Raw genomic sequence first — 60,948 nt, 5'->3', positions numbered from 1 at the left:
TACTGAAATGAGCTCTTACTTGGCAATTTAATAAGAGCATGCTGATTGCTTTTACCAAGAAAAAACTGAAATTAAGCCACGGAAAATAAGTTATAGGTACAATTTTGAAAAAAACTTGTGTGATATAGTCAATAGAAAAAAAAAAAAAAACAATGTTTGAATTTTGTTTAGTTTTCACTCAACTCAGCGTGGGCACATGTTTTGTTTTATTAAACTAAAAAAAGTGGAGTTTGTGTTCTGTTCTTAATTTGTTTCTTTAACGTCTCTTTGTGAAACCGACAATATTATCCACGTATCGGGTGTTTTGTCATTATTCCGCGTGGAGGCGGAACGTAGCCGAGTCGCACCTTAGCATATTCGACTGTAACGCATCGCCGCAACGGTGAGCGAGCGGTGAACTAAACGCCGTTATAATGTAACGACACATGCCGTCTCTTCGTAACCCCCCACCCCTAACGTAAATCTATGAAATCACTGCTTTCTTATTATCTCATCAGCAATCTACTCCTGTCAGCAGTCTTTCAAAATACGTTTTTTTTTTGTCCCTCACAATCTCGGCAACCAACAGTTGATCAGACTCCGTCGTTGTTTATTCGGTTATCACTCATTATTGTTCCTGTTTCCGTCCGCGGTTTAACTCCGCATACAGAAAATGGAAACGCCGGAACGACGGCAGAAAATGGACGAGTCCAACAACAACGGAAACGCCGACGCTATCGCCACAGCTAGCACGTCGTCTAATGGTACGTTTCGCACGCATTACTAACACCAAGGACTTAGAAACCCATATTCATGTAGGGCAGTTGTCCTATTAGTTTGTGTGCTCTTATTAGTCACATTTTTTTTTTGTTGAGTGCTGTCATTTCAACCGTTCTGAAGTTAGGAAGTGTAATAGAATATTTCAAATAATAATTCAAATTAAATTAAACACCATGTATTGTAAAATATTCGAAGTCCAAAACATTAATTTATTTAATAAAATTAACTGGCGTAAAGGTGATTTCTAAGATCAGACTGTAACACATCTAACATCACATCTGATTATTGGTCTGTTCGGTACATTATATATCCCATTCTGTGTAAGAGATTGTGATCCTTTCAAATGATTAACATTTGGCCCAGCCATGGTTTAATTCTATCCTATATCTAAAACCCGGTTTTGTTCAAACTCCCTGTACTAGATTTTACATTTAGATCGTTATTTTGTTTCTCATACCTATCAATAATATTATTTTGCTAATGATATATAAATCCCCTATATGGAGTTTTTGACTTGTACTTAAGTTATTACCAGGTTTCAGAAAAAAACAGTTTTTTCATTTTAAACAAAAAAACCATTTTTATTAATTTCCATTGTTTTTTTATTTTAAACAAAATAATTTTTTAATTTTTCTTTTTTTTCAATCTTTTTAAACATGTTTTAAACATTTAAACATTTTAAAATATTAAATAAATTGTTATAATTTAATTTTTAAGGACAATGGACTTTGCAATTATTATGTAGCAATATTTATTTTTGAAGCTGGTCATAGTTTGGAATATCAAGGGAATCTATATAATCAACACTGGGCAATAGTAATCAGTACCTCACAAACGCATTCATATAATTTAAATTAGTAATCAATTGGGTACTTCAAGTACTATAGTTAGTTTGAATGTTGACAATTATTTGTAGTTACATATTTGTCTATCCTCTCTAGACGGAATGGGGTATTTAAAAAACATGGTAGATAGCTAATGTGTACAAAATAAGACACGCAATAAAATCGATGTTTTATTGTACACATATTTACAATGAGAAAAATAATACTTATATACGATTTTATTATAGTTATCAATGGTTGTCTGAGTCACAAACATTGTCCTCAAAAAAGGACATTGGGTTTAAATTAGGTTTAATATTAATTAAAATTAAAGATTTACATTTTTAATTAAACTAATTAAAATAAATGTTAACTTTAGTAATAACCAGGGCTAGGATTTGAATGCAACATGTTTTTTTTTTGTGATTTGTGATTATTGATTTTGTCAATAATGTCCATGAATCATCTCATGATTAGGTAGTTATTTTTTTATTTTTTATGTTTTTGCATATTTTGGATAAAATGCATATTATTGCATATATTGAATAAAATGAATATTATTGCATATTTTGATTATAAGATTGCGAAAAATGAATGTTTTATAGTATATTTCGTAAATAATATTTATAATATAATATTAACCCTTCAACGCCTGATGTGTCCATGTGGTAACACAACAAAATCTATAAGTCAGACGTAAAGAACGTCTGTGGTTATATTTTTATTATCTATTCATAGCAATTGATTCTCCGTATGTTTATCGATTTTACTAGTAGTGTGGTTACCATCTAACGACAGTTCAGAATATTTATAATGTAATTTATAATTTATAATATTTACAATGTGTAATAAGTGCGATGTTGAACTTTGTGTTGATTGTTTTAAAACATTTCATACCAAATGATTTTTTTTATATTTTTTATATTTTACTTATATATTATAACTAAAAATACTTGACATTGTCATTAACTTAAACTAATATTTCTATATTAAACAAAATAACAGATGAGTAAAAAGTACTACAAAACTATGAATATTTTTGATTTATTACTTTATAAATATTATATAACTAAATTGCACCTCATTATAGCCTAGTGTGATCATATGGTAACATCTGTTTTCTCGGAAATTGCCTGAGGAAAAAATTTCAAAGCATTTTATTTGTGTTCTAGTAATCTACCAGACTCTAAAATTGCATGATATAAGTAAAAAAATTTTCAAAAAAAAATTTAGGCTTTTGAGGGTTAATATTTTGTATTTAATTCTAGCCCTGCTGATTAAAGTATAAAACTTGGTTTTTTTTTGCCAAACATAAATTTTATTTTAAATTATTTTATTTTATTTTTTAATTATAATATATTGAGATAAACAGCCAACCCCTGATGTATTTCAATAAATAAATATTTTTTTTGTAACTATGTTTTTGTGTTTATCTTATAAATATTTAAATGCATATTTTACAATTTTTTATTGCATACAAATCCTAGCCCTAGTAATAACTAATAAATATTAATTGATAAGTAACAGTTTGACTTTGAAAGCTCTTATATTTAAAATTTAGTTAAATTATTCATACAGTTTACAGCAAATACTCTTGTATGAACATTGGAAAAAATGAATTATTAAAACTTTTTATTGCAATACTATAATTGACAAAAAAAAAAAAATACATTACATTACATTCTATTTGACAATTAAAAATTATACATAGTATATTATTTAAATAATTTTAACATTCATGGATAAAACAGTTATTATTAATTATTATTTGTTTTAAACCCATAATGTTTAATTTAAATTGTTTAAAACATGTTTAAATTAAATGTTTAATCCTGGATTATTTATTATATAATCGGTTGTCCTTGTGAATTCCCATATTTATTTTTCACATGTTATATATTCCATTGTGTGATTTGTATTTACGTATTAATATTTGGAAAACACCCATAATCCTTTAGACATTGCTACTAATGCCTTTGTATAATGATTATATAAGAGTTATTCTAATATTATTTATGTAGTATGTGGTCCCCCATATATTGATACTTTTAAGGACCTTCATCTATGTATGTCCGTAACAGTTTATTTTTTTTTTACTAGTTATACTACACAGAGGCGTATTTAGACTTATTTCTAGGGGGGGGGGGGGGGGGGGTGACTCAATTTTTTTCTTTAATTTAGGCTCAAAACGTACTAGTAAAATTGTTGGTAATATTTTAATCAGATAAATCCTTAATTTTTGTGGTTTTTTTTTTTTTTAATCTATTACCAGATCTACTTAGAATCGACTTTTGTGTAGTTCTTTATAACACCTGTCTGTGTTTTGAAAGTTACATTTGTGTTTTATTTGATTTTTCTCTAAGTATGAACCCGACAAAATTCCATTTCAGTATTCACAGCCACGCGTTATTTGATTTTGTTATAAAATGATCCACATTAAAATAATTTGAAATGTGTATTTCACATATAATCAACGGATAATTATACGGATTCACTTTTCCGGATGGACCCTTTCCTAAAATACTCCCATGTTACTACAGAATTTTGGAAAAAAGTGTAAGCGTTTATTATATGTTATTGTTTTCACTATTACTTCAATACAACTTCAATGTTATGTTTTTCTAAAAAAATACTTTATTGTCCACAATAATAATTTATGACAGATGAGTAACTCAAAGTTACTTGAGGTTTAATTTATAGAACTTTAAAATCTGGCAGGCCAGGTTAAGACCGCAAAAAAAAATACCTATAGTTGTGTTAACTATGCTGATATATATATATTATATTTAGACATTTAATAAATTAGCGCTACAGTTCAATATTAAAGAAAAATATAATATTTACATTTTATGTTTAATGTGATAAAATTAAATACCTATAAACGCTAGTATGTTATGAAGTAATTTGAAAACGTAGGACAGGCAAGTTAAAAAAAAGTGTGCTGGTTAGATATGTCAGTGTACCTATTTTATAAGGTTTTTAAGATTTTAAATTCTTATGTAAAGAAATAATACGAATGATGATTTAATAAATGCATTTATGGTATCATATATATTGGCACAGTGTAAAATTAACTGTCAATAATTCTTATTAAAATTTGTGAAATTATTTTATTTTTATTTTTTTTAGGTATGGATAGTCCAAAAACACCTACACAAGCAACATTTGATGACAGCTTTGATGATTATGATTCAGATGAAATGGAAAGTCCAAAATTTCCACATCTTATACCCATATACAATAGAAGGGATGCTGATTATGATTTGAAAGATGTACGAATTGGTTGGGACGATGGATGTGGCTGTGTATTTTATGAAGATGATGATTATGGTAAAAATAATTAAATTATTTTACACAAAATATCCTTCATATGTTTTTAAAACTTCATAATTTGAAAACAGGGAGAATTTAAAAATTTGTTTCCAAAAAAAAAAATTTTATTATTATAGAAATGATCTTTATCCTATCATTGGTACTCATGGCACACCTTTCACACAGTTTGTATTTCGAATGTTGTTTGTACAGTTATTATTGAATACTATGAATACCTTCGAATAGCATGTCTATAAATATTAACAAAAATAAATTATGTAGCTATTTTTGATTCCTTATTATTTATTGTTTGAAAAAGTCAAAGGTACAGATTAAGTAAGCTTCACACTAACACTGCACTAACCGCATAATATTTATACCACTATTACAATCAATTATGTACTTGAGTTTCTATTTTTTTAAAATTATTTACATAATTGTATGTTCTGAAGTTTATCGAGCAAATAATAATGCTTTAATATAGGGCGGTCTGACCTTTTGTAATTAGCAAGCCAATTTACACTTTCATAAAAACACTAAGGGCTGCTGTCGCCAAAAAATTATATTATTATCCAGTAAGACTTGCAATTAATAATCGCTACTTAATAATGATTATAATAATAAAAATTAATCCCACAATCTTCCACCAAAAGAAATCAAATTCGCTGTAGCTACTATAAAAACACAACACCTACATACATAATTAGTGAGTTGAATTCAATTATGATTTTGGACATTAATCATTGCGTGTATACCTACATTTTGTAGTAAAATACATTAAATTTATACAATCATACAACTATTTTGTTACAATATTATTGTGACTTTTTTTTTTGAATATGTCTTTTATAGGGGAGGGCAAAAAAAGGGCTGTGGGTTATACTACCCTGTTTTAAAATGGAAAGTATGAGTAAGGTCTTCACAGTGTACTAATTGTATTACAAATTATATGTTTATCAATGATGGGTTATATACCTAATTATGTTTTAAATTATTTATCTTCAGCTATTTTTTGTTTTACCTAATTAAAATACAATAATAATATATTTTTGACATCTGTATACTAATGATTAATTTGTTATATATTATTTTATGGAATAGATACTTATAGAAATGGTAAGAGACTGAAAAGGAGTAAAAGAGGAAGATTATTTACAGATCATCGCCACCGCTCTTTGTATGGTCGAAATAAAATTTCTAATAATTCTCCTTCTCCTGTTAACAACTCAACTGCAAATAATGCTGCTATTCAAGCAGAGTTGAATGATTATCTTGGATGTATATTAAATTGTCTCAGTAAGTAATGTATAATAATTGTCATCAGTTCTGGAAAAAAAATATGTTATGCATTTTATTGTATTTTCAAAGTATAAAAAACATGACAATTTAAAAATATTCCTTACTATGTGTCATACTCAACATAGTGTTTATTCTTTTGTATTGGATTTTGATATTCTTTATAGTGCTATTAGTATAATATTTAATATTAATTGATTTAATAATTAATGATAGACAGTTTCAAAATTAAAAAATTTAAAAATATTACCTATATTTGTAAAGCACAACTGGTTTCGAATTTAAATAATTCATCGTTAGGTTTATACAAAGTCAATAAAATCAATATTTTTTTTGATTTTATACACCTGATAATAAATTTATAATTTGAAACCGGTCATTCTTTATAAATATAATAATACTTTAGACATTTATTTACAGCAATTATGTTTATTTATTTATTTTTATAAACTATTTGTTTATTTATTTATGTATTATGAAATATTTTTTAAATATATTAACTTTGTTAAAGTAATTATTTCAATCATTGATTTTCTAATACGCAAATATGCCATCCTATTATTAATATTGGTAGTGGCTACATGAAACTATGGACACAGCCCCTAGTTTCACTAAAATCACTTTCAACTTTCAAAAAAGATTTTCAGTACATTTCTAATAATAGTTCTTGTTTGTATTGTTGAAAATCTGTTTCAATCAAGTTGGATACAAAAAATTATTGTGATGTCTAGTTGCTGTGTCCACTTAGCCGCTATAAATTTTAACAATAGGATGGCATATCTGTATACTATAAAATTAGTAGTTTTATGTATATAAAATAGTTGATGCACATATTTTTTAATTTATTTGAAATCTTTTATAAATTAATTTATAACAATTTTAACGGTTTTAAAAATATTACGCTAATAAATATTTAACAATAATATTTTTATTTTAGGTGCCAAAAAAAGAAATCGACAGTTATTAAAAGCAAAAAATGAAGCTAATTCCTCTGCAAATAGTTCAATAGAAAATAATAATGTTAAAAGTTTATTGGATGATTCTGCTGATGATGAATTGATGTTGTTGTGCACACAAGATGTAGAAAGAACAATTGCTAATGATTCTACAAATTGTGAAAATGTAATAAAATCAGGTCTCTCAATTGTAGGCATTAGTCCACTAAAAGATACCAACGATAATACAAATAATAATGTATATCACCATGTTTCCAAAAAATTTAAACCTATTTATAATGAACATTTTGATGGTAAAAAAAATGAAAATATACAATCGCAGTGTCATAAAATTACATCAAATATGGACAAAAATGTACAAAATAACAATGCTAAAAATGATAACAAAGATGATTTAATATCATTGTTCAGCGACTCGTTAACTAATGATGACGACTTGTTTTCATCTATTGATTTATCAGAAATTGAGCAACAAATATCATCTGATAATAAAACAATTTTGGCATCAACCACACAGAAATGTATTAAACAGCCTAACATCCATATTAGGAAGCAGAATGAAAATAAACAAGGTATATATTATTTTATTATTTCGATAATATACATATTTTAAATTTTAACATAGTTATTAAAGAGTTAATGAGAACTCTAGTATTGTGTTTTAAATTAACTAATTTAATTAAACATATTTTTAATACCTTTATTTCTGTCATACTTAATTATTAACAAATATGTAATAGTTTAATGATTAGGTACTACTTTGGTGTAATTTTACTGATAGATCAACTGTATATTAACTGAAGATAATTTTATGAAACTTTAAATTAATTTTACTATTTTGTAGGTAAATATTTTAAGTATGTTTTTATGTTGTAAATTGTGATTTTATTCTTGAATAATCAAATTAATTGCTAATTTAATTTGTAGTATTTTGTGATAAGTATAATAATAAATAATATGATAAACCTAAATAAAATAAATTATCATAATTTTCCTGCGACAAATCTTCTAAAATATGTATTCATTAAATAAATAGTTTTGTGTGCTAAGTTTTGATTTTATAATTTGTATTGATTTTAGCTTGTACATCTACCATCACCAGTAACTCTAGTTCAGTACTTTGGCGTAGATCTACTTCATCATCATCTATTGTAAATGCACAGTCACAAAATAAAATATGTGATGTTCCTGAAACACAAATTAATCCTAGGTAATTACATAGTATAATATAGTTTTCAAATTATTATTTTTTTTTTTATTATTATAAACATTTTATTTATACATGTTTATTTTATGACTAGTGGTTCTACTAAAACTACAGTAACAAGATATTGTACACCTGCAGAAATTGAAGAAAAACGAAATCGTGCTCGTCGTACACTTTTGCTTAAATTTAAATCAAAAAATAAGACTATATCCTAATGTTTATTGGTATTCAAAATTTGCTTCAAATTGGTTATTTATCTATTTTAAAGTTAATACATTAATTAAACAAATATTACATTTATGAATAATATTTTTTATTCATTATATTCGTATAAATATTTTAATTTATGTACGTGTAAATTAAACTTGAGTCCTCTATAATTTACTAAAATTTCATGAATTCCAAACTAAAAATATATTATATTAATATCAATTTAATTTAATAAAAACCATAAATCATAGATATTTCGTGAAATTTCAAGTTTCATATTTGTACCATGCATATTTTTTACAACAATATAAATTTAAGTTCATCATGTGTATTTTTCTTTATTTATTTACTCATCAAATTTGATTGAAAGAAATTTGTTGTTATTGAGTAATTTTTTTATCAACTAACAAACTTATTTAAAATCCAGAACACTTGAACTTCATTAATTATGAAATATAAGTGAATTAAGTTGAATCTTTTATATAAATAATAAGTGTACCCATTAATTTTGTTAAATAAGCATTTGTTGTTTGAAGGTATTTTATCTTTTTCATTTTTTAAAAATAATTTATATAATAAAAACAATTTTATACTTGTGAAACTTGATAAGTAACTTTATGAAGCAACAAAATAGTTTTTATGTTGACAATTATTAGTAAACTACTAAATTATTGATTTTAAATTGAAAATAATGAGTAATCATTAATCAATCATTTTTATATTAAACAAGATGTTTTTTTATTATTCTTATTGTACCAATTTTAGTTGATTAAGCAAAAAAAAAATAAAAATAAATATGTTGATTGTATTTAAATTTGAAAATTTTATAATAATCTAACAATAGCCTTAGTGATTGGTATGGTTGTTTAAACAAGTACTGTTAAATTATAATTAATAAACAGTAGTTTACTCTTATAGTTAAAATTTTCTTATAGTTCATAAAATTATTCTCAGTTTTGTAATTCATATAAGGTATATCTCATTTATTAGTTATACTGATCTACATGCATATCTCATGTATTAGTTTTCATGTAAAACAGTGGTTCCCAATTGATAGTCTGCTGTTATGTAGTACTATAGTAATTTTTTATTTTATTTGATTAAATTTATTACATTTTATGACGTTTGAAATATAGTGTATTTTTGAACTACTGGGACTTTTTTGTATAACATAAATATACATGGATAAGCTTTTTCTATCCATTGTTTAATGAAAAACAAATATCGTAATAAGCTAAATAATGAAAATAATTTATGAGTGAAAATATTAAGCATGCAGTCAAACTTGGACGAGATTACAAACAAAAAAGAAAGAATAAATAAATATGTAGCGTGGAGTATTATTATTATTACCTTAAAAAAGAAAGGTTTCACTTGTTTCATAAAGTTTGAAAATCATTGCAATAACTAATTTAAGTAATTCATAATTAAAAGGTAAATGGTACATAACTTAAAAGGTAATTGCAATAATGTATGTTAAGTCAAGTATTAAATTAAATAAATTTCTTTAATGGTGTAGCTATTATGGGGCAAAGTGAACAATACTCCGGGACTCTGAAAAATTCTGAAACTACTTAATAAATCGATATATATATTATAAATAAATACATTTTCTTATATGAAAGAATGTAAAAAATATAAATTTGCTTTGATAGATACGTTATAATAAATCTAATAATTTTAATTAATTAATAACACTAATAATATAATTACATAATTGTAGTTTTCATATTAATTAACTGGATTTTCTTTTCACTTTGTATATTTATTCATTATCTGCTTATTATTTATTTATAGATTCATAATAATTATTTATATTTGACGGAAAAATATTAAAATGTATATTTTTGGGCTTCCCGGATTACAGTTTGAGAACCGCTCATTTAGATATTTTAAATTAATAATTATTGACTGTCGAAATGTTTCATACGATTATTGGATTTCAATAGTTATCAAAATAATATATATAAATAAAAGTACCTTATAACTAATATAACTTACAAAATACGAATGTATGTAAGTGAAACGACCCGTGCATTTTTTAAAGAATTTTCTCGGAGTGATGAACAATTTTTTTTTATAGTCTATAACAATAATATGATAATAGGATTTCACATTAACTCCGCATAATTATTAAAAATAAATCTTAATGCTTGTAAAAAATGTAAACAGCAATAATATGACAATATATTGTATAATATACATATTTATCTATCGTACTTTCATTAATAATTGTTTAGATAATTAAAAAAAAAATCTTTTAACAATTGAATGTTTCTAATTTGCTATCGACTAGGTGACAAAATATATTCAATATAAATTTATGTTGCTTAGTTAACTAGTTTATAAATGCACTGGAAACGACATAAATAATTATATACTTTATATGTAGGCATATGCAGACCTATGTTATAGGAGGTCCCTACAAAACTTTTGGTGGAATAAAATAATTAAAAAAAAATTTATTTTGTTTTTATTGGGACGTATTAGTGTAGGTACTATCATTGTATTAAGTTCTTTTTTTGTTCAAATTTTAAATACTAATAATATTTTAAAACTATATTATAATTTTCAATAGATTATTACGGTTTTATTTTATACTAATATCACAAATAATTCTTTTTTAATCAAGTAATAAATCAATTAAATTAATAGAAATATCTATTATTTGCATATAACTAGTTAAATTATTGAGGTATAAAGACAGTGATCCAAATTTCATCTTGCACTTATTAAGTACCTACTCACTCAGAGTATTCGTTGTATGTTAATTACAAAATAATTAAAATGATATTAATTCAATTAATTTTATTAACATGATATGATGTTAGTACACTGGACGTACTGATGTACACGAATAAACCAGATGGTTAGGTCAAAACTTTCAGTAAAGAAATCTCAACATATAGGTAGATAGGTATATATTATATAATTTTTATTTTTAATGATTTTAACTTCTCAGATAAAATAACTTAAAAATTAAAGCACTACATGCATACAGTATAATTGCATTGACATTTTAGACTGAAACGATAAATATAATACAACATCAGCATTAAAAATGAAATTAATATATTTATACATATGTGATAAAAGTAGTTTCATTATAAAATAATAAATAATAAAATAAAAAAATAAAATTATTAAATGGTTAATACTCATAAATTAATAAACAAATAGTTTATTTATTTATTTAATTATTTCTATATACGAACTATTTGTTAATTTATTTATAGATAAAGAGTCTATTTTGAATTGTATATGGTAATGATAAAAATAATGTAAAACAATTTATTTATTTTCATTGTAATAATATTACATATCTAAGTATCTGCTATTATAATTACCTATTGACCGTTGAATTTAGAACATAGATACGCAATTATATTGTAAAAATTGGTAACAGCTACATGGACGTATCCACTCAACGTATTTATGGTTATCTGCAATCATCTTGATGAAAAACAAATTTTCAACAATAGCAGTAGAAGTACCTAATTATTAATAACCGAACAAAAATTCTTACCTCAATTCATTTCTTACTATGTACGATACGAATGAAAAATTAAACACACTTCAATAGATATATTTTACGTGTAATCTTTGTGAGAAATATTCATTAAATAAATTATAATACTCAAAAAGGACTAGGTACTTTGGAAGAGGAAATAAGCAACAAATAAAATAAAATTGTAAAGAAAATAAGGGAATAGCCGATGTTGTGATGTATTAAGTAGAATCAGAAACTTTCAAAAACTAGACAAAAAACAACTTAAAAAGGCAAATTTGTATGACTTTTTTCATTAATTATGTTAGCGCAGTCTATTATATTGTCCATACCTAATATTCAAAAATTATTGATCAAAATAAAAAAACTAAAAATAAAAAAATGTAATTTCAAGCTTAATGATAGTAAGCCTACTTAAAACAATAGCTTTAAAGTCAATAGAACATCACTGATGAAACTGCATGTACGTCCATATTTAATCGATTTTTTCTATAAGTAATGAAATATTACCTGGGTCATAGCGAGAGGTGCCTATGTCTCGGGTGAAATTCCTGAGGGCGCAAAAATGAAAAATTTGCAATTAATGTTAAAAATTACAGCAGTCAATGTTGTATATTTTATTTACAATAACTTCAACGTCCTTTATATTAATTGAAACAATTTTTGAAAATAATATCTTATTATTATAATACATATTTTTAAATTAAAAATACATAATGGCGCATTTTGAAGTTTCACCCGAGCGCAATGTTTGGTTGCTCCGGCATTGAAATGGTACCATTCATTACACAATATGCAACATATTATGGGCGATTATAATTTATAATATTTAAATAAATTCAACTTAAACTTATCTATTATATAAAAATAAGTCCGGTTTTCCTCCCTGACGCTATAACTCCAGAACGCACGAACCGATTTCCACGGTTTTGCATTCGTTGGAAAGGTCTTGGGCTCCGTGAGGTTTATAGCAAAGAAAATTCTGGAAAATTCAGGAAAAATTCAACAGAAAAGTGGGGAAATCGTTTTACATAGCATGTACTTCAAACCAATAGCAACGGTGCGTGATAAAGTGTGTGATAGATAGTCATTATTCTCTGCTCAGTTAATTTCATTTAAGCTCAGTGTAAATTATGTGGATCGTGCATTTGAAGTTAAATTCAACACTCTGTCCATAGTCCAAAATGCCTAGAGAACGACGTGCGAACATCGGCCGCCGCACAAGACATGCAAGCCAGCAACAAGTCTATTCAAGGAACTTAAGAGAAGAAAGAAAAAATATAATAAGAGAAAATGACCGATTGAGACATCGCGTGAGCACACGAAGATCATTGGCATCATACAATCGCTTGGCATTCCAATATGATCCCACTGCGAACTACAGTGATGATGAAAATTTGGATATTGGACGAATGACGACTATATGCCGATATTGCAATGCGGTAAAGTTCAAAAGAGAAACGGTTGGATTGTGCTGCGCAAGTGGAAAAGTCAAACTGGATCCATTACTTACACCACCACAGCCACTGAAAACATTGTTTGATGGAAGTGATCCCGATTCCAGCCATTTTCTTCAACACATCCTTGAATACAATAACTGCTTTCGCATGACTTCCTTTGGAGCTAATATCATTCGAGAAGGCGGCTTCATGCCGACTTGCAAGGTAAAAGATACAACACACATAACCAACACATAATTGCAACACATAACAACTTCATATACACCACACACTACACCATCACACGATTTACAATGTATTCATGAACAAATTTTAATGATTATTTGCAATTACAGATACAAGGTCAAATACACCAGATGAACCGCATCAATTTCTGCAAATATATTTCATTTCGTCGATGGTGGATCAGCTGAACGTGCGGTGCAATATACAGGGAGCACAACAGTTAAAGAGACGAATTATTGAACAGTTGCAAGCATTTTTTCACGCTAATAATGCTGTGGTTAATATGTTCAAAACAGCATTGGAACGAATGCCATCGGATACGCACAAATTTGTCATAAGAGCGGATTGTACTCCAACAGGTGAACATGTGCGAAGATTCAATGCACCCACCGTTAATGATGTTGCTGCAATTATTGTTGGCGATCCAACTAAATCACGAGACATTGTCGTTCAGCGAAGAAGCAATATCATGCATCGTGTAAACGAGACACATCGTTTGTACGATGCGTTACAATATCCAATCATTTATTGGCGAGGGCAAGACGGATACGACATCACGTTGAAGATGGTCGATTCAATTACAGGTACAATATTCACACACTAATTATTTCCATTATTACTTTTATTGGTTTCCATTAACAATTCATTTAATTTTGCATTTTCAGGAGTATCAACGAATAATAAAAATCTAAGCGCAATGAATTACTATGCGTATCGTATGATGATTCGTACACATGAGGAGAATGTCATTCTGAAGTGCGGTCGGCTATTCCAGCAATTCACTGTCGACATGTATGTCAAAGTCGAGACCGAACGTTTAGCGTTCATCAGATTCAATCAGCCAAAGCTACGATCTGAGGACTATATACACTTGCGTGATGCTATTCATTCAGATGGTGATGTTCAGAATATTGGACGACTGACGATTCTCCCATCAACTTATATCGGAAGCCCACGCCACATGCACGAATACGCTCAAGACGCTATGACGTACGTGCGAAATTATGGAACTCCGGATTTATTTATTACGGTCACATGCAATCCGAAGTGGACGGAAATTGAACGCGAGTTGGAACCGGGTCAAAAACCGCAAGATCGCCATGACATAATCGCCAGAGTATTTCAGCAAAAACTCAAGGTTATGATGGATGTGCTTACTAAGTATCGAGTTTTTGGTGACACACGTTGTTATATGTACTCGGTGGAATGGCAGAAGCGTGGACTACCGCATGCTCATATCCTAATTTGGTTGCTGAACAAATTACATTCAAATGAAGTGGATGACATCATATCAGCTGAAATTCCTGATCCAGTCACTGATCCCCGTCTACACGACATTGTGACGACACAGATGGTGCATGGACCGTGCGGTGCATTAAATCCATTATCGCCTTGCATGGCTGATGGAAAATGCACAAAACGATATCCGCGACCGTTAGTTGCTGAAACAGTCACAGGGAACGATGGATATCCAGTTTATCGTCGGCGTTCAAAAGAAGATAACGGTCGAACTATCAAAGTTAAAGTTCAAAATCAAGAGATTGAGATCGGAAATGAATTCATTGTACCATATTGCCCGCTGCTATCACGAATTTTCGAAACACATGCAAACGTTGAGAGTTGTCATTCGGCCAAATCAATCAAATATTTGTGCAAGTACGTCACAAAAGGCAGCGACATGGCTGTGTTTGGTATTGCGTCGGAAAATGTGAATGACGAAATCAGCAACTTCCAAATGGGCAGATACGTCAGTACTAATGAAGCACTGTGGCGATTATTGTCATTTCAAATTCATGAAAGATATCCCACAGTTGTACATTTAGCAGTGCATTTGGAAAATGGCCAAAGAGTTTACTTCACTGAGGCTAATGCGGCACAACGAGCTGAGAGACCACCATCGACAACATTGACTAGCTTCTTTGCAATGTGTGAAGCAGATCCATTCGCAGCGACGCTGATGTACGTTGAAATGCCCAAGTATTACACTTGGAATCAATCAACAAAGAAATTCCAACGTCGCAAACAAGGAACCCCAGTTCCAGACTGGCCACAGGTGTTTTCAACTGATGCACTAGGTCGTATGTACACTGTTCATCCTAGAAACGATGAATGTTTTTATTTGCGACTGCTGTTAGTAAATGTACGTGGACCGAAATCATTTGCGCATTTGAAAACTGTGAATGGCCACCAATGCCAAACATATCGAGAAGCATGTCAACTATTGGGTTTGCTGGAGAACGATTCTCATTGGGATTTAACACTTGCAGATTCAGTTGTTTCATCAAATGCGTACCAAATACGAACGCTGTTCGCAATTATCATCACCACATGTTTTCCTTCACAACCAATTCAGTTATGGAACAAATACAAAGACGCCATATGTGAAGATATCTTGCATCGCTTGCGTATTCAAACGAATAATCCTGACATCCAAATAACCGATGAAATCTACAATGAAGGATTGATTCTGATTGAGGATCAATGCTTGACTATTGCAAACAAGCTACTGATTGAAGTAGGAATGATTGCGCCAAATCGATCGATGCACGATGCATTCAACCAAGAATTAAATCGAGAGCTGCAATACAATGTTGATACATTGCAGGAATTCGTTAGAAATAATGTTCCGTTGCTGAATGAACAGCAAAAACAAGTATACAAAACATTAATGCAAGCGGTGGACAATAATACTGGTGGTCTATTCTTCCTGGATGCACCTGGAGGAACAGGGAAAACATTTGTCATTTCATTGATTTTGGCCACTATTCGATCAAGATGTGACATAGCTTTGGCGTTAGCATCATCTGGAATTGCGGCGACTCTTCTAGATGGCGGTCGTACTGCACATTCTGCGCTTAAGTTGCCACTCAATTTAAACACAATTGATACTCCAACGTGCAATATTTCCCGATCCAGTGCAATGGGAAAATTGTTAATGCAATGCAAGCTCATTGTTTGGGATGAGTGCACAATGGCACATAAGAAATCACTTGAAGCACTTAACTTCACACTGAAGGATCTTCGGAGAAATAACAACATCTTTGGCGGCTTGATGATATTGTTGGCAGGCGATTTCAGGCAGACGTTGCCAGTAGTTCCCCGTGGAACGCCTGCAGATGAATTGAATGCTTGCCTAAAGGCATCACCTTTATGGAATAACGTAAAAACATTATCGCTAACCACTAATATGAGAGTTCAACTTCAAAATGATCAAAGTGCTGCACAATTTTCCAAACAATTGTTAGATCTTGGAAATGGAAAAGTCCCAGTTGATGCGACATCTGGATTAATTACTCTTACCAACGACTTTTGCCGATTTGTAGACACTCAATTAGTTCTTATTGAAAATGTTTTCCCAAACATTAGTGAGAATTATAAGAATTATGCTTGGTTAAGTCAACGAGCAATTCTTGCAGCAAAGAATAATGATGTCCACGCACTGAATTTCACCATTCAATCAAAAATTGCTGGCGATTTGGTGACATACAAATCCGTTGATTCAATAACAAATCCCGATGATGTAGTAAATTATCCAACGGAGTTTTTGAACTCTCTGGAGATACCAGGATTTCCACCACATAACTTGCAACTGAAAGTTGGTACAGTTATTTTGATACTGCGTAATTTGAATCCACCGCGACTTTGCAACGGTACTCGACTTTCGGTAAAGAGACTTATGCCGAATTTAATTGAGGCAACCATTATTAACGGAAAGTACGCAGGTGAAAATGTATGTATTCCTCGAATACCAATGATTCCGACTGATCTTCCGTTTGACTTCAAACGATTGCAATTCCCAGTTCGCCTTGCGTTCGCAATGACAATTAATAAGTCGCAAGGCCAATCGCTTAGTGTTTGCGGGATAAATTTGGAAAATCATTGTTTTTCACATGGACAGTTATACGTTGCGTGTTCACGAGTTGGGAAACCATCCGCTTTGTTTGTGTTAACGTCAGACCAAAAAACAAAAAATGTGGTTTACCAAAGAGCACTACAATGAAACAATTAAATAACACTTCATTTTAGTAGGTAATTGAAATGAATTTATTACTGTTGTGAAATGAAATAAATATTTTCCTTTTCAAATATATAACAAAAAAAATTTTTTTTCTTTATCTTTTAATCACCAAACGAAATGTTACATAAAACGAATCTGGTGGCGAAACGGAGTTCGCCGGGTCTGCTAGTAGCTATATAAATAAAATAATTGTTAGTTTCTATAGTTATATATTATTATATATTAGCCATAATCAATCCAAAATCGCGCTTTTTTTGAAGTAGTAATGACAGTTTTAATTTTTGCCGCGTATGAGATATCAATGATTTTAACGTACAATGTCGATATTCAGACCGTATTATAAAACCGCTGGACCGTATACGATAATCGCGCGACTAGTGACGTACAACTAGTGTCTACATTAATGGATTAGCCGTCAGTTAGGTTTTAGTGGTCGGGTCGTATACTATGTACGTAGCTTATAATGGCTACGTGGTTGTAGCCGACATTTTAACCGCAGGCTGCGTATATTGTAAAGCCCTAGAGAAAATAATTAAATTGTCGACGTGCTTATAAAGGCTATTTTACAGATTATTGCGCGTAAATATGAATGATGATGGGGAGATTTCGTTCATATTTTATATTCATATTAAACATACAAAATATTAAAAACTTATGGGAAAGAGAGAGGGAGAGAGGGATTAAGTTAAATAATAAACATAATGATTAATTCATAATTCATATTATGATCTTAACCATTGTTCGAAATGTAACATTGTTTGAACAGAAATGCTCATAAAATAAATATGTGAATAATATTATTAATTTTAATAGTAATTTAATAGTAAATTAAATTAAATTAAATTTTAATTATAATTTTAATTTGTGTTTACTGTACAATAAAATATATTTAGTTAAATAGATAATAAATAAATAATAAAAAAAATGATAAGCTTAAAAAAAATATAATTATACAATTAAAATTTAATAGTTTATAAGAAGCCCTCCAGTATATATCTCATGCATATAATACAGTGACACTTTATATGTATTATGTGTTATATTTGTCTACATATTTATATAAAATATGTACTATATTTACTCATATATCAGTGATAGATGATAATAAAAAAAAATTTCTAATGCTGGAATAATGGTGAACTCTCGAAAATATAAATTTTTTATATAATTAATTTATTATAATATGTAAAAAAAAAAGGGAAAAATCACAAAAATGATTTATATTCGGTGTCGAAATATGTCGTTTGAAATTGATATTACATAAAATTAACGATGTTAAGAGTATATAATTACCATAATAGACCCGGGTCGGTTTGCTGGTTAAAATTTATGTATATAATTATATAAAGAATGAATTTATGGTCATTATTTACGTTAAACGACAATAAACAGACCCCTTCTTTATGTAAAACTAACGAAAAAAGATAAAATATAAAGTTTTAGGTACCCGTACAATATGTAAATAATACTTAAATAAATTACTACAATTTAGTACCTATATTACTGGCCTAACAATACCTATCTGCAACATTAAATGCTATATAGTACATAATATCGTAAGTATATAAAATTAATTGCCCAAGCTTGTATAATGTATCTTAATCGGATTTTTCGCAAATTGTATATTGTTAATTTTTTTTCTTGCCGTAGTTTATAAATCGACTGTTGGAAAAAGGTTAATTTTATCACAGCTTACCATTCTCCAATTATATTTATATTTTAAACTACATTTTTTTAGGGTAAAATATTTCAAATATGGGTTAAAAGCTCTAATTTCATATTCGGAATCAATGTTTTCATATACTCGTATATATTACATGCATTGTATAATTTTTTCACTACCTATTAGCGTTCAGTAGAACGCAGCTTGTCTACACTTAGAAGGTACCTTATAATATGTTCTATTATTAGTAATGTATAAATCATTTGATTTTTGAGTATTCGGTATTAGGTAGGTACTCAATAAACATTAAAAAAAAAAAAACGCAAACTTCATGGTATATTAGTTTATATTATTATATTTAGTTTAATATTAACTAATGGTATTGTGGTGTACAATTGATTAAAAGGCTTACTCTTCTAGTTTACTTCACTCTACTACAATTAAAAATATTATTTGTTTATACGAGTATCATGATAAAATAAGTGACTACTTAATTTTATTTGCCAATGCTTCTCATAAAATTTCTATATAAGTATTTTCATAAAAAATATGCATTAGTCTATCATAATTGAATGCTTTTAAATAATTGCTTGATTAATATGTTTTATTTAAAATGTTTCTAATGCTATGTATCGCTACTATACATTTGATTTGCTCTATTTATTTAGATTGAAAACATAGTTGAACAATCTACAATTAATATTTCTGAAATATTTCAGTGTACATAGGTATACCATGTATACGTTACTCGTATGTATACGTGTGTGTGTGTGTATGTGTGTGTGCGCGCGCGCGCGCATTATTTATTGTAATCAATTTTATCGATTTAATCTCAAAATAAATTGGAATTCTCCCCCAATTTTGACGTTGAACATTATTTATATTTTATTTCTACGTTATAGTATAAATACAAAATCAATTAGAGAAATATTAGTATGGATTTTAGTAAGCATATACAGACAGCGTATAACTTGACATATTTAAGTTTATTTATATTTTATATTAACATTTCTTGTTCAACGGATTGTAGGATAAACGACATGCTTTTATACCATTATTTTTTTGCAATAATTTTTTGATCATAGATTTATATGGAAATGTATCTATTTTTGTCAACATTTTATAAGGATAAAAATATTAATAATTAATTAATTAATAATAAATCAATATTATCAAAAAACACCCACCATAAAAAAAATACTAGATCCGTCACTGGCTCTCAGTAAGATATAGTTATTGGTATATATAATGAAAATATAAAAAATAGTGATATTACTGATGTATTATTGTTCAATATAGGTAATAATTAAACTTAAAAACAACGCGTTACAATTAATTGTTTATACTTTTATTACAAATTGTTTCACACTTTTTACAAGTAGGTATCTGTAGAATAAGCGTATAGGTGAAGGGTCACTAACTTGCGACTCCGGAGCCACATGCGGTTCTTTATATTTCGTGCCTATACAGAATTCGTATGTATGGAGAAATATAAAAATAAAATTATGTAAACCAGTATGGATCTTTGAACATCATGGTTTTGTTTTTTTTTTAAAAAAATATTTGGTTATTTTTTCTTCAAAAAGGTTGCCTATTCTTGAGTAAAGATATATATTTTTTGTTGATTTCGAAAATCTTACAAATGTTAAGCAAAATATAATTTGAAGTAGAATTTAAATTACAAAATGGGTTTTAACATTGAAATGTAGGTATTGAAAATATTATAATAATTGAATATTAGGAATTCTTTTTTTAAATTAAAATATTCATGAACTATAAAAGCGAAAATTAAAAATAAAATATACCTGGCATTTTAAATTATGCGTGTTTTTTACATATCAACTCATAAAACATTTATTATTTTGTTAATCTAATTGTATACATACTAAAATATCTAGTACCTACATTGCATTTTTACAATTCACCCGTATTGTATAAGCTGCTTATACCTATCATTATAAGGTATAGTACACACCTGCTTATTAGTGTCTATCACCATGGTGTATTATAAATTAAGTCTGGAAGATTATTATACAACAGAAAAAATATATTTTTTATAGGAAAAAGTTTAGGTATCAATCAAACAGTGGTTTTTAAAAATAATTATAATTACAATTTTATTTATGTAATTCTTTATTGGCTTGTATGTATTCTGCATCTATTGGTACTATTTTTCCATTTCGAATCTGTTAAGATGTGTTATCTACATGAAGTTTTATAAAGATTATTTTTGCTATTTAAACTGGCGAAAAATAAATCCAAAATTATAAAGTAATCTCTTTTTCAAGCCTGGGCAAGTTAATGATAATTTTTAATTGAGTTGAGTTAATTTGATGGAAAATATTTTAAAAAGTTTTATGTTAACAGTTAACTTAATTTTTTTTTTAACTCAGTTAAGTAATTTATTTATTTTTTTAATATCTATAAAAATACCCAGTAATATGGTTTAAAATAATAAAAATCATAAATATTATATTAAATTATGTATTATATTATTGAATACAAGAAGTAGCTAATAGCTTTTCTATATATAGAATTAAACTATTAGATACTGATGAATATAATTATGTAGTGGGTAGCAAAAGTATACAAAATGCTAAAATAAATACAATATTTTGATTTATTAATACAGAAAGGTAGGTATCATAATTTTTTTTTAAATGATTGAATAAAAATAACATGGTATTTAAGAATGTATTTAATTTTAAACTCTGAATAATTTTTCAGGGAACTAAAAGTCTAAATCATAACTCAATTGGTTTTAATTTAAAAATAACTTAGTTATGGTGAAAATATTTTATTATATGTTCTTGAAAATTGTTAATTTGTGATTTGTATCTATATCAATATAATAATATAATAGCATAATACTTATTAGTTATTATTATTTTTTAAGTATTTATTAATTATTATTATTGTTATTATTACAATATGCCTGAATGCTGCAGTACCTATAGTATGGTCAGTGCCTTATACATAATTTTTATATGGGGGGGGGGGGGGGATCATTTGCAAACAAATCATTATTTTTTTTTATTATCAATATTTTTTTACGTTTATAATGCCCTCACACTCAGGACATTATTTTATAACATTTAAAAAAAGATTTAAAGGGTATCTGACCCCCCCAAATCTCCCCTTGTATACGCCATTGAATATAGTATATGTATATTATACGATACACCTATATATTATAATATAATATATATCTATTGGCTATTAAGTTTAATTAAGTTATTTTTCTTAAAGAATTCTGGTTTAATTTAGCTATATTTCTAATTTCCTATTCTAGTAAATAATTATGTAATATAGTATACATCATGAATAACAATTTTATAATATATTTTTTTTAAATTATTTATAAAATAACTTCACTTGATTAAAAGTAACTCGTAATTTATTCAAATTATAAATACATATTAATTAAAACAAGTTAAATTAAAAAGTTAAAATTAACTTAACTTTAACTTTTTAACTCATTTATGCCCAGGCTTGCTGTTTTTTATTGACCAAGTATTTTAATGATGTACACGTTTGGGAATAAACATATAAAACCTAATAAATAATATCATTATGGCATTTATAGACATGATCCAAAATCAAACAAAAGAATTATTACAAAATTAATTGAGCAGAGATATTAAAACGAAAGAAGCTTCATGGCTCATAGAACGACCACTTAGTATATTTATATATATTAGAGAAGTGAATTTATTCTTCGAGTGCATTTAAGGTGTTTTATTGGAATGTATAGTCATTAAAAAATAAAAACAGAAAATATAAACTACTGTTGAAAAGTGAAAATTAAATATTATTATGGAGTAGGTAATAATCATTTAAAACTTTTGTATTATAGTTTTAGATTATAGATTTTGTACAGAATCATAACAGCTAAAATTTATATTTTTAGGGATAAAGTTTAAATGATTAATTTTTACATTTTATACAGATGATAATTATTTTGTAAATATTAATTATGTACCACAGCAAGAAATTATTATAAACATTTACATTTTTTTCCAAGTACCTTACAAAATACAATTAATTTAACAATTGCATTTGATATGTAAATAGTACATATTAAACTAGTGTTTCTTTAAATATATTTAATGAATTTTTGTTTCGCAGTTAAGTATACATAATTTAATCATGTTGACAAAAAGTGTGTTTCAATACGGTCGATGTAGACACTATTTATAGTTTTACGGGCAAAATAATAAGAGGAAAACATAAACGGTTCACTTTGATTTTATATGTTCGGTGTATTAGGTACAAATATAAATATTATAAATAATAATATGGAATTATTCACGTGCGCTGTTAAATTTATAATGAATTTACTAAAGTATGGCAATTTAATTATTCTCCGATTTGTATGCATAAACGATATAAAGATACACGTGTGATGATCCACTGCGAGTTCAAAATTGATGTATACTTTGGTACAGAGAATTCGAGTTGTGCATTTAAACGAACGTTCAACTTCTTATCAGATTTCGTGAATTATGTAGGTATGTACTTATATGAAAACATATCTATGATTTAGTCCTATACATATGTAAGATAGGTATGTAAAATATTGTTATGAATTATTAGAAATTTAGTTACATTCCTAGGAAATGTCTAGTTATTAAAATATATAGTCTAAAAAAAAAAAACAAAATGAATGACAAATAAGAGAAAAAGTTTATTTTGGTCGAATCATTAAAGAAATTGGATACGATGGTTTTCTTTCATTATCATCATAAATGCAACATTGTAGTTAAAAGTTTTTCTTGGACCGAGATACTAATAGATTTAATAAAAGGATAAGGTTTTGTAAAACACATTTTAGTTCATCATAACGTCTACTTAAAAGTTATGATTGAAATTTTTCTTTTTTTCATTTTTCTACCTCAAGTTTCACAAAAATCAAATACTTATAATAAATAAGTTAAATTTTAAATTTTTTAATAATTTAATTAAATTTTGAACAGATTTAGAAGGATATAATTGAATATGAGAAGAAATAGATCTCAAATTCTAATCACATTACTGTTGTTCGATACGTAAAATTATTTAATGCGTTAAAATTATCAGTTGCGTGCGTGACACATAGACGTTTAATCACGGTATCTAATTCACTTAATAAATTATTACGTATTACGATAATATTACCCACTAAATAACTATGTGGAATTCTTCACTACGTGCGGATTATGTGACATGGTCCACATAAAATCACAGAATACGGTATTGAATTTTTTTCCCATCCGTACTCATATAATGTACTATAAAGAGTTTATACTGTTGAGTCGTGGAACGAATATTATTCTGATGACGGGAAAATCGAATCGAGAGTTTGCAAGACGTCTCTACATTCTATGCATGTAGTAAACAAAAATATTATAATGTCATATTGATTCGAAAGCATATAATATAGCAACAATAATAATAATAATAATAATAATATGTTAAACATATATAGGTATAAAAATTAAGTGCTGGGCGGCGGTGGTCGTTATGCAGTGTGCTCGGTAAGGCGCCGGCGCCCCCTGTGGTTAAAAAGCTCCCACCCGCACACCCCGTGCCAAAACCGATATGTGCCACCGCGGATGAAAGCGCCACCTCGTAGTACCCGAGAAGTTTCGAAATTTACGTACAAAGTTTCTGAGCGCGGCTTCAGTGTGTTGTACACCCGCAGTAGACCAGGAGGTATTATACAGGTAACGTTATGGCCATTTTGGTTTCTCATTAATATCACTACTATTGCTATTAGTTTTATTATAACTTCTATTATCCATTATTGTCTATTATCATCATTATTATTATTAATATCACTACTTACCTATCAACGTACCCATCCACCCATCACAATGACATGTGTCGATTTTCTTGCGCAGTCGACCCGAAACAAATCGCAACGCTTTTGTATCGGACACGATTGCGCGTGCTTCCTTTTCTTGACCGCTTTCTCGTTGTTTTCTTCCGACAGATAGTGGTTTTACAAGCCAATCCGACACTCGATCACGGCCATGGCCGAGTCGGATAACAGCGATGCCGATACCACCGACGGCAACTGCAAGGCTGTCAGGGCCGCAGGCCGCCGCAAAAAGTCCTCGGCTGTTGTGTTGTTGACCTACACGGCTATAACGCTGTTATCCGTCGCTTTTTTACCGCAACCACCAATGGCAGCCGGCATCCAGTTGTACACCAACACTTTTTCCGTGAAGCTGCATGGTCCGAATTCCGATGGCGGCAACTCTGGTGGTCACGTAGACGAGGAGGTGGCCCATCAAGTGGCCAAGAGGGCAGGAAACGGTTTTGAAAACGTCGGCAAGGTATGCGATCATAATAATATAGATGTACAAAATATATTATATAATATAGAATAATATAGATAAAATACTATAAATATAAAATAGATAGTAGAAATATGACGTCAGACAAAGATTCTTTTAGGCAGATGTTCCTTGTAAAGGTCGAATAGTTCTAGTATATTTCGCGTAAGTTAAAAATGTAATATTCGATATGCGACATATAGCTGTACAGTATATTTGAATGACTTATTATATTTTTTAGTTTGAAAGGTCAGTTATCGCATGCCTACAGCACACAACTGTTTTAACATGAAAAAATGTTTAATATAGGTAACTCGATTGACGAAAAAATAATAGTATACATTTATATTAGTAGTAAGTGTCGCTAAATAAACTTTATTCGGATTTCCGTACCATAAGCGTCGGATGATAATATCGGTTATGACAAGCATCAGGTGTATTTTAATTTAATACGGCGGCTGTGGGTAAGGATAATGTTTGGAAGGATGTGAGGAAGAGATGACTTGGGGCTGTATATCATAATAATATATCGACCGCTGGTGGCCGAGGTTCGAGTGGGAAACGAAGGGGGTCGAGAGTTTTAGGAAAAGTACAAGAGTAGGTGTAGACTGGGTGGTGAATTCAGGGGGAGTAAAGAGGGGTTGGGAGTTAAACACCTCTGTCGCTAGTCCTGCTGACGTCATTGCGAGTGTAATTTATATTTCATTCAATTTCCAGGCATCGTCGTCTTTATTCATATAATTCTATTAAATAGATATAAACAATTATTATTATAATAGTTTTATATACATTACTTTCATGTCTTGCAGAAGAATACGTATAATATAATTATACTTGATATAATACCGTCTTCCTTTAAATGTAATTGAATTACGCAGTCTAGATCTTTGGAGTAAATTGAAAGGAAATTAGTAGTTGCAAATCATTTTATTTCACTCGACTACTAACAATATTTGTGTTCATATTAGCTCACTATATACATGTATAGCTTATATGTTACAGTGATTCGAGGGAGGAGCGAGGGTGGCTTAGTTGCCATGAGATGGTCAGAGTTCTAATATATTGATTGATTGACGTGTGGGTCGGTTTCCAAAATAAATATAAGTGATGATGGTTTATATTTTAATGGCTGTAGTGAAAGCTATTATAAAGTGACAGAAGGTTCAAGTTGTGTGGCTGAGAAGGGATTGACATAACTTGATTGAATTTTAGTAATTAAATATTATCTCTGTTCTTTAATTTATTATGCGCGTGTAAACTACATTCATTTTGTCAAATTTATTTCATATTCACTGAAAAGAAATATAAATAAATATTATAAATACATCTCCATATAGACGCGATATGTAATAATTAATATTTTATGAAGGTACTTTACAAACTATTGTTTCAATTAAAAGGGCTGTTAATGTAAAAAAAACCTTATTGCGACAAATCTATTAATAATGTAAAATGTTGATAACGTATGTAAATAATGTACGAAATTAATTTTTTAAACGTCCCAAATTTTATTTACATACAATATGTTATGTTTAACTTACTAAAATGTGTAAGTAGTATCATTGACTTTAGAATATACAGATATGCAATACTATTATTTAAATAAGAAGCCAACGTTGACGTCGCTATTATTTTTTACATTCGACATGAAAACATTTTTTTATATTTTTATATTATTTTTTTATTTTTATCATTTTAAATTATTTATTTTTTCCATTAACATTGATAAAAATAGGTTTTTAAACTTGCACATCTTTTTATGGTTGAAAAATTGTTTCTATCAAGTTGAATAAAAATGATTACATCAACGTTTAGTGTCTGTATCCACGTAGGCGCTACCAATTTCCATAATGATGGTGCATCTGTATATTCTATTATCAATGATATTACTTATTTGTTATTATTATGGTTTGGATTTTAAAATAAAATAAATAACAATAAAAAGCGTAAAATAATTTTAAAAGAGCAAAAAAAACCATTGAAAAAAATGTACTTAAATTAGGAATAAAATTAAATAATACAGATTGAAAAATTATTTGAAATTAATAAATGAATTGACTACTATATATACGAGTATAGTTAGATTTTTAGTAGTGCAACTAACTCTATTATCAGACAAAATGTTTTTATATATCAAAAACAAACACTTTACATTCACTGAAGTGATTGTTGTATACTTTATAAAAGCTTTTTCGTTTAAATAAAACCCATATAGTCAATATTTGATGAAATACCACACAGTGTGTTATTAATGTCTTGTAATTGTTTTCAGTCCTTATTTTTTGAAAGAACAAGATTTACTTTACCCAACATTTTTAAAAGTTGAAATGGTCAATGTTATAAACTTATTAACCGTAGTTAGATAACTATAGACGTAAACATTATAATGAATCGATCGTAGAGTACATAATATGTAATATTAATGTTATATCTAATACATATTATGTATAATAATCAAATCGATAAACGAAAACAAAAATAACCCAATAACCAAAGTCCGTATTTTGTGTTTGACATAAATTGAGAACTGTAATTACTATCATACATAACTAAGAAGCATATTTTTACATATCTTATGCTTAATATAACTTAATAAACATATATAAAAAAAAGAAGAAAAAAAAGTTTTTTAAAGTTTATAGTTTATTTAAAATCAGAATGACGTGAAACGAAATTATGTATAAAAATTAGATTTCTATCTAATAAAAAGCATATGCTTTAAAACCCGAGTCCTAGTTATTACATTATACATTATAATCTTAAACTACATAATATGACGACTGTCCGTCAATAAATGTTTGAGACTAAACCTACACACTACATTTACTGGTGTGACGTTCTTTAAATGAAATGCATCGAAGTATGTGTACAATAAAACTTTGAATAAGTTCTGTAAAGATTATGAAAAAAATTAAACTAAACAATGTAAGTCGTAATACTATTTTAATATCAATGCTTTTTTGGATGTAACAAAAGTTGTGTGCAAAATGTTATCAGATTTTTATTTAAACAAAAAATACAACAAATATAAATGCTTGAATATTATTATTATAATTTTTCAAATGTTTCACCGAGATAAAATTAAAATAGATAAAAAAAAATACTGAAGATTACTAAATTTCATCATGCAAATAGTTACATTTTCATTTTTATTGAATAAGTGAGTAGTTATTGGTCATATGAAATCAATAAACTATTCATATTTTTTGTTACAATAATTAAATATTTACAATTTTATTTATAAAAACTTTAGTCTATAAAACATAATCAATCTATTTTACTTTTATATTCTAAAAGTTACAAAACAATTATTATATATGTTTGTTGAAAAGCTATTAAAATATGATTTTTCTAGTTTACAATAATAGTTTATAAAAAATTAAAATTAGACTATTTTATTAGATTTATAACATTATAGTAATTAATACAGATTAAAAAATTGGAAATATTTGAATACATAATTTAAAAAACGTACGAATGTTTCCATACTGATGCCACTATTGATTGTTATGTAATCATACAATTAACTCAATGATTGCCAATTGATGTAATGATGAGTATAATTCTTTCATAATTATAATTACAGTTTTCACATTGTTTATTAAAAGTAATTATTCTTATATTTAAAAGGTATATTAGTATTAAAATTTAAAAAACCTACAAAAGTATAGACTGTAAACAATAGGAAAATGTATTTTGTAAAAATATAGTTCATATAATCATGTTTAATTTAATAATAATAAATTGATTTAATAGATTAGTAATAACTTTAATACTGGTTGAACTCCAAGAACAGTTATTAGTGTGTTTAGCGCATAGCTCGTCAAATAAAATATTGTGTTTAAGACTTAGTATAAATTGTTGAGTATATAAAAGTTTTAAAAGTATGCATATATTATAAATAAAAATCATATACAACAGTGGTTTTTACTGAAGTGAACCATGTGAGATGAGCAGCCCAATAATTAACGTCTGTGCTTTATAATTTAATTAGATGGGTCAGGTTAGCTATTAGTAACATTGTTTTGTCGTATCTTAATTGAATAACAAATAAATAATAATCTTTTATTCAACATTATTTTAAAGTACATTATTTTTGCACTTATGAACGTTTTATTTTCATAATACGAGTACTACTGTACAAGTATCTAATTTAATTACTTCCCGATTTACTCTTACCGGATTATTTTTAAAATCTAATTTCAAGTTAATCATTAATACATCACATTTTAATAGTTACCTCAAATTTAATCATATACTAATATAACTGTTGGTACCGTTTGTTACTTGTAAACACTGGCAGGGATTTTACTAAATTAAAAATGTCATTTTATTTATATTATTATATTTAAAATCCTTTTTCTTCTCCTTCGCCTTCGCCTCTCTCCCAGCTATTTGGGATCGGACACTCTTGTTCTAAATCTCCACTCTATTCGATTTTTTACATCCCCTACACGTACACCAATGGCCCTCATATCATTCTCGATCGTATCCAACCATCTCATTTTTGGTCTTTCTCTTCATTTTTTCCCTTCACGTTCATTTTCATAACACCTAATATTAAATTATAAAAAAAAAAAATAATAAAATAAAAATTAGGAAATAGTTAACACTCGTAAATAAATATATAAATAAATGGACTAAGTCGTGATTTATTGATTTTTTTATTTACCTGATGATGGATTTTTAATTCGAAACTGGTTGTACCCACATTACAAATATAATAATATTCCATGCTATACATTTATTTATTTATTTTTATATATAAACTATTAATTTATATATTAGGTATTTAATATATACTTTTATATCTACAAATTATAATTTCAACAAGAATTAAATGTTTATTCGAATAATTTACAACCAATTATTATACTAACAATTTCATTGTGATTTTAACGAATTACAAGATTGTGGTAAAAATGTTTTAACCTTAAAGTATATATTGTACATTTTCGTATAATATAATACCGTATCCATTATTAAAACATTGGATTGCATAATCTTTACGTTAGGTACATAAAATAAATATGTTCATAATAACTATTATAAATTGGTACATTTAGTTATTATTATAATAGTATTTTAGTATTAAAAGAATTGTATTTTTTTTTTTTTTGATTATTACAGTAAATATTCGATTGTATTCAATAAAAACACATTCTTCACAAATTAGATTCATTAACACCGTTAATTGTTTATATTTTTATCCGTGCACTAACCATAAATTATATGTAGTATGATAAAGGTAGTAGTAGTTCATTTAATAATTTTATAATTAAATATATAAAATGGTTTTAATACACTTTATATAAAGACTGATAAAAATCAAAAATTTCAAAGTGTGATTTTTATCTTTGAGTACAAAAAAACAAGCCATTTCTAGATAGTATAAGAAAATAGCTAATTAACGTGCTATTTATTATACGTTATTTAATTTCATAAACGAAATATACCTTTCTTAACATAAATTATTTTTATCTATTCCGATTCTATTTTGTTTGACTACTTTGATGTAATATAATGAATATAATAAAAGTGCAATTAGTGAATACACTTATTGTAAGAGTATGAATTTATATTTTAGATCCGTGGTACTAAGGACGAGTTCCAATTTATTCATCATGGATTACCCAAAATACGTGGCCGTCGTTCTTTACCTTCCGTTCTAATTTTGAAAAAAGATCCATCCGTAAGTTTTTAAAACTATACGATTAATTTAATCATAATTTTTAAAAGTTGATTATAATTGTGAAAATATAAATTTTTAAGTAGTTATATTTTTTTAAATAATTCCAAAAATGCAGCATGATATATCAATTTATCTTCATATTCTTAGGTTAAGTCAGTTCATCAGCAACCAGGATTTAAAAGAGTGAAACGTGGTTATAAGCCTTACAATCCATCTTTTTATAATAATAGAGATGAATTTATGACCGATAAACTTAACGGATATCTCAGTAAATCCGTAGAAATTGATGATGACTTGGGTCGTTATGGTAAATTACCAATGGATCCATTATTTAAAGAACAATGGTATTTGAGGAATACAGGACAAAACGGTGGTAAGCCAAAATTGGATTTGAATGTACGAGCAGCCTGGGCACAGGGAGTTTCCGGCAAAAACGTCACTACTGCTATCATGGATGATGGTAAGTGATAGATTTCTAATAACTAATAGTGAATATATAATTTAAAATACGTATTTATATTTAAAATTGAAAATGTAAAATCGTTATAAATATAGTTTTTTGTTAATCGATATATAAAACAGGAAAAATAATAAAATTATAAACCATTTGTTTAAAATAAGAATAATTTAAATCTCTTGTATATTTTAAAAATATAAAAACCTATAAAATTGAGATCTATTTTAATTTAGAAAATATATATATTTATATTATCTATAAATATAATGAGTATATATTATACAAATTTAAATTAATACAGCTATACTTATAAATTTAAACATTCAAAAATATTCACATGGGAAAAATTATTACAAATCGTCATGATGTAATGTTTTATTTTTAATAAAGAACTTAAATTTAAAAATAAAAATACAAAAAAGAAGTTAATTAAAAAAAAGACTTCCTGTACAGAAATTTAAAATATTTAAATAGAGGCATAAAATTCAAACGGATTAAAAAAATAATAATTATCATTATACTCATACCATTATAATATATATATATATACAAATGAACTTATCATTAATCATATACTATACGTATTTAATTATCTGGAATAATTTTAATTATTAAAATAACGTCCAAAATTGGTATTTTTAGCTCATATTATTTAATTCTAAAACTGTCAAAGTATATCTAATTATTATTTTTATCATATGGGTCACACATTTTTTGATAACAAAAATTAGAAATCATTTATTTAATTTTTTTCCTCTTAAATTAAAACTTTTAGAATATCAGTAGAATATTTATTACAGGAGAACTGTTTTTGTAAAATAAAAAGTTTTTACTAAAAGTATAAGTTAAATAGTTACAATGTTCATAATTATACAAATGAAGTTAAACATTATACCTAATAAATAAATTTTAAAACTGTATACTTAGCATTATTATTAGTTATTACTTATTTGTCTCTACAGGTATTAGTTTCATTTAATAATTACTAATATTGTATAATGCAAACCATACTGCTCGATATCCTTACTGAGATAAATTTAAACACTCAACTGGTATTATAACACAATTATTAATTATTATTCAACACAAATCTAATTCACATATAGTACATATGATCATTTAAAATTTTAAAATTATTTATTCACAAAATTAACACTCGTCGTGTTCTAAGTCAAAACTGTGGTAAAAAAATTGATGAAAAATTATTCAATTCAGATTTTTCTTTGTTCGACATATTTAAAAACAAGTTATTTAAAATATAATCATGAAATTTTTATAATTAATAAGACTATTATTATTACCTGTTTAGCTTTATTCACCACACCTAACTACAACTTCGATTTGTAATATCTTAATATTCACGAATTAGCATTTGTGAATTTTTATTTTGAATATTTCAACTAACATATAACATAGGTATACATGTATATTTTATTAGTGAAAGAGAAATAAAAGGCAATTATAATCCAAAAATATACCAAAATAATACTACTCAAATATTACTTTAATTTCGATTGAAAAATTGTACAAGTTATTATTTCTGGTCAAACATATAACGATGTAAAGATTCAATAAATATAAAAATATTTTGAAATTCGATAAATTAACTTGAAAAATTATAATAAAAAGGTATAGCGTAGGGGCGGCCAAACGGTAGATCGCGGACGATTTCAGAGTCGATCATGTTAGAATTTATTTTTAGGCCATATGCACGAAAATTAATCGTGGTGGTTATGAAAATTTTTTCGATAAATGTTATCTGTATAGTTTTTATCTTTTATTTTGGTTTATAAAAAATGTTCCAAGAAAGTCGATCTTCAAAGGTGAAGTATATTTTCAGTAGATCGTGGCCGAAAAAGTTTGGTTCCCTCTGGTATAGAGAAATATATAATTTTTTTATAACTCGTTAATTTGGGTATGATACAAAATATTATATTATTAAAGTAAATGCGTTAAATAAGACTTATATTGCTTAGTAATAACATTTTATTTTTGCTCTTCTCTAGAAATAATTATTATATTGATCAAATATTATTTTAAAAGAAAATCTAAAGTTAAGGCATTTATAAATTTAATATTTAAATTTAATACATTTTTTCTGTACAAGAAAAATATAAAAATAACATTTTACTATTTTTTAAATATGTATTTGTAGTATGAAATATTCGTCATAAAATACAAAGTTTCCGGTATAATTGATATAACATTTATTGAAATCACGATTTATGTTATGAGATAATGATAAATGATTGTTGATAGAATAATAATTAACTATTGAATTTAAATTAAAGTAACAGATAACCACGCAAATAAGGCAAAATAATCAGCTATTACATGTTAAGTAGCTACTAATAATCCATATCAAAGCATCGTCTCTCGTAATATTTTTTAATTTGGGTAATTATCGAATGTTTTAAGTAAACATTCGATAATTGTAGTATTTATTTATGACATAAACTACGACTATTTAACTACAAACTATAGTTTTAATAATATGTATGTTATATATAATAGTATTTTCTTAGTCTACAAACTGGAAAATATTACAGCCTATTTATATTTCAATGCTTTTGTTCAAATTTTTGTCAGATTTCAGTGTTAAAGAGAAACAAAATTATCGCGTCATTCTACAATACTATTTTTTCTCTCTTTAAAACTATGAAATCTAATAAAAATTTTAACAAAAGCATCTTTAAGATTTTTGTTATCTTTGTGATAATTTACCTATATGAAATGCAGAGGTGGAACTAGGAATTTTTACGCCCGGGGAAAATGTTAAAATTACGCCCTATAAAACGACTAACGACCAATAATCAAATACTCTTCTCGAGAATTGTTTTCCAATAATTAATATACAATCATACTTATTAAGTTTTAACCCAATAACAGTATTTAACAATGTTAAAAATATCAAATTAGTTGTCAATAATTACAAAAATTACACCCTCTAATATTTTACGCCCGGGGATGAATCCCTGTCTTCCACCCCCTAGTTCCGTCCCTGATGAAATGTTTTAATCATCTAAGCCTTTAAGGAAACCTTAAAAAATTAATTAACAAGTGGTAGAATATAAAATAGATATAAAATATTAAGCCCAAATAGTTTTTTTAAATAATTATTATATCATAATTTATCCGTTGAATTTATCGAAAACACAAAAACCGTTCGGTAAATAGTGTTATAAAAATAACTGCCGTAACATATTAACATTATAATACAGTTTAATTTAATTTTTATTAATTCTTTATTGATGTTTTGTGTGTTGATAAATCATCGTATTTATTTGAAGATAAGCTTTGGATAAATAGTGATTTCCTAGCAGAAAGTTGTAAATATAGAATCAAATAAAATATATCTTACCATTCACGCATTATTTATTATCATATGTTCACATATATTATTGACAATTGATCGAAAAACAAAAAAAATTAAAAATTGTACTAAGTAAAATAAATAGTTATTTTAATCTTTAAATATTAATCGTGAGATTAAAAAGTTTTAAAATATGATAGGTCTATATATGACATATGGGATTTTTAACAATCCTTAATGTATGAGTATTAATATTATTTTTTTTTTTCTTCATGCGTAGGCGTGGATTATACACACGAAGATTTAAAATATAATTACGTGAGTTGTTTAATATTTTATTTGCAATATTAGATATTATAATTATGTAACTTATATAAAATATTATGATTTTATATGTATCTGTCCCAATTTTCACCCATTCCCCTGCAATTGAAAATCACATGTGATCGATATACACTCACTTAGAATGCACGGGCGAGCTACGATTTTAGCTCTAATGATCCATATCCATATCCAAGGTATACTGATGATTGGTTCAACAGTCATGGCACTAGATGTGCCGGGGAAGTAGCTGCCGCACGCGATAATGACGTGTGCGGTACTGGCGTGGCATACGACTCGAAAATCGCCGGTAATTTTATTAAATTTCAAAATCAATATGTTTAATATCTATGAAAATAATAGTTACATTCAAACGGATTATTTTTTTAACGATCAAATACTTTACCTGGTCACAGGAATTCGAATGCTCGACCAACCTTACATGACCGATCTTATCGAAGCTAATAGTATGGGCCACGAACCGGATCTGATTGATATTTATAGTGCTTCTTGGGGTCCCACGGATGATGGAAGAACTGTTGACGGTCCTAGGAACGCCACTATGAGAGCTATAGTACGGGGTGTTAATGAAGTACGTTAAACATAAACGTATGAATAAATTTACATAAATGTATTGAAAAACAGACGAAAGAAAAATGACCACATAGAACTTGAAAACTTACAACTTTGCAGATAAAACCGTTGTAACGATTATATTTTTTAAGGGTCGTCGTGGAAAAGGAAATATTTATGTGTGGGCTAGTGGTGATGGTGGAGAAGCTGATGACTGCAACTGTGATGGATATGCTGCTAGTATGTGGACGATTTCGATAAATTCGGCTATAAATGACGGACAGAATGCTCATTATGACGAGAGTTGTTCAAGTACGCTGGCATCGACTTTTAGTAACGGAGCGAAGGATCCTAACACCGGAGTTGTAAGTTTTAACATGATACGTATATACGTAAATGGATAATTGCACTATTTACTTGATAACGTATTTTTAACACGTTTAACAAATTGTTATTAAAACAAATTCTCCGTATAAGTAGTAAACGATGATTTATTATTAACTTTTTTTATGATTTTTCAGGCAACTACAGATTTATATGGAAAATGTACTAAATCACATAGTGGTACATCAGCAGCTGCACCAGAAGCTGCCGGCGTATTCGCTTTAGCTTTGGAAGCAAAGTATGTTGATCCTTTTTGACAATTATTTTTTTTATCATTAAGTGTTGGAATAACATATTTTGATTTTGAAGTGAGTTTAACTATAATTATTCGTTTGCTATTTTTCAACAGCCCTGAATTGACATGGAGAGACATACAACATTTGACCGTATTGACTTCTAAAAGAAATTCGTTGTTTGATGCTAAACATCGATTCCAGTGGACCATGAACGGTGTGGGCTTAGAATTCAACCATTTGTTTGGATTCGGAGTACTTGATGCTGGAGGAATGGTTTCTCTTGCCCGACAGTGGCATACTGTACCCGCTAGATACCACTGTCAAGGAGGATCGCACACGAAAATGAGGTATGCTGGACCATGTATTAATGCATTACATAATTTTCTTAGCTAAGAATTTTTGAGCGTGTGGCATATATTATAATGTACTTAAGTCTCATGCGCCATGTAGATTTATTAATAAATTTAATTCGATATATATAATTCTTATAATGTTAATTAATATAAATGTGTAACTAGAACAAATAAAACGTTGGATAAATTAGTAGTAAAATAATTTCAATTTAGAAAATTCACAAGTAAATCTGGTATCATATTAAAATTGAAAACTGATGCATGCCGTGGTACCGATACCCATGTCAAATATTTAGAACATGTACAAGCTGTAATTACACTCAACTCTACTCGACGTGGTGATGTTGAACTCTACTTGACATCTCCGATGGGGACAAGGTAATCATGATCATTTTGAAGTATTATTAATATAATAATTACATGCTTAATGTTCATATATACTTGCAGGTCAATGATATTAAGTAGGAGACCTAATGACGACGATAGAAGAGATGGATTTACAAAATGGCCATTTATGACAACACACACGTGGGGTGAATATCCGTGGGGCGAATGGACACTCGAGGTATGTATAAATACAATATTATAATAATATGATTCTTAAAACTCAAAATATAAAGACATTTAATTTCTACATATTGTTTATGTGCCTTATTTAACACTATATAATATGAAAATGTCTTGAACTGAAAAGAAAAAAATATTTTCAATGAACTTCTTTAAGATAATCTTTGATTATCTTATTGATACATTTTACTGATTTATTTTCGTGCATTAAAATTCTAACCCTAGTATTAATAAATTTACACGCACAGGTCAAATTCAATACGCCTTCGTCGAAACCATTTTCGCAGCAAAATACAGTTGGCAATGGCGGCGGGGGGTCATCTGCAAGCAAGGGATCAACGGCTAAGGTGGGTTCCACGTTGAGTAGCGTTACAACTATTTCGGAAGACCAGCTGGCTTCGGATGAAAACGATGATGAAGAAGAAGAGGAAGATATCGTGCACACCGGGTTCTTGAAAGAATGGACTTTGATGTTACACGGTACCCGGGAACCACCGTACGGCCAACTGTCCGTCCGAGATCCTCATTCTAAATTGGCAATCGTTAAGAAGGCGCATACTATAACTGGACCTGACACTACCGTTTCTCCAAAGCAACAGAGCGCATATTAATATAAACAAACACCAAATTAAATCATCGCGTGAATATCGTGATTGTCATTTACAAAGATATACTACTATTAATCTATATAACATAACAAATATATATTTATGAAATCCCAACTACAATCCCTCTTAATATTATACTGTCAATGAGACACAATAGATATAACATATATTTTTTAAACAACCTAAATTCATATTATATTTAATTTTATCTCTACGGAAAAATAATAATTGAAATCATTAACTTGACGAAAAAAAAATTATAGATAATTATTAACAATAATTGATACTGTATGAATTTCATCAACATATATACGTATTATGGCCTCATTAATTCTAGTTGGAAAAAACGCCAAAAAATCAATGTTAACACATATTATTATATTTATAATTTAGAATATATTTAGGGAGTATATAATCGTATTTTAAGTGAGTAATGCCTATCAATACATGCACATGGTATTTATTTATTTTTGTTATCCGAAATAACGTTTCTAGACTGTCTCAATTTACCAACAGTATTATTATTAAATTGTCCGTAGTTATTTAATGATAATAATTACGCTTGACCAACTATTATAATATTGTTATCCTTCTTTCTAAATCAAATATAATTATGTAATATACTACATATTCATTTAAATGACAAACGATTTCGTATATTTCACAGTTGATATTGTAAATTACAATTTTAATAATTTCTTTGCGATATTAAAATACATTAACACCTTAAACAATTATTAAACCATAAGTATTTTATTAATTTATATAAAATTATAGCGAGAAAGGCTTCAATTGCAATTATAACGGTGACATTATTAATAAACTGTTGGATTATGTTGGTTATGTTGATAGACATCGAAAGACGAAATGTACAAAATGTGTTTATATACGGGTCTAACTTGTTTTTAAATGAATTATAACGCACTTATATCTCTTCATTCTACATTAGTACTTTTTATGAACACCAGACGGAATATCGTTAAGAATATTCAAATAGCCAATTAATTATACGAATACTAATTAATATGTATGTTCGTGTTGTACGCGTGGTTGATTTTAATTGGTAATAAGTTTTAAATAATCAAACGAAAATACAGATTTGACGTAAATGTTGGGAAGAATGATTTTTTACATTCTTAAAATTGTTATTAATATGCCTAAATATTTATGTGTGTAAAGTGGCGTATTTTCAAATTTTTATGGGATAGGGGGTTTAACATTTTTTTAAAAAAATAGTGATCTTATTGTATTATAAAAAAATATATATTTAAGATATAAATTAATAATTATTTTATAGGTACTATTATTTTTATCAATACAAACCTAGGTATTTTCAACTACATGATATAAATTAATGTTCTCTTTCTATGCACCTTCGTAGCAATTCATTAATGACTTTTGACCTTTTTTTCTTCTAGGAAGGGATCGATACCAGGAACCCCCTCCCAAAATACGCCACTGTATGTATATAATAAATCATAATATTCTAACACTATAAATATATATAATATTTATTCACACGGTATAACGTGCACTATAGCGGATCTGAATGCTCTAATGGAATTGTAAAACGGCGAGGGCACTCGAACAATGATTACAGATTGTTGATTAATGATTCATAATTAACAATGGGTTGTTTTGCAAGTATCGACGATAAATCCTAGGAAAAAAAAGACACTCGTGCTATGATAGTAGATTTCAACAATGGCAACTATCTCTAAAAAAAAATAGCTATTACTCAAATAAAAAAATATGTAAGTACTTAACCAAAAAAAGAAAAATTGTTCTTGGTTCAGAAAACCTTTGCATCATATCTTCATGTTGAATTTCAGTATTAAGTTCGCAACTAATTATGATAAGATAACAATGTAGTTGAGAAATTATCATTGCAGATGAATGATAGCCTAACACCAAATAATAAAGTTTATTATATTATATAAGTTTGTTTATAGGTATTTTATCGTACATTATTATGTTTTACATAATTTATGCCAGTGAGACATCATGTTTTCTTATAAAAGTTACATTGATATTCGTGTAAGCAGGTGATCTACGGCCTCTTTTTAGATGTATCAGATGATCTACCGTATTATATAAGGTGTAGTTGGTAATTTACTATTATTATTAACTATTATTATATACACATTATTGTAGACCTCAGTGATACAGTATTGCGATAACGATTAATGACATTTACAATATTACTACGAGTTATTAGCAATTTTGCTGGATAGATTAGATTCAAATTGTTCGTTGGTCGGAGTTTATTTATAATGCGTGCGTCTGAATTTTATAAAATGTTTACTGTAATTGAAATTATAATAATATTTGTCTAATTATTTTTTATTTTTATATTTGACGAATATTTGTATGATATGACGTACTCGTAGTAAAAAATATAATGTTTTTTTATACTATTGAAACGTAGATCACTCGTCCTGAATTCGCAGATCACCCCCCCCCCTCCGGTAGATCATCTACTACACGAATACTGTTATATTATTTTAGATAATATGTACCTATATAATACTTTTAAGTTACATAAACTGAATTGTACATTTTTGCAATATATATAAAGGGTAACTCTCTATTTTAAGATATTGCTAGAGTAAGATCTTAACTATAGAATAGGCGTCACTGGATGTCAGAGTTCAAATATAACAGTGAAGTTTGAACGTACTTGTCATTACGAGATCTCTATACATTCAAAAACGTATTATTTTTAACAATTGATGAAAAAATCAAAATAATAAACCTTTTCTTATTTTTAAAACATGTGTTATCAATTGATAATTATGACGTCAAGTACTTATTATACTAAGTAATTAAATTCTAGAATTGAATAGGTTTCTTTTCTATATTACTAAAACGTATATCAAACAACAAAAGAAGACCTCTCTGTAACAAAATCCACTATGAGAAGAGTATTGTTTTGTTTCTATTTTTTATTATAAATTAATAACCTTTGGTCATTTTTTTATTTTTTATTATTTCATTTAAATGAGCACCTAAATTTTAATATGCATTATATATATAAATACTCCATTGCGTTGAATATTAGTAAAAATACAAACTGAATAAGAACATTGACTGAAGCGACTGGGACATTCAATAACCAACCGCGTTTATATTGCTGCTCTAGCATAATATATCATGTTATGTTTAAAAATATTTTACGATCAATGACATAAATATCATATTTTTGAATCTTGGGGTACGTTCAGAGCCGTAACTAGGGTGAGGCGAGCGAGGCACTTGCCTTGGACGCCTGAAGCTGAGGAGCGCAAAAATATTAAATAACTAACTAAATATTATTTCTTGTTTTGCTAGAAACCTAATAACAATTTTTCAAATTTTTCCGAATCATATTATACATATAAAGAGCTGTCAGTGGCGTATTTATGGGGGGGGGTTTCTACCCCACCCAAAAAAATATTTGAAAAACATCAAATTTTATATATATCAGTAATATAATAATTTTAGTTCGTTTATTCAATAAAGTATTTAAGTATAATTAATATATATATATATATATAAAAAAATATTAATATCACTAATGATGAAATTGTAATCGGATAATAATATTAATAATCGACCGCACGGCACTCACACACACATGGTATATAAATAATCTGATGTGGGTAAATTATCGGTCGATAATAATATCAATATCTTAGTCCGTGACTGTCATGTCTTGTCAATTGTCAGTATGTACTATGCATCTATGCACAACATAAAGTAATATAAAATATGATTAATATGATCATACGTTTAATTTAGTTATTAATTATTATTATTATTTAGTATTTAAACAATAAGTCGATAAAGAACATTTTATATTAATTTATAAAATTATTTCATTATTAGGTATGACCTCCCCCCCAAAAATAAGTTTCTAAATACGCCACTGAAAGCTGTGTGACATCCCTACAATCTAGGGGACACATTGCTTCAGTTTTGCCTCAGGATAAAAAATGGCTTGGTACGGCTCTTGGTACATTTTCTCTTACATGATCGTGAATACACCGACCGTTATATCATAATATACTTTTAATTAAAGTATACAATTTTATACAAAACAGTTATCAAACAACGCATTAGTTATGCGATTTATTCATATTCATGTGCACAGTAAAATTTAATAACGAACATTATTTTTAACACTTCATTGTTCTTACTCATTTCCATAATGTTACTGCGATGACGCATCTTAAATTAAGAGTATTTTAAATTAAGAGCTAATGTTGTCCGAAAATTATAATGTAATTTATAGCCAGCGACTACGGTTATTTACTCAGAGTAGATAATAATTCCAGCGACTGAGCGAATGACATCGTAATAAAGTAAGTAGTATCTAGCCAATAGGTACCAAGCTACTAACTAGTAACTACTAAATTGACCGAGAGGTTTTTTCGAGATCTCTCGATTATTAAATTCTCTCAATTACTAACCTCTTCGTTATTGAAATAACTCGATTTTTCTCATCACTATATTTAACCATCAAAAAGTGGAAGGCTCAGAATTTTCATATGGTCGGAAGTTCCTCCTTTTCACTAGAATCAGTTAAACTTTAACATATATTTTCGTTTTAAATTCTTATCATATAAAAATAATACACAATAATGATGTATTGAATACTATTCGATTTTATCACATTTCTGAATATAATAATAACTCTTTGTTATTGAATTACTCTTTTAAACAAAGAAAATATTTTTGATAATGATAAGGTACCAACCAAATAAAAAGCATTTTAATAATTTATCAGGGCAAGATATATGAAGAGTAAAATTTAACCTAGTTAAACTTTTTATTTCTAAATTTTCTTATTTACAACAATTCATTGTGCACAGATTGTTATTTTTTCATAAACTAACATTTTATTGTTATATATGTATTAAAATCAAAATGATAAATGGAAAAATATGGTTTGTATTTATAAATTAATATAAATATTATTAATATAATTATTATAAATTTAAAATATTATATGTAGTATACATCATTAATGTGTTATATTATATTAATTTTTTAGCTAACATGCACACAAGTAAAATAAATAAATTTAAAATGTATCCATAATCATTGAATGTACACATATTATTTATAAATTTGGAAATAACAAAATTAAATTAAATCATGAAAAATAATTTACAATGGTAATTTTAAAAGTACAACTAAATTATTTTTAAAGTTTTTCTTCTTTGGACACACTTGATAATCACTTACTTAAAAAATATATAAAAAAAAAAATTGAATAAAACTCTAATGTCTAAAAATTAAATTAAAATGGGTTTTAAAAATATATATTAATCTATATATTAATTACACTTGGTCATTATTTCAAAAATACATTTATAAAAACACTTTTTCACAGTTAAATTAATAAATTATAAAATTAAATATTTGATAAATCATATGATTAATTATTCATATGTATTTTATATTATTTACATATATTTGTTTAAAAATAAAAATTTACAATTTATGAACTTAAATTATTTATATTAACCACACATGACTAGAAAAAATATTTCCATTGTTACTTGATAAACAAACCTCCACCAAAAGCATTCTTTCTTTACTAAATATATATTTTCATATAAAATACTGGCTTTTGGATTTTCATTTAATTTTGATAGGGTAAAAGCATTTAGTATTTAAACACTTTATTGGAAAGTTGCCCAACTCTCATAGTATTTTATTAACCAACTTATTTTAGTCTAGTTGGCTATTTTATTTGGTTGATGACATCTTTTTAGGATAAAACACTATTATTGGCAGTATTTACATCACTTCCTGTGTTATGTTGAACATGTTGATGGTGATTCTGTACACTTCCAACACTAGTTGACACAGGTGTTAACCCTGTGCCACCATCCATAAGCGAATCAAAATTTAATACTACCACACCAGTAGAACCATTTTCAGACATTTTTTTATTATTACCGAAGTTAACATTGTTTAATTGCAATAAAGTTGTAGGTCGTCTTCTTTGAGGTTGTTGCAATACTGTAAGGGGTATGTTATCTTTATTGTCATCATCAGTAATTACTAGTGATGGTTCTTCACATTTTATTAAAATATCTCCAACATTATTACTATCATTATCACTGTTCACATTTGTACTTATATTTTGCTGATGTAGAGGATTTCTTTTAGTCGTTGACAAATTATTACTTAATACAGTGGTATCAGATTCAGAAATTGAATCTAATGTTGCAATTGCTTGGCTTACAGTAGAGACTGAATTTGATACATGCCCGTTATTCATACTTACAGCGCACTTATGCTGGGCTAACATTTGTTGAAGGTTAGTCTTTTGTTGACGAAGGCCTTGAATCTCAACTTGTAACCTCAATCTTTTATCTTCCAACTGTTCAGTTTCCTGTATAAATTTAAAATATAACGCTATTAATAAATTATACAGATAATAGTAAAATTAAATGAAATACTATTTTGTAAACTAAAATTTGATAAGACACCTTCAGGATAAATAAAATGTTTGATTCACAAAAAATAAAGCTATACATTAACAGGCAGAAATTAGATATGTCTCTAAATTTGAGTGTTGATATTTTACTAATCCAAATAGCATACACACGATTGGAATACAAAGTGTATATAGTATTTAAGACATTTATGGGACTTTTGTACATTAATGTACATTTTTCTAGCTACTTAAAAGCAATATTTTGAAATTTAAATCTAATGTTAATAAATTAATAAGTGTTCTGATATTCAAACTATTCATTAAACAGAAATCATACCAAATATTCTCAAAGAAACATATAATATAATAACTATAATTTTGAGATTTTAAAATGATCTAATTTACACAAATTACCATAATTTACTTCATTTAAAAAAAAAAATCTAAGATATTTTAATGTAAAAAAAATTATGTATTTACAGCAATCGCTTATACTGTTTCTAATCCAATGTTTAAAAATTTACTATCAAATTCACAAATAGTAAAAATTTATTATAAATATATTGAGATAACAATTTAATCAAAAATTAATACTCTATTTATAATGTAATATCTTATACAGTACCTCTAAAAGTTCATTTGTATGATCCATCCTGCGTTTACGACAACGAGCTGCTGCCAACTTATTACGCTCTCTTCGGATCTGCCGGCGGTGTTCTTCTTCAGCAGACATCTGAAAATACACAAGATTTAAATACTTGAGAACATTTTTTTATGGTACTGATCATATTTCAATAAATAATATACAACGAATAATACTTCTATTTTTAAAGATAGTTTACACAATAGAAAAACTTCATAAAAACATTTTGGAGCTATAAAATATCATTAATTAAATACCTAATGTAGTTTAATAGAAATTCGTTTAAATAACAGATTGTGCCAACATTTAATTTTATAAAAGTTTGAATAGTTCATTTTTACAACTGGACAGTAAATTTTTTTTTTTTTTTACAACAAAGAAAATCGTATGAAAAATCTTATATTCAATTTTTTTATTTATTTTAAATACACGTCCTACTATATTATAAAGCGGAATTTTGAAGCCTTGATTATAAAATTGAAAGTTGTATGCATTTTTAAATACAATAATATTGCACATTTTCGTGATTTTTATAGTTTTGACAACATTTAATAATCAATTAGGTACTTGTATTTTTTTTTTTAACTAAGGTCAATTTTTATTCGCCACACCCGCATGTGTTGTTTCCGTCTGATAAAACATAGAGCATTTGCGTTCAGTAATTTAAATATAGCGATTTTAGCTTCAATATTACGAGTAAGCTTATCTATAACAATACTTTAAAGGAAGAACATGGTATGTTTATTTGGTAGTTTTATTTATATATTTTAATTTTTAAGTGAATTATGAATATGTGAAATATTATAATTAAAAAAAAAAAAAATCATAACTCGCTTAAACATTAAAATATCGTAAAAATTGACCAACAAAACAAAAATAACGATCTTCCTTTAAACTTTGTTTATAGGTCAGTTTACTCTATTATTAAACCTAATATCACTACATTTTAGTTACTGAACGCAAATTTGCTATATTGTACTATTTTCAGACAGAGACAATATATGTGTCTCTTAATCAGTAATTAATATAAATGTATGAGGAACTTAGAATTAAATTTTCAAGATTTTTAATCAACCCAAAATTATTTAATCAATATTTTTGAAAAAAAACCTAATGAAATATGAATACTTTAGAAAAATCGTTTGAAAATTATATTACCAATAGCAAACGGTGATATAGGCATTTAGTGAACATTTGAAGTCCCAACGATTATTTATTTTTTTGAGTTAAGATAAAAAACTAAAAATCGATTATGTCAAAAACCAGTATGCCGTACATTTTGGCTATTTTTTTTTATAATTTTTTGTCAGTTTTTTGCAATTATTAGAAAAACTGTTAAGAAATTAAAGAAAAGACCTCTATAATATCAACTTAACCCATTTCCTATTTTTTATTTGGTGTTGATCGTAGCAATCCTTCTAATCGAAATAGTGTATACAAAAACAAAAAAAATATACACATACATCATGATAAAACCAACACATTTCTCGTTTCACTTAGAATTTAAAAAAACCACTCATTAAATAATTAAATATTGAATATGATAATTAACTCACTATTTTGTTGTCTTTATTACGACGACCACTACCAGAACTGTTCCCTACATTTTTGAATTCATTCTTAATTATAGTTCTTGTTACAATATTTTTAATTTCTTGTTTGCTTATGTTTTTTCCAGTAGTTGTATCACTGCTGTCAGTCCCGTCATCAGATACAGAATCATAATCATCTTCACCATTTTCATCATCAGTGAATCGTCGTCTATTGACGCTACGTGATTGGCGCTGTGGTGTTTGAGTAACAACTACTCCTTGCCAATGTGAAGATGAAGCAGAAGTAGATGAGCCTTTCACACTAAATATTGAACTCGATCCAGAGTTAGTGTTACTGTTTAATAAAACTGTGGAACCTTTTTTTCAAATAACTATTAGTATTAAAATAAATGAAATATTAAGAAGCATAAATATTATATTTACCCGATGGTTGTGGAGCATTAGCATTGATTTGCAATACAAGAGGTGGCACAAAACCTGCCTGTCTAGATGTAACGGTCGAAAAAGAATTATTATAATCATTCTGCTGTTGTTGATTTAAACTATTTTGATTAAGGTGTTGGGAGTTTTGTAAATTACTAAGGCTTATATGTTGATTATTTAGATTTTGAAGATTTAAATGTTGGTTGCTCAACTTCTGTAGATTATGTCGACCTTCAGAACCTAAATGATCAGCAGCTATTGATGATGGCACATTAATATTAGTACATGAAGATGACACAAGATGATGCAAGTCTGATGCTGCTGAAGCAGCAAAATCTTCGGATGTACCAGGTGACATGCTAGCAATATCCGCAGCAATATTACGTAATGTTGTTGGCGTCAAAGTGGGTGTTGTTCGGGTAGGTATGCCATCACAATTAAGACCATCCAGCTACATACAAAAATAAAATAAAATATATTATTAAGTTATTCAAAATATATATTTACTAACGATTATAAATAGAAGATTTATATTAATATACTTTTTATCAATAATTTAAAAATATTTCTCTAAATCAATGAGTCCAATAAAAATATATTTATTTTGCACTAAAAATAAACTTAAAATATAATATACTTATAATATACTTAAGTAGATTCAATTGAAATATAAGTATTCAACTTGACAATAACACTTAAAACTATTATCTTCATTCGATAACTAGAATAAAATGCATTACAAGACCCCTATATTAATTTATACAATAACATACCAAAAATTTATATTCCGACTTTTCTTAAAAATATATTTTTAATTAATTTTCCTTCATAATTAAAAATATATACAATCTATTTGTTTTTAATATAGATTGATACCATTAATACTTTATAATTAAATTATTAAATACTTATGATTATATTTAAATTAATAATTAATATAGGTAAGCTTAAAAAGATTTCAACACCTAGATTTAAACTATAATTAGTCAAAAAATAAAAATTATATTAGAAAGAGTGAATGAAAAATAAAACATTTTATAAATGCTTGAATTAAAAAACCAAATTTTAAATACGTTTTAGACAATAGCATATCTAAATTATTCAAAATCTTAAGTGTTTTCGTTTTAATAAAAAAATTGCGAATACTAGACTTATATTTAAAAGTGTTTGAATAGTGACAGTTTTAAACAATATTCGATATGTTAAATTAAAAAAATAAATAAAGTAAACCTTGTGTATGTCACTTGGAAATGAATATGCCGAGGAAGGTGTTGTTTTATTCATATCTTCGTTTAATGTAGTGTAAATACTATAGCTGGCGTCTAGTTGCAAGATTTGCCAACTACAAGTACACGTAGCGACGGGATCCAGACAATCCGGACAGACAGAGGTATTCGAATCGTTATAAATACCAGTTGAGGGCAACATTTGTGCGGGTAAAAGCATTACATATATTTGTATATAAAACAAAACAATTCGAAACAATTGAATAAACTTTAGTCGAAAAAACGATATTAGGCGAGAATATGACGGCGGATAAAATCGCATTGACCACGTGTGGTGTATAAAACAAACTGAATTAAAAACGTTCAACTCTGTACCAATACTAAATGCAGATAATAGACTTCCACGGACGGAGAGGGAAAAACTTATACTACTAACGGCGTGTACTGAATGGAACATAGTATACGCCCACCCCTTTCCATTGTCGTGTTTCCCGTTGAAGCACACGGATCCACTATATAGCACTATATACGCGATGACTCATTTCGTCAGATTTACGTCACATTTTGTAAGTTGTAGATACGTTGGTTTTAAGTATCCTCCGAATTGTGTGTGAGTCAAACGGCACATAAGATGATTACCATCGAGAGAGTCGTATAATGCCGTTTACTCGATATACGTAATAGCTGTATGTAATTATTAAAATACACAATAATATTAATGTTAACAGCCACAGTACAGTTGTACTTTTTCTCTTTTTTGATGACGAAATAATATGTTATGAAAAACTCATAAAAAATGTTACATGTAAAAATGAACTATATATTTATTGAATTCAATTTGCTTCGTTGTTAATTTTTTTTCAATAATTTAAATAAATCGATGAATGCCTAAAATTCTCACAGTTATAACATTATTTCAGTATTATTAATCTGAGTGATAAAACTTGATTTAATAGTACATCTTATACATAAATATGTTTTTCTTAATTTATAAAATCATCATATCAATTTGACCTTGTATTTATTTAGCGTTTAAGAGTTTGAATAGAAGGTGAATTGAATGATAAATATTAGACATGTAGTATTATAGATACATAGATACATCTTTATGTTAAACTATAATTCATAAATTACACCCATTTCAAATCAATAATCATTAACATATTTATTATAGTTTGTATACATTAAGTTTATTTACGAATATAAATATTTAACGAAAAATAAATATTTTTTTAAACCCAAACTTCTTGTTGAAAATATATTTATGTAATACAATAATAAAAATACATAATACAAACATTTTTTATTTTCAACATAATTTAAATATATATTTTATATTTTTTAAAATAACAGATATTCTTTAAACAAAGGATCCAAAAGTAAAAATATGAAAACCAGAACTCATTTGTTTAACTTATAAGGTTTATAAGTTATAACTTAAAACATTCTGAATTCATCTGTTAAAAATATATAAACTCGATACATCATTTTAGAAGTTTTAATGACAGTGAAAATTAAGTAAAATACATAATACATTAATTTTAGTTAATAATCCATGACTTCAACTTTTTTAGAGTACTTATCATAAATAATTCGTTAAAATTAATTAAATTATTTGGCGGCAGACATATACTTTAAAATTATTCAAACTTTGTTGAGAACATTTCAAAATCGAAACTTACTATTTATTTTAAACGCAATTAATATAATTCAGAATAGTTTTCAACAAAGTTCTAATAATAAAACTGTAATACATCCATTTAAATACTCCAAATAATATTGGAAATATTAATTCACTTTTTGTACATTGGTACACTCCACAAGTAAAGCCTTTAATTAATAAGAGTGTAAAATTCAAACGCTCTTAATATTATAAATATTATAAGGACTTTTTTTAATTTTATTTAAAAATAATAATCAAAGTTATTGAATTACTAATAATTCATCTTAAAAACACGCATGCAGTTAAGTTAAAATTATAATTTGTAAATAAAATGGAGTTAATATTATTGAATAAAAACGATCGCATGAAACTCGGCAGTTGTACGTGACATAAACCATATAATTAAATAACTCACAACATTAATAAGTAAAATACGTAACTAAATTGATTACATGAAATTTTTCTGAGAAAAGTAAGTTGTTACATTAAGTAACAACACATAAATATTGGGCATGTTTCAATAATTAATTAATATTATTAAGTATATAAATTAAACAAATTTAATACCAAAGAATAACGATGTTCTATTAAATTGATCAAGGTTAACCTTAAGCGTATAACACACTAGGTATGAAAAATTGTAATTTAAACTAAAACAATGCATTATAATTCCAACAAAATATTTCGACAGCTTTTTTTCTACAACAATAAAATCTTATTGAATCCATATGCAATATAAAGTACCATTGTAATATGTATTTGGAGAATCTTTCACGCACATATATAATAGAAATCCGGAATAAGGAGTAATTTCCGGATATACTGGTCAGCTAAACTCGTATAGAAAGTCTTTTTGTGATACCTAATGGCGGTGGTGACAGGTTTCAGGAGACGGGAAATACCATTATGACGAATTCGTTATTGACGTCATATACCACCTCCTTTTAAACCACTATTTCGTAAGTTTTTATAAAATAACAAGATATGTTACTGGGTCAAACATTTTAGTTATTTCTTTCTAAAAAAATTATTTTATTTATTTCTATATAAATATAAAATTAAAGAAGTTATTATATACAAATTTGGGTAAAATGGAATAAAAAAATTTAGAAAATAAATTGAAAACTATTTTATTATTATAAATAAATATTATAGAATAGAGGTTTTCAACCATTTTAAACCCCGGTTACCAAAAAAATTTAGAAATTTGTACTTTTCACTAATAATGCATATCATTAGATAAAATCTTATTAACATTCAGTAGAAATGAGTTAAAAAAATCATATCAGTTCGGTTCGTTTGGATCGGGTCATTCAATTATATATATATATATATAATATATATATATATATATATATAATATATATATATATATATATATATATGTTCATATTTTTCGTTTATATCGTTAATTTCGTTCATCGAACGATAAGCGAACTGAAACATAATTACAACTGCATAGAATTAAATAACAAAAAGATCCATTAGATCAATTGTTCTCGTTTATTCCATACAATTGCGTACACTTAAACGAACTAAATTGAATTTATTTTGATATTGGAATGATTGAATGCATTTCGTAATTAAATCATATATATTTATCCCTCAATTATGATTTATAAAATGTTATTAGAATGTTAATTAGTCTATAACAATGATCTATACGCAACCAAAACAAAACTGAACGAATGAAGGACTTTTAATTCACGATCCGGATTCCGAGTCAATTCGTTCACAAAGAGTGCAACCCAAACGAGTACGAAATTGAATGAATTAACGAATGAACGAATTGAATGATTTTTCATATTTTTACAATCCGAATAGGTTCGTTCAGAAGTGTGACTCGTTTGCTCATGAACAACACACCTCTAATATTCAGTTATGTGCAAGTTTAAAAGATTTGTTAATTTTTTATTTAGTATAAATAACAATTTTTTTAAACTATTTTCTTTACATACTACATATTAACTTTTTATGTACTACTAATTAATTGAGAATCACTCTAATAAAAGGGTATACTAGTAAAAAGAAAAATATAATATATTATATTTTTGATATACTCTTATAGATATATATTGATATACTCTTTACCTAAATAAGAAATTCAATATTTAATTATTATATTAATTTATATATACAAATAAATCAACAGTAGGTGCTTATATACATATAATTGTTACTGATAACTTGTCAAGTATTTATTTTAAGAATGCCAAATAAAACGATATATTTTAAGGTGATATTTATTATAATTCAAGCTAGAATGGTCCATTTAAAATAGTTAATATATGTATTACTATATATTTATTATGATATACAATGGTCAAATATTTTTGTATCAATTAGTCTTAAAATGTTTTTAATTAATTAAGCATTGAAAGATAAAATTATTTTCTGTTAAACAAAAATAAGTTTTTTTTAATAAAATAGTATTTTGGAAGTGTATTTTCATCATACAAATCACATAAACACCAAAAAATTATTTAATTATTTTTAAGGATTAAGAAAAATATTGTTCTAAAATTCTAGACATAAAAATTAAATATATATTAACTTTAATGTGTTATATTCATAGACACAAACAAGATAGGTTTAATTTCTTCTGATCTAATATAAGCCCACCAAATGCCACTTATATATAAAATATTATTTTAGTTACTTAACTGTAATAAATTAATTATTAATAATATTATTTTATAGATATTTAATCTAAACTTAATTTTAAATGCATTATAGATAAATAATGTTAAATAATTGTATTGAATATTTTAATTTACTTAAAATAATATTTACCATATAGTTTAGAAAATTAATTTTTAAATTATATCTTTTGGGATTCGTTCATTGTTTGCAATGAGTTCTTAAGATAAGAAATTATAGTTACCAACAATATTTTGAAAGCTGGTATTCTTTTGGGCATGGTAGAAAATTACTTAAATTGTTTAAGATTATACAAATCTTTCCAAACTAGAAAAAATAATTTAATGTAATAATACTTTGCCAAGGAACTCAGCTACTTATAAATAATTTATCTTAAAAATTCTTTAAATATATAAAATAATAATTATTTTTAAAGTTTTAACTTCAATGCTTTTAAAGTATTTTAAATTATATTGAATGAAATAACTACAGAAGTATACACTTAAGAAAATTATTTAATAAATGTTTCAGTAATTAAGAAAATGTTATATCGACCATAATTTTAAAGTACATTTCTTGTGTAGGCAAATTTTCTAGCACCATATTTTAATAGACCAAGAATTGTTTATATATAATTATGATTATAATAATAATATAATAATACGCATAAAAAAGAACTTTATCAATGTCTTATTGTTTTTATTAAAGGCTGTAAATAGTCTTTTAACATATAGTATAATTTTAAACTCTTTCAATAAAATATGTAATAAAAATACTGTAAAATGTCTCAATAGAAATAGTTTATATTATAAATATGTAAATTATTTATAATATTATTCAATGTATTTTATATTGTAATGGCAATGGCTCTATAACAAGAAAAAAAAAACTATAGATTACACCAATTAAACTAAAACCATATTTTATCAAATGTTGATCAAGATATATACATACAATACACCATAGATTTATAATGTAAAATTATATTTAATACATTATTTATATTGTAATAAGATTAACTAATAGCTAGCCTTAATTATACATACCAGGATGACCTAAATAATTCAGACAAACATTAATATAAAAGCATAATATATTTATAACTTTATAAGTTTAATTAAAATAAAATTAGAAAACCATATTAATTTATATGATAAATGACGAGATAAATTTATACAACTATAGTCTAAATTGATTAGATTAATTTCAATTCAAACAAATTATTTTATGATTCGGTTTAAAAAAAATATTAATTTATTTTATTTTATACATTTTACAGCTACAATTAATTAATTTAACAACAAATTACTGATAATTTAAAAAACAAATAATTAATATAATATTTAAGTATTGAAACAATTAAAGTTTCTTTATTTTTATTATGAAATATCATTAAAATATTCAGTAAAATATATAGAATTTAGATCTATTGGTTTCAACTATATTATAGAATGTTTTAAAAATAGTTTTGTATGATGAATGTAATCAAAAATATAAATTAAGATTACAATAACTAATTTAATATTTAATATTTATTATTAATATTTTAGTTAATATTCATTAATCAATACCAACAATAAAGGTTAAGTATTAAATCATAAAACAATACTGTTCCAATAATTAAAATAAATAACAATATTGTTGATCAGGATTAAGTAAATAAACAAACATTACTTACAGCTAAGATAGAGGTAGCAACGGATGTGACAGCAGAACTATTATGACTATTTGTCACATTTGATGTAATAATTATTGCTGGAGGTGGAGGAGGTAACACAATTGAACTGGACGATGAGATTGTTTGGTTTAACAAATTTGAAGAGTTTTGTTGTTGTCGGTTTGAAAACATTGTTGATGGATAGCTTTGTTAAGTTCAGCTATAACCATAAAATAGAACATAAGAGAAACAATACTTGGAGAACATAAAAACGAAAATTCAAAAACACAGAATTAAAATTAATTATTCTTAAGTTATAAACAATTATCGTTCATCCATTATTATTGAAAAAGTAAAGTTTTACATTGTTTACCTGGCAAATTGGTGGAGTTTTTTTGTCGATTGATAACGTTTAACGATCGTGTTATCACAATACCATATTTTGCAATAACAAATGTTTACTATCAACACAAGAAAAGACTTTTAATTTTTTAGTATTAATAACGTTAACAATTTATTAAAACTGCCTTACAATAAATCACCAGCAAAACATTAATATTTATAAGAATTCTGTGTCGCACGAGTCCGTAATTAAAGGTAGTCAATAAAGAAATCAATTATAACACATATGCACAAAATGAATAAATTAAAAAAAATAAAAACTGTTCGGATCGATACATTACTTAAATATCTATGCGTGTTTATCACTTAAATTTATATTATACGTGGGTAAACAACAATACAAATATAATTAAATACGAGCATTCAACGTGAAATTGAAGCACTTGCGCGGGTCAACGGATGAACAGAATGAGTCATTTGATCGAAAATAATAATTGTGTAACTAAATTGTCGATAAATAAATAAAGAAATCGATTGCGCGAGATCATGAGATCGAATAGAAAAACGAAGTAGACATGATATCGGCGGAAAAGTACAAAAGGACGTCATAAAATTTCGCGATAGTGCGTTGTTGCCGCGAGCGAACAAAATCCCGGAACCAAAAATGATAAAAAAATAAAAAAAAATATTAAAGTAAAACGAAAAAAAAATGAAAGAGAAAAAAAAACACGATAATGCTGCGTGGACGAGATGTTTCCTCGATGACTCATCGGCGTAGTGGGGCAACGCTTTTTGAATGTGGGCGGCAGCTGGTACGGCAAAGCTGTTCAGAGGGGGCGAAAGTGTTGCGGTTACGGTGTAGGAGCTACGGAGGCCGCGCAGTGCCGGCGAACGGTGGGACAGCAGCGTAGCGCCGACTACGGACACGTAGTGCGTCATACCGCCGCGCGCACAATCCCCCGCGGAACAACGAGCGGAGGGAACGACGGTGGCAAAGCTGACGGACAGCGCACTCGCCACGGTATGAAATGCGAAGAAACATTATCCTATCTGTTGGCGTGCGGTTAATGTTCGCAGCATTAAATAGAACGTTGACGTGCACAGTTGCGTGCCCACGACGTCCGCGATACAATCGTGTGACACGCGACGTTGATAAAGCGCACCAATGCGAACGGTGTGTCGTCCAGATAACGGCGAAGCGATTGTTTTTTTCGTTACCGACGAACGATTTTACCGCAGGAAGATTATACATTTTTTTCCTGTGTTAAAACCACTAGCGGCTCGTAGTAAATATTCTGGGGAAACTGTAATTATTTAACATAAACTCCGTACAACAACGTACAAGAAAACCCCTTTTATTGGAAAATTAATTATATCAAATATAATATATACTATATTTAATAGGTACTTAATTTAATTGTAAATTTATTTTATCTGCGAATTCGCGGATGACGGCGTACAGCGATTACCGACGACGCGATGGTGCGGAAATTATTGTCGTGAACCCAATTTCAACAGCGTCTATAATACGCGAATTATTCTCCCCGGTCCCTCAGCCCAACAAGCGTTACATGATACGAAACTGTCGGACGTCGGTTTCACTGAAACGGCTACCGTCGTCGAAATAACTATTTATAGGTTTTATATTTTGTAGCCTTAAATTTATAATAATAAATATAGAAACGCTATAACGTATTTTCAATAAAAATAAAAATCTATATATTTTTAGATGATAACTATTTACAAGTAGCTGTTTTTTTTAAGGGGAGACGCAGTCTTCAAAGTCTCCCCTGACGAGCCGCCCCTGGCTAAAACCAAACCGTTTTGAAGTTGTGTGTCCCGCCGACCAAGGAAATGTTGCCGGCAACATAGGTACGATTTTCTTCTGAATACGTATTGTACGTCGTTCGGGACCAGAGCCCCGGCGTGAGGGTAAGGCAACTCAGGCGGTCGCCTAGGGCGCCATTTTCAAAGGGGCACCGAAATTGATTTTTACAATTTTGCACATGTGTCAGTAATATTATTATTATTTTTTTTTTTAATATAAAATACCTATAACTTTGTATTGAAATATTGATAATTATAATGGTCATTTCGTTTAGCCATGTATTAAAATAATATAAGTATATTTTTAGTATATTTACTATGGTTTAGCATAAAATGTTTTATCATGTATGTTACTCTATAAATATAAAAATTCCCAAATATTTGTTATCGTTTAATCGGGATCGCGTCAAACCATTATGACTCGTGATTAAAGAATTAGACGATAACAAAATATGTACAAGTTGAGCATATTATATAATTTTTCTGTATTTCTGTCCACGAACAACATTTTTTTCTAAGTAATATATACTATATTAAGGGTAGTTGTATGAAAAAAGGTCAGTTGGCATTTTGGCCTGGGGCGTCATTTAGCATTACGCCGGTCCTGCCCGGGACGGAGACATAATTTTAGTACCTACTTCCCCGAAACAAGAATCCCGGCTCGAGCGGAACTCGACCACATTCACTGGAAAAGTGAATAAAATAATTTCATCACAGCAATTATTGTCTTACTGGTACTTTAAACTCGAGACCAGTGTCCCATTGCTCTTGAAAAACGATTCTGAATGAAAGAACCACCCGACCACTTTTGGTTTACATTTTTAGCATTACTTCTGGTCAAAATCGTGTATACAGACACAAGAATATAAATTAATAAAAATAAGAAACCCACGTCATGGTAAAACCAATAAATTCTTCATATATTTCGGAATTTAATAATTTAAAAAAATATTTTAACTAATTAATTACGTACACAAAAAAATAACAATATGTATATACACATAAGTACTTGTGAAACTATTAAAAAATGTAATTAATTTTGACAACTTCGATTGAATTTTTTTAATATTATGCATATTATATATTTAATATATAAGAAGTAGGTATACTTTATTAGGTATGAACAATTTTGTAGATTCATTTTAAAAGTATTCGAATACAAATACAGATAGTACTTCAAAAAAGTAAAATAATTTTAAAAATATGTTCATGTCTTGTAACGATTAAAATATTTTGGAGCTCCTATAGGCCATAAATTGAAATTAAAATGAAGTTAGAAAATAAAAATAAAACAAATTTTAATTTTGTTATGAAATTGTTAATTGATATGAGTTGTAATTTAGTAAATATATTAAAATCATAATAGAGTATAATGTTGTAGATTATAAATAGGGTTCTCAGATTCTGATATTTGGAATGGAATTGGTCTGTACGAAAAATGTTCATAATATATCACATAAATATTAATTTTATTTATTCGGCCGGACAAATGGTTGATAAGTCTTATTAATATAAAATACATTAATATTTGGTAAATTAATTTATTATTTTAATTTTTTTTATTTGAAAAAGTTCGAATAATATCTTCCACGTCAAGACATCTTAAAAAATCGTTCTCGGTATTTAAAATTCTAAAATTCTGTAGATTATTTTGTGATAGTATAGATCGTAATACAGTTTTTATTAATTTTAATCAGGAAAAAGATCGTTCACTAGTACAGTTGATACACATAATAAAAATATATAAATGTAAAATACCTACAGATTTTAAAGCAATAACAAACTAAAGAAAAACACTCGAAAAAGAGCAATAAGCTATATACATTTTCCAATATAACTTAAAAAATAACATTAAAAAAAAATTAAAAAAAAAATAAATAAATAATAATTTTCGGAATTTTGTAAATGACTAAATGGTGTAACAACGAAAATTAAACTACATAAAGTAGATAATTTCCAGAACAAAAGCATATTTTTGTGTCCATTGTTGTTTCAAAATGAATTAATCTACTATATACCCCACGGTACGTAACAAACTGAACACACGGTTGTCAAAAAATAATTGAACAAGATTTGAAACACATTATATTATATAAACTTAAATATTAATATTTCAAATACGTTTATTCAGAAAACATTTTGAAAAAAAATTAACTTAAAATCAAAAAAAGTACCCAAAGTACTATAAAATAAAAAAAACATTAATGTACAAAAAACGCAAAAAAGCAAAATAAAATTTCATGCATTTTATTCTAAACAGTATAAATCGAATTTGTATTTGATATATCATCGTTTTAGAGCAATAGAAAAAAAAATGCCTTAAAATCTGTATTCTGGTAATAACTATTCAACATTTGGAAAACTCTCAGTCACATTTAAGTCAACTATCATCTTATACACATTAAGCAAAATATTTTTATTCTTTTTCTTATTTTCGTTCGTAGTCATTAATAATAAAGACTTTTACAAAAAACTTAAAAACTGTTTAAATTAATTAATTTGTAAAACCGTCTTGGAAATCTTTTGGATACCTGAATCGGTAAAATCGGTGTAATAGTTATATTAATAGTTTTAAATATTATGTATAATTTTACTTACATCATACCAATACATCTATATTATTATAGAAATAAAAATGAGAACAAGCAAACAAAAATAACATTTGTAGGATTTAAATTAATTTTCATAATATTATGATATACGAGTAGTATATTTGTAATTTTCTTTTCGTAATTCACCTGAAAACATTATTTACAACATAGTTGAGCGTGAAAAAATAATAATTTTAGTAGGTACTTGAAAAAGAGTTTTTATGAACGTTAAATCAAAATCAAAATGTAAAAGAATACATATATGTATATTGTATAATTTTAGTAAATTTAACAAAAATTCGGGCATGTATCAATTGCGCGGAAAATCGCAGGTAAAAAAATAAAAATTATGAGGTAGGAATAAAGGTATACATCAACTGCGCCGATCGATATTTGAATGTAATATAATGTTGTACGTCAATTGCACCAATCGGTTCCTATGTTGTGTATAGTATATATAAACGTATATTTTAGAATTTACAGATTAGCAGTATTGTACATTTGATAATAAATGTGTTTAAGTTGTTGTGCTTGTAAGTACGTTTAAAAACCATTACTTTTATCATAATACATCCTATTGCAATAATTGTGCACTCTATTGTCCTTTATTTGGGTTCCAATAAATCTATAAATAAATAAAAATATTATTTTATTATTTGAAGATGGAACAAAATGTTGACAAATATTATATGCTTATAAAAAATTCCTAGTATTATTCAGTATAATTCCACGCGTTGCACGTATAGTCGTTGTGGTTCGTGCTTAAATTTATAATGTAAATAGTTTTAAGTGAACGTGGTAAAGAAATTATTATATACCAAAATTATAAATTTTCTTGTAAAGAACTTATATTTTATATGTTATAACTTATATGATAAATATGTTAAACTAAACTATATTTCTTTTCAGTTAAGTGGTTAAAAGTTCTCCAGCAAAATTGATGTATACCATTTTAGTAAACTTTTTTTTTATATTGACACAATAGATATATATTATATAGGTAGTGTCCCAAAATTGGCACAATTGATCTTCGAAAAATTTCAATGTAGCCTGACCATTTCTATGACGATTATGATTAGTAATAGCATGTATATAAATGTTAGTCTAATTTATTAAATTAACCATAAAGAATCTATAATATGATGATAAAGTTTGGATCAGTGCAAAGATTGTCATTTATATTCATATTAATAATGCTAAGTAATGAAATTATTACTAAATTGTTAACTACTTATCTTATTAGCTACTTATACTTAAAAAATTATATTTAAGTTTTAAATATAACAAAATAAAAAATAAAAAATACTCCTTTCATAGAAAAGGAGTAACATATTAATCAAAATAGTTATGATAATTTTAGATGGAAAAATAATAATTTAGATAAAATTAATAATAAACACATCAAATATATTACATTTTTTAATGATAAAATATACAAACAGTAACAATAACAACTCTTTGTTTATTCAAAAATTAACTAAATGATAAAGAAATAATCTAAATGATATAATTATAGTCTCTTGGTAAATTATAGAGATGTATGTATTCTGTATTTGACTAGAATAATAATTAAAAAAAAAAAAAAAAAATTTCAATTTGTTTTTGAGAAATCACTTTCATAAACAAATTTTACAAGATGAGTATCTAAGTATCTATTTTTAAATAATACATAGTTTTCAAATTTTCTA

At 27.0% G+C, this 60,948-nt stretch overlaps 5 protein-coding genes across 7 annotated transcripts in view; 3 read left to right on the top strand and 2 right to left on the bottom strand.

The window, feature by feature from the left end:
* The first annotated feature begins 402 nt into the window (after nt 1-402).
* LOC112688972 (homeobox protein 13-like) lies at nt 403-8,648 on the top strand. The gene is made up of 6 exons (XM_025562433.1): nt 403-743; nt 4,713-4,913; nt 5,997-6,191; nt 7,129-7,719; nt 8,228-8,357; nt 8,449-8,648. The coding sequence occupies exons 1-6, from the start codon at nt 653-655 to the stop codon at nt 8,567-8,569; spliced, it is 1,329 nt and encodes a 442-aa protein (XP_025418218.1). The 5' UTR covers nt 403-652; the 3' UTR covers nt 8,570-8,648.
* Nucleotides 8,649-13,110: 4,462 nt separating this feature from the next.
* LOC112688970 lies at nt 13,111-17,780 on the top strand. 2 transcript variants are annotated; one of them, XM_025562430.1, is made up of 2 exons: nt 13,111-13,514; nt 14,423-17,780. In XM_025562430.1, the coding sequence occupies exons 1-2, from the start codon at nt 13,496-13,498 to the stop codon at nt 17,755-17,757; spliced, it is 3,354 nt and encodes a 1,117-aa protein (XP_025418215.1). In that variant the 5' UTR covers nt 13,111-13,495; the 3' UTR covers nt 17,758-17,780. The 2 variants fall into 2 exon arrangements, with proteins under 2 accessions (XP_025418215.1, XP_025418214.1); XM_025562429.1 differs by having other exon boundaries at nt 13,111-14,341.
* A 7,259-nt stretch (nt 17,781-25,039) lies between these two features.
* LOC112688971 (neuroendocrine convertase 2) lies at nt 25,040-38,382 on the top strand. The gene is made up of 13 exons (XM_025562431.1): nt 25,040-25,143; nt 25,413-25,758; nt 31,346-31,450; nt 31,598-31,910; nt 35,501-35,538; nt 35,686-35,851; nt 35,958-36,133; nt 36,267-36,479; nt 36,636-36,736; nt 36,848-37,081; nt 37,301-37,465; nt 37,535-37,652; nt 37,903-38,382. The coding sequence occupies exons 2-13, from the start codon at nt 25,453-25,455 to the stop codon at nt 38,263-38,265; spliced, it is 2,298 nt and encodes a 765-aa protein (XP_025418216.1). The 5' UTR covers nt 25,040-25,143; nt 25,413-25,452; the 3' UTR covers nt 38,266-38,382.
* A 5,369-nt stretch (nt 38,383-43,751) lies between these two features.
* LOC112688979 (transcription factor kayak) lies at nt 43,752-55,784 on the bottom strand. Of its 2 annotated transcripts, XM_025562448.1 has the most exons (7): nt 55,033-55,784; nt 54,874-54,961; nt 54,522-54,720; nt 47,315-47,765; nt 46,895-47,247; nt 45,321-45,428; nt 43,752-44,650 (listed from the first exon to the last, which is right to left on the bottom strand). In XM_025562448.1, exons 3-7 carry the CDS (start codon nt 54,690-54,692, stop codon nt 44,021-44,023), a joined length of 1,713 nt encoding a protein of 570 aa, XP_025418233.1. In that variant the 5' UTR covers nt 54,693-54,720; nt 54,874-54,961; nt 55,033-55,784; the 3' UTR covers nt 43,752-44,020. The 2 variants fall into 2 exon arrangements, with proteins under 2 accessions (XP_025418233.1, XP_025418232.1); XM_025562447.1 differs by lacking the exons at nt 54,522-54,720; nt 54,874-54,961; nt 55,033-55,784 and adding an exon at nt 48,545-48,967.
* Nucleotides 55,785-59,494: 3,710 nt separating this feature from the next.
* Nucleotides 59,495-60,948, bottom strand: part of LOC112688954 (receptor expression-enhancing protein 1-like) — a 4,707-nt gene continuing 3,253 nt past the window's right edge. Inside the window, exon 7 of the mRNA XM_025562401.1 lies at nt 59,495-59,885. Within this exon, the coding sequence (XP_025418186.1) occupies nt 59,804-59,885 (82 nt within the window). The 3' untranslated portion in view covers nt 59,495-59,803. The remainder of the gene's footprint in view (nt 59,886-60,948) is intronic.

This window comes from Sipha flava, unplaced genomic scaffold, assembly GCF_003268045.1.
Source record: "Sipha flava isolate LNK unplaced genomic scaffold, YSA_version1 41_pilon_pilon, whole genome shotgun sequence".
Lineage (NCBI taxonomy): Eukaryota > Metazoa > Arthropoda > Insecta > Hemiptera > Aphididae > Sipha > Sipha flava.
This window is presented reverse-complemented; position numbering and strand designations above follow the sequence as displayed.

Coding starts and splice junctions, on each gene's coding strand:
- LOC112688971 (XM_025562431.1), top strand. CDS start 25,453: ATGGCCGAGTCGGATAACAGCGATGCCGATACCACCGACGGCAACTGC. Junction 31,451..31,597: donor TTTTGAAAAAAGATCCATCC/GTAAGTTTTTAA, acceptor TCATATTCTTAG/GTTAAGTCAGTTCATCAGCA. Junction 37,653..37,902: donor GGGGCGAATGGACACTCGAG/GTATGTATAAAT, acceptor TTACACGCACAG/GTCAAATTCAATACGCCTTC.
- LOC112688972 (XM_025562433.1), top strand. CDS start 653: ATGGAAACGCCGGAACGACGGCAGAAAATGGACGAGTCCAACAACAAC. Junction 744..4,712: donor AGCTAGCACGTCGTCTAATG/GTACGTTTCGCA, acceptor TATTTTTTTTAG/GTATGGATAGTCCAAAAACA. Junction 6,192..7,128: donor ATGTATATTAAATTGTCTCA/GTAAGTAATGTA, acceptor TTTTTATTTTAG/GTGCCAAAAAAAGAAATCGA.
- LOC112688970 (XM_025562429.1), top strand. CDS start 13,930: ATGGTGGATCAGCTGAACGTGCGGTGCAATATACAGGGAGCACAACAG. Junction 14,342..14,422: donor GATGGTCGATTCAATTACAG/GTACAATATTCA, acceptor TTGCATTTTCAG/GAGTATCAACGAATAATAAA.
- LOC112688979 (XM_025562447.1), bottom strand. CDS start 48,862: ATGCGATTTTATCCGCCGTCATATTCTCGCCTAATATCGTTTTTTCGA. Junction 45,429..46,894: donor GTAATAAAGACAACAAAATA/GTGAGTTAATTA, acceptor GTGTATTTTCAG/ATGTCTGCTGAAGAAGAACA. Junction 44,651..45,320: donor ATACAAATGAACTTTTAGAG/GTACTGTATAAG, acceptor AAATTTATACAG/GAAACTGAACAGTTGGAAGA.